Genomic DNA, 54,549 nt, shown 5'->3' on the forward strand with positions numbered 1-54,549 from the left:
CCCGCCCCCCCCCCCCCCCCCGCACCCTCCGCACCCCATGAAGGACTGGGCAGCATGCCAGGGCTCTCACATGAGGTGCTGGGAGCTTTGTTTTTTAAATGAGTACGCCCTTAAGGCGTTGTGGGAAATGTAATTTGCAAAAGTTTAAAAACTACACTGTTGCCCCCAGCAGCGCCTGGGCCTGCTGGTTCTCCCCCGATGCCAGGCCCAGCTTCCGCCAGCCCCACTGTGGGCATGCCTGCAGCACCGACTGGAGAGGAAGACCTGTTTACCTGTGATCCACGATTAAGCAGGGCCTCTGGCCCTGGCCGGGTTTGCTCAGTGGATAGAGCGTCAGCCCCCAGACTGAAGTGTCCTGGGTTCGATTCCGATCAAGGTCGTGTACCTCAGTTGCAGGTTCCCTGACCCTGGTCAGGGTGCATGCAGGAGGCAACCAACCAATGTGTCTCTCACATCGATGTTTCTCTCTGTCTCTCCCCCTCCCTTCCACTCTCTCAAAATCAATGGGAAGCCCTAGCCCAGTGGTTCTCAGCCTTTCTAATGCCGCGACCCTTTAACACAGTTCCTCATGTGGTGGGGACCCCCAGCCATAATATTATTGTTGTTGCTACTTCAAAACTGTAATTTTGCTACCGTTATGAATCGTAATGTAAATATCTGTGTTTTCCAATGGTCTTAGGCTCTATAGCAGCGGTTCTCAACCTGTGGGTCGCGATCATCGCTAGCAGGGTCACCTAAGACCATCGGAAAACACAGATATTTACATTACGATTCATAACAGTAGCAAAATTACAGTTATGAAGTAGCAACGACAATAATTTTATGGTTGGGGGTCACCACAACATGAGGAACTGTGTTAAAGGGTCGCGGCATTAGAAAGGTTGAGAACCACTGCTAGGCGGTTTGGCTCAGTAGATAGAGCATCAGCCTGCGGACTGAAGGGTCCCAGGTTTGATTCCGGTCAAGGGCACATGCCTGGGTTATGGGCTTGATCCCCAGTAGGGGCGTGCAGAAGGCAGCCGATCAATGATTCTCTCTCATCATGGATGTTTCTATCTCTCTCTCCCTCTCCCTTCCTCTTTGAAATCAATAAAAATAATATTGAAAAAAAAATCAATGGGAAAATAGCCTCGGGTGAGGATTACCAAATAAACAGACAGACAGACAGACAAGCGAACAGGGCCTCTGCTGACCTTGGGGAAGGGTGGGTGCCAACCCAGCCAGCTCAGAACTAGTGAAATTTCCCGCGTTACCTCCTTCCAGGTTCTCACAGCCTCGGGTTCTCCCTGCAGGAGCTCCCTGAGGGTGAACAGGAGGGTGGATCTCCCGACGCCGAGGGCCTTATGATGGGGTGCTGGGGGTGTGGGGTGAGGAGGTGGCTTCCTCTGGCTTGGATGCTCTCAGGAAGGGAGTGCCTCCCTGGCCAGGTGTCTGCGTGACCCCGGCCTGCAGGGAGGGAGCCTGGGCAGGCCCCGCTGGGCCTGGAGAGTGCAGGCCCTCTGTAGGTCTGGGGGTGGGGGCATTGTCGTGGCCTGGACGATGCTCATGCTTTGTCAGCGTCCACAGGAGGACACCCCGCTGAGGGCAGGCCGCTCCCGCCTGTCGGACCGCTTCCTCCTCGGGACAAAGCCGAGGACAGAGTCCACCGCTTGGTCTCTCCAGCTGGCGCAGCCCCTGGGCCTCTGCGGACCCCTTTGAAGATGCCTTTTCCTCATCCCTCACCCCCTGACGGCTGTCTGTGGACACCCCAGGTCAGCAGGGCCTAAGGCTCAGAAACTGAAGGTGAATGGGTGGCCAGTCCCCTCTCTGTGGGTGGGTGGGAGCACACCTGAGCTCCGGGCCAGTGCACTGTTCCAGCCAGAATGGGACTCAGAATCCTCAGCCACAGCAGGAGCGACCCCAGCAGGAGGCAGCCCGCCAGCCTCCTCCCCCAGGAAGTCCTCCCGCAGCAGCGCCTGGCCCTGACCTTGACCTGCCAGGTATGCTCTTCAGAAAGGCAGCTCTTAAGGCAGAGGAGGAGGGCTGGAGGCCATGGGGGTGGGGGTGGAGGATGGGGGAATGAGTGTCCGGGGGGGACAGAGGAGACCCAATTCAGGAGACAGAGATCAAGAAGCCTCAGTTGCCGACTGGAATGAAAGGACAAGGGAGAGAAGCGTTCTGAATCAGACCCCAGGGACACACACGCTCTAGGGGCACGTGGACTTGACCTGCTGCAGAGGTCACATCCCTGCCGTTACTGGTGAGACCTTAAAAATGAAAAGCCTAAGGCCCGTTTGGCTCAGTGGATAGAGCGTCGGCCTGCGGACTGAAGGGTCCCGGGTTCAATTCCAGTCAAGGGCATGTACCTTGGTTGCGGGCACATCCCCAGTGGGAGGTGTGCAGGAGGCAGCTGATCGATGTTTCTCTCTCATCGATGTTTCCAGCTCTCTATCCCTCTCCCTTCCTCTCTGTAAAAAATCAATAAAATATGTTTTTTTAAAAATGAAAAGCCTTTCAAAGAGAGAGGCAGCCCTAACTGGTTTGGATCAGTGGATAGAGCATCAGCCTGCAGACTCAAGGGTCCCAGGTTCGATTCCGGTCAAGGGCATGTACCTTGGTTGCGGGCACTTCCCCGGTAGGGAGTGTGCAGGAGGCAGCTGATCGATGTTTCTCTCTCATCGATGTTTCTAACTCTCTCTCCCTTCCTGTCTGTAAAAAATCAATAATATATATATAAATAATCAAAGAGAGAGGCAACCAGCATTTATCTGAGATCAGTCAGAACAGCTGCTCAGGAAGCTCTGATTCAGGCAGCAACCCAAATTGTTCTCCAACCTGCAGGCAAAGGGAAGGCAACAATGACCCCCACAGAAGGAAGGCCTTTCGGTGGGCGCAGATAAGCTGACAGAGTGATGCTAATTCTAAGCAACTTTTTAAGTTGTCAGTCCACCGGGTAGGTGCAGGGGCGGAATTTCCTGCCCCGTAGGCATCAGTCTGCTAGTCACAGCATCTGCTTTCCTGTGATCTTTGCACGCAGTTCTTTGGGATACAATGTTGCTTTAGGCAGAGTCCAAAGGTCCTTTTGCCCTGTTGTAACATCCCAGAGGGTGAGGACTAAGACGGCGCAGCTCCGACTCGATCCTAAAGTGGCCCGCTTATGCTATTGTGACTGTCCTTTGGGCAAGAGTCTTTCACAGCCTACATCAGCAATTATATGTGTGCACGGCCATCACATGACTGGAAAAACCCAAAACGCTGGCTTTCTCAAAGCATCTAATTTAGTCACTTCGGTGAGAGAGTAACGGAGGGCAGGGACACAGAGCTGGGCCCGGCAGTCCGGGTGGGCAGCAGGGGGACCCCAGCCCTCGCCGGGAGGCTCGGCCAAAGTTGGGGGTTTGATCCCTGGTCAGGGCACACACAAGAACCAGCCAATGATCCCCAGCCGGTGTTGCTCAGTGGTTGAGTGTCAACCTAGGAACCAGAAGGTTGATTCCAGGTCAGGGCACATGCCCGGGTTGCATGCTCGTTCCTCAGTGTGGGGAGTGCAGGAGGCAGCCGAACAATGATTCTCTCTCATCATTGATATTTCTATCTCTCTCTCCTTCTCTCTTCCTCTCTGAAATTAAAAAAAAAAATCAACCAATTAATGCATGAATGGGTGGAATATCAGGTCGATGTTTTTCTCTCTAAAAAAGCCAACTAATAACAAAAAATTTTTTTGAAGAGAAGTGGGAGCCTGGGATATGAGAAAGAAGACACAGCCCAGCTGGTGTGGCTCAGTGGTTGAGCCGGAACCTATGAACCAGGAGGTCACAGTTCAATTCCTGGGCAGGGCACATGCCCGGGTTGAGGGCTTGATCCTCAGTGTGGGGCATGCAGGAGGCAGCTGATCGATGAGTTTCTCTCATCATTGAAGTTTCTATCTCTCCCTCTCTCTAAAATCAATAATACACACACACACACACACACAATAATACACACACACACTAGTGGCCCGGTGCACGAAATTCGTGCACGGGGCAGGGATGTCCCTCTGCCTGGCCTGCACCCTCTCCAATCTGGGATCCCTCAAAGGATGTCCTACTGCCAGTTTATAGGGATCGGGCCTAAACCGGCAGTTGGACATCCCTCTTGCAATCCTGGACTGCTGGCTCCTAACTGCTCACCTGCCTGCCTGCCTGCCTGATTGCCCCTAACCATTCTGCCTGCTGGCCTGCTCACCTGCAACTGCCCCCCGCCTCTGGCCTGCTTGCCCCCAAATGCCCCCCCGACCAGCCTGATCATCAACTGCTCCCCGTGCCAGTGTGCTCGCCCCCAACTGCCTCCCCTGCTGGCCTGCTCACCCCCAACTGCCCCCTGCTGGCCTGCTCACCCCCAACTGCCCCCTGCTGGCCTGCTCACTCCAAACTGCCCCCCCCACCGCTGTCCTGATCACCTCCAACCGACCCCCACTGATGGCCTGCTCGCCCCCAACTGGCCCCCCTGCTGGTCTGTTACCCTCAACGGCCCCGCCCCCCACCAGCCTGGTCACCCACAACTGCTGTCCCATCCTGGCCTGATCACCCACAACTGCCCTCCCCTCTTGGCCTCTAACCACCTCTACCTCGGCCCCGCCACCATGGCTTTGTCCAGAAGAACGTCCCAAAGGTCTCCTGGATGGTCTCCCAGTCTAATTAGCATATTACCCTTTTATTAGTATAGATAGAGGCTTGGTGCATGGGTGGGGGCCGGCTGGCTTGCCCTGAAGGGTGTCCCAGATCAGGGTGGGGGTCCTGCTGGGGTGCCTGGCCAGCCTGGTGAGGGGCTGAGGGCCATTTTCAGGCTGGCCACACCCCCTTCAGGGTGGGGGTCCCCGCTGCGGTGCCTGGCCAGCCTGGGTGAGGGGCTGATGGTTGTTTGCAGGCTGGCCACAGCCCCCGGCAACCCAAGCTCCCAGCCCCTCCTTTTTTTCTTTTTCTTTTTTTTTCAGCGCCTCCTTGAGCAGAGGCCAGGGCCGGCTGGAAGCAGGTATCTGGGATTTATTTATCTTCTATAATTGAAACTTTGTAGTCTTGAGCGGAAGCCAGGGCTGGCCTGGGTGGGCGGGAAGCTTGGCTTCCTCCATCGCTGGGGGCAACCCAAGCCTCCTGCTCACTCCAGCTCCGTGGCCGCCGCCATCTTGGTTGGGTTAATTTGCATACTCGTTCCTGATTGGTTGGTGGGCATGGCTTGTGGGCATAGCAGAGGTACGGTCAATTTGCATGTTTCTCTTTTATTAGATAGGAGATATATATATGTATATTTTAAAGGCACAAAATGTAACTCTTCTCCAAGACCACCCACAGACCACGCTGCACATGAGGCTTTCTCTGAGGCTGGGCAGAGCCGGGCCTGGGGCTGTGGAGGCGAACGGGCAGGTGAGTCAGCTGCCACAGGGAGCGGCCACCTGCTGCAGGTGAGCCCCGGGCCTCTCGCTCTCCTTACCCACCGTTCCTCTCCTGGGGCTGCTGCCACAAACGCCCTCAACTGGGTGCTAAACACAGAAAAGCTTTCTTTCCGAGCGCTGGAGGCCAGACACACATCACGGTGGCCTCAGGGCTGGTCCTTCCAGGGAGACTCCTTCCTGCCTCCCTCCAGCGGGTGCCACCGGCCTGCGGCTTCCTCAGCCCGGGCAGCATCTCCCGCTCGGCCCGTCCGACCTGCCTTCCCCGATGATTGTCCTCCGCCGTCCTTTCCACTCTGATATGTCGTTCCATGTCGGGCTCTTGTGCAAAGCCTGACAGTGGGTGCTCCTCGTGTCTGCAACGCCAGTGCCTGGCCTGGGCGCCGATCAGGAGCCGCCACTTCCGAGATGGCCGTCGGGCCTGAGCGCCGCCAGTCCCGGGGCCAGATCAAGAGCCAGGCCCCGTCCCCGGAGGCGCCTGTCTTCGCGGCTGCGGGTGATTTCTGTGCGTGACCGCTGGGCGACTCGTGTGCTTCCCCACCCGGTGCTTTACACGCCCATCTCATGTTTCAAACTCACCAATAAAAAGGGAGCCTGTGAGAGCCCTGGCCCCACCCGCCACCCCAGGGACAGCAGAACCCCAGGTCAAGTGCTCCCCGTCCTTGGGACTTTGCTGAGTGGCCGCAGGGAATGTCCAGGCCTTGTAAGTAGTGAACTCTGCTCAGAGTCCCCTGACGTTGTTGCCGAAGGGCGTCCTGTGGTCCTGCAGTTACAGGAAGAACCGCAAGGGCTGGTCCGGCCACCGCGTCGGTTGTTGATGGCTGAGACCCCACAGAACGGGCCCCCCCCTAGATCCACAGGGGCTCATCTGGAGACCACTGACTAACAACACCTGCTAAGACTGGCTTCCAACATGGTCACGTTCTGAGCTTCTGGGTAGAACTGAATTGGGGGGCGGGGAGGGGGTGTTCAACCCACTTCACCCACCAAGAAGGCTGAGGTCCTTGATGGCCCCCAAGGCTGAGGTTCTGAGGGTGATGTCCCTGCAGAAACAGGCCCCGCGGCCAGGTTCCGGGCCCCGGCAGGCACTGGGGGCTCCGTGGTGGGCCAAGTGCTCCATGGATGTTGCTGCCCCCGCCGCAGGGCCGCCATCCCGGCCAAGCCCGCAACATGTCGGTGTGGAGGGCCGGCCAGCCCCCCGACCCGCCGCTGTGGCTCTGAGGGGCGCACCTGCTCCCCCTGCCGCCGAGGCTGCTGCTGCTGGCAGGCAGTGAGGCCTGCTGCACGCGGCCCGGGGCTGCCCGCCTCCTCCCATGCCCCATCCAAGCCACAGCGTCCACAGCCCTGCCCCCTGGGAAGACACTCTGCTCAGGAACCCGCTCTCCTGTCAGACCCACCTGCGGAACCAGGAGGAGAACCCAGGCTCCCGCTGGGGCTACGGTGCAGCATTAAAAAGATTTATTTTTATTTCAGAGAAAAAGGAAGAGAGAGAGAAAACTGTCAATGATGAGAGAGAATCATTGATCGGCTGCCTCCTGCGCACCCCCTACTGGGATCAAGCCCGCAACCCGGGCATGTGCCCTGACCAGGAATCGAACTGTGACCTCCTGGTTCATAGGTCAACACTCAACCACTGAGCCACGCCAGCTGGGCGCTGCAGCCTTTTTATGTAAGAAAAATCACGACAGCCAGAACCGGTTTGGCTCGGTGGATAGAGCGTCAGCCTGCGGACTGAAGGGTCCCAGGTTCGATTCCGGTCAAGGGCATGTACCTTGGTTGCGGGCACATCCCCGGTGGGAGGTGTGCAGGAGGCAGCTGATTGATGTTTCTCTCTCATCGATATTTCAGACTATGTATCCCTCTTCCTTCCTCTCTGTAAGGGATCAATAAAATATATTTAAAAAAAAAAAAAAAAGAAAAGAAAAATCACGGACGTTAAACTTGAAGAAGAAAAACACTGGACAAGTGGCGGGCAGGGGCCTTGCAGCCCCGGCCTGTCCCTGCTAACGTCAGTGTGTGAGATGGAGAGCTGCATCTCAGGCCCAGCAGGAGGAAATGCTATTTTTAATTTCAAAGCATATGAGATACAATATGGCTGGGGCCGGGGCAATCAGAAAAGACCTAAAAATACCTCACCTTCCTAAATGAGAATCCAGAAACAGAACCGGAGAACACTCCTCTTCCCCCAGGGAGGGTCCCGAAATGCCAGAGGGCATCCCACAGGGCACCGCTCACGTTAAAGGACACTGTGGATACCCTGTGGGCACCTGGTCACTGGGCGGCAGGCGCTGGGCCTGGAGCCGAGCTGGCCACGGCCCCGGCAGCAGAGCATGGCTTGCCCCTCGACCGTGGGAGGCGGGTGGCCTGATGTGGGGAGACTCAGGGCTGGCAGCTCGGGGGCAGCACCGCCCCGCTGGCTGGGAGAGAAGCAGAGCTGGTGGGACCTGGAGGGAGGCTGGGAGTTGCCGGTCTCCTGGGGAAAGAAGATGTGGGCACAGAGGTCCGGTGAGTCTGGGGCCGCTGGGCAAAGTGCGGGGAGGAAATGGCCACCGGTCAGAAAAGTCCTGCTGGCCTGAGGGGGAGCCCAGGTGGATGCCACAGATCTGCAGCCTGAGACAGGCGGGGCTCAGGCGGGGACCAGGCGAGAGCCTGGCATGTGCCGTGGGGACTGCTGGGCTGGGCCGGGAGGGAGGGCAGTTAGGAAGATCCCTTCTTTCCTGGCTGCAGCACCCCCCCAGGAATACAGGGGAGCAGCCCTTTTGGGAAGCAGGCAAATATTCAGGGAAAAGTCAAAGAAATCAAACCAGAGTCACTGAAGATGACCACGTGCTGCAAGCCTCATCGAAAGCCAGTGCCCGGCCGTGTGGGTCCGTGGTCGAGCGCTGTCCCGTGCACCAGGAGGCCGCTGGTTCGATTCCCGGTCAGGCCACATGCCTGGGTTGCGGGCTCGATCCCCAGTAGGGGACGTGCAGAAGGCGGCCGATCGGTGTTTCTCTATAATCAATATTTCTACCTTCTCTCCTTCTCCCTTCCTCTCTCTCTAAAACAATCAATAAAAACATATTCAAAAAAGAAAAGGAGGAGGAGAGCAAGTCAGGAGAGCTGATGGGGAGACAGAAACCCTCACCCTGGACGGGCCGAGCCGCGGCCACGTGGGAGGGTCGCGTGTCTGCTCACAGCCCACTTCCCCAGGCCTGCTCTGCCCCCGCACACTTCCTCCCGGTGTGCTGTGCAAGTGTGGGAGGAAGCATCTGCCCCGAACATGACATCACTAATGTGACAGTCAGTACGTGACACAAATCTATTTAGCAGACACTTGTTCGCACCTAGCAACCTGGTCCTCAGCAAACAGCGGCCTTCCCTGCTCTCCACGCTCAGACCAGGCCAGCGTTCCCAGGGCCCCACCCCTCCCCGGGGACAGCCAAGAGGCAAAAGTAACAGCCTCGCCAGGAGCTCGGGTTGGCAGCCTGGCGGGCAGATACGCTGCGTGTGGAAGCTGAGGGTGCAGGCCTCAGCCGCTGGGACGACGCCCCCTCCTGGTGAGAAGATGCAGAGCTGTGACGGGCCAGGCGGGGCGGGCAGGCAGTGGCCCCCGGGACTTCCCAGGCAACCACAAGGTGCTTTTTATTCACTGAGGAAGCCAAGGTCCACGGAGCCACTCACAGCCTGGGGACCAGCGAGTGAATGGCAGAGCCGGGCCCAAGCCCAGGCCTGACTCAGCGGCTCAGAGCCACACCCACGTCTTCATTCGCCCTGAACATCAAGGAACACCAAGAAGGCACATACGCCGAAACCGGTTTGGCTCAGTGGATAGAGCGTCGGCCTGCGGACTGAAGGGTCCCGGGTTCGATTCCGGTCAAGGGCATGTACCTTGGTTGCGGGCACATCCCCAGTGGGAGGTGTGCAGGAGGCAGCTGGTCGATGTTTCTCTCTCATCGATGTTTCTAGCTCTCTATCCCTCTCCCTTCCGCTCTGTAAAATATCAATAAAATATATTTAAAAAAAAAAAAAAAAAAAAGAAGGCACATACAAACCAGGTCAATACGCTGGAGCAACCTGAGGCTTAAAGTGAATAAAGCAGACAAATTCCTCCCAATCTCTGACTTATTTGGATCTGGTGTGGCTCAGTGGCTGGGTGTTGACCCGTGCGCCAAGAGGTCACTGGTTTCATTCCCAGTCAGGGCACGTGCCCAGGTTGTGGGTTCAATCTCCAGTAAGGGGCATGTGGGAGGCAGCGATCGATCTTTCTCTCTCTCTCTCCCTCCCCCCTCCCTAAAAATTTTTTTTTAAAAAGGACCTTTTCTGTCAGTGAAGCATCATTAAACATATGTGAGTACATATGCACACATGACATGTGAATGTGACATGTGCTCACACATGGGTAGGGGAAAGACCTCTATCTCAAGTATGGTCTCAGCGTAATGATGTGAGAATAAAAACCCATTACTAGCCCTGGCTGGTTTGGCTCAGTGGATGGAGCGTTGGCCTGCGGACTGAAGGGTCCCAGGTTCGGTTCCGGTCAAGGACATGTACCTTGGTTGCGGGCACATCCCCAATGGGGAGGGGGGTGTGCAGGAGGCAGCTGATCAGTGTTTCTCTCTCACTGATGTTTCTAACTCTCTATCCCTCCCCCTTCCTCTCTGTAAAAAATCAATAAAATATATTAAAAAAAACATTACTAACGTCATCACACAAAAACAGGTGGTCAGCCCGGCCGGTGTGGCTCAGTGGTTGAGCATCGACCTATGAACCAGGAGGTCACGGTTGGATTCCCGGTCAGGGCATACGCCCAGTTTGCGGGCTCGACCCCCAGTTGGGGGCATGCGGGAGGCAGCCAACTAATGATTCTTTCTCATCATTGATGTTTTTTTCTCTCTCCCTTCCTCTCTGGAAATTAATAAATATGTATTTTTAAAAAATCAGGCAGGAAGTTGAACTTCAAGACAGTGAATGAGCTCAGTAAACGGGGTCAGTGTGAAGTCAGTGAAGGCTCTCACTGAGGTTCACACCGTCTGGGGTTATTCGGGTGCATCAGTCACTCTGTCTGACCAACTGGGGTTTCTCCCATGTTCTTCTGCAAGTCACCATGTCAGGTGGCTTCGTGGAAACACACGTCAAGAGCTTGTCGCGCGGCTGGCTGTCCACGGCGCTCACCTCCTCCGCAGCAAACCCAGGCGCTGGCGTCACCTAAGCCACACGTGGGGCGGTCTGGCTCCGGTGACAGTGGCGTGCCTGCAGAGCTGAGGTGACAGGCCCGCTGTCTCCCGCGAGCACCTGGACAGAGGCCTTTGCAAAGACTAATTACTGCGGAAATCACAGCTGCCTGTTTCCCGCCAAGTCAAAGCCAAAAGGAACGAAACGAAAACAGCCTTCAGGTTAAACATCTCGCTTCCTCGCAGCCGCAGGACTGAGAGATACGCAGGTCCCAGTTTTGTTTTTAATTTAGCGCAAAATTTTTAAAACGTACTTTGTAATAAGCTAAGTCGCACCTCAAAGCCATTACTGTCTGTGGCAAGAGCTGGTTTTGTACATTTGAGTCACTTCTTTCAGCCCTAGTGAAATGCACTGATACCGCCGTGACTTAAAAGAAGAAACACACATATTTGCTCGTCACCCCGATCCGGGCACATGGCCCCTAAAACCTGTCATTTCCTCCCTCGGAGCTATGGAGCCATCGTGGTGTTGTTTTTGCTCCTGGTTCCTGAAATGGCTCCCGCACACGGAGGTGGGACAGGTGTCTGTCATCCAAGACAAGCTCCTTTCAACCTGCAAGGTTTGTGCTAATCAGTGAGCAGTGGGGGCTCAGAATAGCCTCACACTGGGGGGGGGGGGGGGGAGCTAGTTGCCAGGGAAACCATGTGATCACAGGGTTGGCACTTTGGGGTCCACCCCTGCACCCCCAGGAGGGGAGGGCTAGAGGCAGACTCAATCACCAATGCCCAGTGATGTATCAACGACAGTTACGTCGTTGAGGCCTCCATAAATATCCCGAACCATGGAACTGGGACAACGGGCCTCGGAGAGCTCCCTGGGCACTGGACACTGCGAGGGCCTGGGGCATGGTGCCCGGGGAGGCATGGACGCCTGTGCCTCTCCATCCTTTGCCCTTCGCATCTCTGTCACCTGCTGTTCCCGAGTTGCTTCCTTTCTAACAACCAGTAACCTAGTAAGTCACCTTCTCCTGAGCTCCGGAAGCTCTAACAGATTAACCCAGCCCTCGGAGGGGGTGGGAACCTACGATGTACAGTCTGTCGGTCAGCACAGGTGACAGCCTGTGCCTGTGATTGGCATCTGAAGTGCAGAGAGAGTGGGCGGTGCTGTGGGGCGGAGCCCTGCACTGTGACCTGGCGCCACCTGCAGGCAGACAGGGTCAGAACAGAATTAAACCGCAGGACCCAGGACCCCTGGAGAACAGACTTGCTCAGAAGTTCGTGAGTGGGAGAGCAAAGGAGAAATTGAGTTTTTTCTAGGATAGACTCCTTAACCTTCCAAAGAAATGTCTTTATTCAGTAGTATTTACAGGGCTCAGGAAAGGAAAAAAGCTCTAGAAAAAGGAAATTTCAAAATCGGTCTTTGGTGAGGGCCGGGAGCCGTGAGCGCTGGTCCAGGCTGGGGTCTCGCCCTTACCGTGGTCACTTCCAGGTCGTGAGGACGGATCTCCCCGAGTCTCTCGACCGGATCCCTCTGGGCCCCAGCGACTGGCCCGAGCGACTCCTCAGCTCGCGCTCGGCCCCGTCGCCCTGCGCCAGCTCCTCGTCGTACCTGCGCGCAGGGAGGGGGAAACAAAGGCAGTGGGCTGCAGCGTGGCACGCCCCACGTCGCCCAGGGAAGCAGCCCGCCCCTCCCCGGGGTCTGGGCAGCCCGGAGGCCACGGGGCACGGGAATGCAACCTTCCTGACGTGCTGCAGTGGCCGGCCTGCAGCTGACGTGTGACACAGGCCACCCGACGGAATCCCCCAAAGGAAACAGGAATGAGGTGGCAGGGGAGTGAAGAAGAGAGGGGTCTGGAGATACTTCACACACAGCATCCGTGGGGCGGGCATGGCTAACACGCTTCAGACAGGGACAGGGGGCCCAGGGCCAGGCGTGTGGCCAGAGCTTCGTTAGTATTTATTACACAAAGACCACACCAAGGCCGGGTCTTTTCTGCCACAAAATGACCTACCCCACCACATCACTGATAGACAGCAGACTCTGCCCGCACAAGGCAAGTCCACGCAGAGCCAGACAATCCAAGCTGGCCCTGACCGGTTTGGCTCAGTGGATAGAGCACCGGCCTGCGGACTGAAGGGTCCCAGGTTCGATTCCGGTCAAGGGCATGTGCCTTGGTTGCGGGCACATCCCCAGTGGGGGGTGTGCAGGAGGCAGCTGATCGATGTTTCTCTCTCATCGATGTTTCTAACTCTCTGACCCTCTCCCTTCCTGTCTGTAAAAAATCAATAAAGTATATTAAAAAAAAAAAAAAAAAGAAAAGAAAACGCAAGCTGGCCTCGGCGCCCCTCGGTCTGATCACCCAAGGACGAAGGCACAGTCACTCGCAAACTCACAGAACTTCGTAATGGCCAAGAACCTCCTTTGGGGGAGACTTGTTCCATTTACAGTCTGGAATTTCGCCATTGGGAACGGCGATGTTGAGGGTGTCGTTAATCAGGTTATACTTAAGGATCCGATCGTTGGCGGTGCTGGAGGTGAGAGACGGAGATGCGTTAACCTACGAGAGGAAAGAAACCGTGTCCTTCACTCGCGTCGCTTCCTCCTTTGGAATAAACACGCACAGGGCAGCAGAAAGCACTGCTTCCACACATTTAGGTCAAACGGTGCCTCATGCTGTGAACATGACATCTTCAGGGCACCTTCAGAGGAAGTACTTTGTGATCTACTTTTTGTTGTTGTTGTGTTAATACACAGCCAAGGACATTTTTTCCATTGCTTTTCAGAGACAGAGTGGAAAGGGGCGGGGGGAGAGAGAGAGAAACATCAATGTGAGAGACACACATCATTCTACTGCCTCCCGCATGCATGCCCTCGACCCGTGACCCTTTGGTGTGCAGGCTGACGCTCTAACCACTGAGCACACCAGCCAGGGCTCGCATCTGCTTGGATTAGCTGTTAGATGAAACATAAATAACGGTTAAAGGCAGGATTAGGACCTTGATCTGCAAATCAGCCATCACACAAATACAAGTTCTAAGTCCACAGCTCTCACCAACACCTCGGTGCTGACCTTGTGCTGCGCTCTGTCCTAAGTGCCAAGAGCCACCCGAGCTCTGCTGGGTAGTGACCCAAATGACCTTGAACGAGTCGCACTGTGGGGTCAAGTCCATGGTAACGGCCCCGTTCTGCTAAGAGGGGAATACCTCACAAAGCCACATTCTGACCCAAATGAGGAACCCATCCGACAAACGGGAAGTTCGTCCCACAGGCCTCTGCGGAGCTAAGCAAGGTGGCAAAACCCATGGAGTGTCCCACAGGCCCTCAGTCACCTCCTTACTCTTATGTTAGGCATAAGATGATGACCTTGGGGAGCACAGGTCATGATGACCTTGGGGAGCACAGGTCGTGATGACCTTGGGGAGCAGAGGCAGCACATACGCAAGTTGTTCAGGTGACTCCCAACTTGTGCTGCCGGCAGGGCATCGAATGTGCCGTGGGAAGGAGGGAAGGAGGGGAGGAGGGGAGGAGGGAAGGAGGAAAGGAGGGAAGGAGGGTGGGCCTCCGGTGCCCCGAAACCGCTGCCGTCGCACGGCATGACACGGTGACTCTATCAGGAAGGTGCTGGGATGAACAAGCTGCTGTGTTAGAAGCAATCTTCTCAGGTAGGGTCCCAGCTCACCAGGAGAGCGGGACCGCCATTCCAGTTACTGGTTCAGACGGAGAGCGAGCCCCGCGGTGTGGCTCAGTCGGTGGACCTTGCCCTGCACACCGAACGGCTGTGGGTTCAGTGCCCGGTCAGCGCACACACCCAGGCTGCAGGTTTGATCACCAGTCGGGATGCGTATGGGAGGCCACCGATCCATGTTTCCCTCTCTCTCTCCATTGATCTCTAAAATCAATAAAAAGCACATCCTCAGTGAGGTTCCTCATCTCTGAACGGTATGCCACCCCTTCCCAAGGGCTTCCGGCTCTGGGAGCGCCTTTCCAGCATGGGAGCGACGTCCCCCAGGAGGGCAGAGCGGGGCCTCCGAGCGAGGACCCGTCCGGAAGCATCCTGGAGCGTGAGGCCATGCCAGCACCGAGCTCCTGCCTGTGAGCTGGGCCCCCCGGAGGGGGCAGACCCAGACGGGGCTCCTTTCCCACCATCAGCAAATAGACACACCTGCACATCTGTCCCTGTTACACTTCAAACCTCCTCAGAGCCCTAGCCAGCCTGGCTCAGTGGATAGAGCTTTAGCCTGCGGACTGAAGGGTCCCGGGTTCAATTCCGGCTAAGGGCACATGCCTGGGTTGCGGACTTGATCCCCAATAGGGGGCGTGCAGGAGGCAGCCAATCAATGATTCTCTCTCATCATTGATGTTTCTATCTCCTTCTCCCTTCCTCTCTGAAGTTAATAAATATATTAAAACAAACAAAAAAAAACCTCCTCAGATGCCCTAGTCCTGCCGCCGGCCTGGGCCGTTAGGCTAGGTCAGTGGAGCCAGAGGCGGGCAGCGGCGGGCGGGTGGGGGTGGGCGGGTGGAGGTGGGGGGGGGGCGGGCAGATGGAGGTGGGGGGCAGGCTCCCGCCCGTCCACAGTTACCTCGATCAGCCAGGGCTTCAGCCTGTCGTCGATGATGATGTCGTAGCCATAGCACTCAAAGCAGTGCTTGTCGTTGTTCATCACCGGCTGCAGAGAGAGACCAGGGTTGAGCGCTGACCTATGAACCAGGAGGTCAGGGTTCAATGCCCGGTCAAGGGCACATGCCCGGGTTGCGGGCTCGATCCTGACTGTGGGGGGGGCGTGCAGGAGGCAGCCGATCAATGATTCTCTCCTCATTGATGTTTCTATCTCTACCTCCCTGTCCCTTCCTCTCTGGAAAAAGGAAAGGAAGGCGGTAGGCTCCCTTCGGCCCTAAGGATCTACGAAATAGCAAAGCGAACGCCTAAAAACAAGGAGGCTGCTGCAAGTCCCCTCCAGAACCTCAGCTTCTGCCACGACATCCCTTCTGGCCTCAACGGCCCAGGAGAGCTGGTGACAACACCAGGGCCACGGCCACGGCCACGGCAGAGGCCGCTCCAGGCGCACCTGGGCAGCCCCGGCGGGAAGTGGCCCCTTCCCGAACCTGCCTCAGCCTCGAGCAGGTACGGAGGAGGCGAGGCCCTAATAACAGGTATTTTCAGCAAAGCACAAGCATCACCAGCTCCCAAGCACCCGCAGGGCAGGGCCCTTCCCGCCCCGACTCTGCCCCTGCCCTGCCCCTCCCGGCCCTGCTCACCGCCACGGCCTTCAGCGACTGCACGATGACCCAGTGGATCTCGTCGAACAGCTTGCCGGTCACCTCCTTGCCTCGGGTGCTCTCCAGGTACAGCCGCAGGTTGCTCACGGTCCACTTGCCCCCGTGGATGTGGTTGTAGTCCTCCTGGCCATGGGAAAGGGGCAGAGCCTCGGGCACTGCTCCCAGAGGGGCCGAGTGCCCGCCCTCCCTCCTCCAGGCGGGTCTGCCCAGGGGCCTGGGCCTCCTCCGTGGGCACGCTTTTAAAATACTCACCTCGGGAACATCCTTACAATCAATCATTTATACCTTGTAGTGCATGCTGTGGAAGCCACCCGGGTCCCCCCCGCCCCCTTAAGACCAAGGCACCTCTCACCCCGCCACCCACGCTTTGGGGGCTCCAGCCCCGCCGACCTCCTTTCAACTCCTACAACGCTCCTTCCTGCCACAGGGCCTTGGCACATGCCGCACCCTCTGCTGGAAGGCTCTTTTCCCACCTCCCCCTCCCCCGCCCCGGGCCGCCCCTGCGCATGCTCAGGCCTCTGCACAATCCCCCGCATGGGAGCCTCTCCGACCACGGGGACAAGGGAACCCCGCCACCCCACGCTCTCCCCGCAGAGCACACATCTCAGGCTGTGGCCACACGCCCAGCGGTGACGCCATCTGATGACTGTCTCCCCGCCACAGGCCCTGGGACCCATGAGGAGGGACCCAGGTAGGGAAGGCCCAGCACTGAGCATGGGGCCAGCCCCGATGGCGCGCAGTGTGTATTTGTTGAACAAATGAACGGCTGAGCGTGAGAGCTCTCGCGTGATTCTCCCAACAACACTAAGGCAGGCATGTCAAACTCGCTGCTGGCGGGCCGCACGCCGCCCACAATGAATACTTTTGCAGCGCAGCCAATGTAACAGTATGTAAGAAAACATGAATTTCCTCATTGCTCTTGTTCTATTTTATACTATACTTTCTTTTTTTTTTAAAATATATTTTAGTGATATTTTACAGAGAGGAAAGGAGAGGGATAGAGAGCTAGGAACATCGATGAGAGAGAAACATCGATCAGCTGCCTCCTGCACACCCCCCACTGGGGATCTGCCCGCAACCAAGGTACATGCCCTTGACCGGAATCGAACCCGGGACCCTTCAGTCTGCAGGCCAACGCTCCATCCACTGAGCCAAACCGGTTTTGGCTTATACTATACTTTCTGAAATAAACCTATGTTTCTATGAAAATTGAAGCTTGTGTGTGTTTTTTTGCGGCCCACATAAACGTAAACCTTGTTTATTTGGCCCGTTAGCCTTTACAACTGGAGAAACTGAGGCTGAGAGTCCAACTCACCTGCCTGAGGTCACAGAACTCGAGAGGCAAGGCTGGCACTGGCTTCCTGCGTCCCCATGTCCCCTCCCCCACCGCAGGCTGACGGCAGGACAGCCACACCAGGAACTCAGGGCTCCCACGCGTGGTCGATGCCAGGGCATCTTGCTAGGGCCCCCATACCCACCCCTCCCTCTCCTGCAGAAACAGGGAAAGAAAGAAACCCACAGCCCTGGCTGGTTTGGCCCAGCGGATAGAGCATCGGCCTGCGGACTGAAGGGTCCTGGGTTTGAATCCGGTCAAGGGCACGTGCCCGGGTTGCGGGCCGGATCCCCAGTGGGGGCGTGCGGGAGGCAGCCGATCAATGATTCTCTCTCATCGTTGATGTGTCTCTCTCTCTCCCTCTCCCTTCCTCTCTGAAATTAATAAAAATATATTAAAAAAAGAAAAAAGAAACCCACAGAATCACTCCGCTGCCTTCGGGTCGAGGGAAAGCGACACTCACCCCGTGCTTCTGGATGGCGACGTTGGTGAGGTGAACAAACATGTTGTCCAGCTCGCTGGTGCTGGGCGTGTACTTGACCGTGCAGAAGCGGCAGAACCCGAGCTTGTACCTGAGTGGGGTTCGGATCAGGCAATGCTCGGAGGACAAGCACAAAAACGTGACACAAAGCTCTCGACACGGAGCTGTGGGTCTGGTTTTGAACGTTTAAAAGCACCGTGTTTCTTCAATGCTTCGTTTTTTAAAACCGCTTTATCGACATGTAAGTCATATGTACATATACCTCACCCCCCTCAAGAATTCGATTCCAGGTTCCGGCAAATCCAGAGTTGTGCGACCATCGCCGCCATCCACGTCACAACATTCGCATCACCCCAAACGGAAACCCCGTGACCACTGGCAGCCGCTCCCCACCCCCAGGGCTGGGCAACCCCCATCTACGTTCCGTCTAAAGATCTGCCTGCTCGGGGCATTTCATGTAAACAGAACGACACAACACGTGGCCGTCTGCGCCTGGCTTCTCTCCCCGCGCGTGCCTGCGAGGTTCAAGAGCTGCTTTTCATCGGCAAGCCCCGCGTGAGCATCGCGGTTCATCACCGCACTCGACGCTCACCCTTGGCGGGCGCTGGGCACCGGGGCGCCTCACCAACCCGCACCATGGCGCTAAGGAGCGCGCGCACTCACGGCACCACCGTGAGGATGGGAATGGGCCTGGCGCTTACATGTAGCAGCGCAGCGGGCGGTAGGTGGACACGAGGACGTACAGGCGCAGGTCGAACTTCCTCCCGCCGATCAGTAACGGGTTGCTGATGTAGAGGGAGATCACGTAGGCTTCCTTCGTGGACTGAGACACAAACCTAAACGTGGCAGAGAAGGCCGAAATCAGACGGCAGAGACCGAAGGCGCATTCAGTCGGCAGGTAACCAGCTCCCGCCTCTCCTTAAGTGAGAAAACGGGGGAGACGCTGTCCATGAGGAGCCCTGGGCCCGGGCCCAGCCCCAGGGACGGCGGCAGCTGCTGGGAGCCCTAGGGCAGTGCTCCTGGGCTGACCCTCCCGGGGCTGGCGACGTGTCATCAGACTTCAGCGCCAGTGCTGGGATCTCCCACGGGAAAGGCTCACAGCGACAGCAGGTGAGGGCCTCCCGGAGGCAGAGCGAGCCGGGACGAAATGCCCGGGAAGAAATCCCTGGACTCGGTTCCAAGGAGACCCCCTCCCAGGGAGGAGGCTGGGCCTGACCTGATGCGGCCCCTCCCACCAACGGAGCCCAGGTGCAGACTAGCCGGGTCCCCCACCTGCCCGCGAGGCGAGGCCATCGGTGCCACCGGTGCCCTCAGCTCAGCCAGGTGAGGAGCCTACGGGTCTACACCACAAAATGTGCTCGACAGTAGGTGTCAGGGAGTCAGTCCCAGGTCCTAAGCAGATGCTCTGCTGCCTCAGAAACACTGTGACTGGCCCGGCCAGCGTGGCGCAGTGGGTGAGCATCGACCTATGAACCTGGAGGTCAGGGTTCAATTCCCGGTCAGGGCGCATGCCTGGTTGTGGGCTCGATCTCCAGTGTGGGGCGTGAAGGAGGCAGCCCATCAACGATTCTCTCTCATCATTGATGTTTCTATCTCTCTCCCTCTCCCTTCCTCTCTGAAATCAATAAAAATATATATTTTAAAAAAACACACACCCTAGCCGGATTGGCGCAGTGCAGTGGTTGGCAAACTCAGTCAACAGAGCCAAATAGCAACTGTACAACAATTGAAATTTCTTTTGAGAGCCAAATTTTTTAAACTTAAACTTCTTCTAACGCCACTTCTTCAAAATAGACTTGCCCAGGCCGTGGTATTTTGTGGAAGAGCCACACTCAAGGGGCCAAAGAGCCGCATGTGGCTTGCGGGCCGCAGTTTGCCGACCACTGGCTCAGTGGATAGAGCTTGGCCTGCAAACTGAAGGGTCCTAGGTTCGATTCCCGTCAAGGGCACATGCCCAGGTTGCAGGCTCGATCCCCAGTGTGGGGCATGCAGGAGGCAGCCCATCAATGATTCTCTCTCATCATGGATGTTTCTCTCTCTCTCCCCCTCTCCCTTCCTCTCTGAAATCAATAAAAATATATTATAAAGCCCTAACCGGTTTGGCTCAGTGGATAGAGCATTGGCCTGCGGACTCAAGGGTCCCAGGTTCGATTCCGGTCAAGGGCATGTACCTTGGTTGCGGGCACATACCCAGTAGGGAGTGTGCAGGAGGCAGCTGATTGATGTTTCTCTCTCATCGATGTTTCTAACTCTCTCTCTCTCCCCCTTCCTCTCTGAAATCAATAAAATATATTTTAAAACACACACACTGTGACTGGACGGGTCTCCCACCAACTTCAGGAACACAGGCTCCTGTCCTGTGACTCCTGCTGCTCTCACACCGGTTCCCCCTGCACCGCCCCTCGGGGAGAGTCTAAATGAATGTCGCCCCAGGACAAAGGATGCACTCCTACAAAAGCCAGCCCGTGGCCGACAGACAGACGGACGGCGGGAAACTGCCCCCACTCACGAGGACGTCTTGCTGTCCCGGGACCACTTTTTGATCTGCGAGAGCTTGTTGATGAGGAAGATGCCCTTGCCCTGGGCTTTGCCGCACGGCTTCATGATCCACGTGCTGGACGGGCTCTTCCGGAACTCCTCCACGAACAGGTTGTAGTCGGCGGGCAGCATGTAGGTGACCGGGACAAAGTCTGGAAGGGGAAGCAGAGGGGACCCGGTGAGCCAGCCCCGCCGCGGCCGCGAACGGAAAATACTGCCACTGCCTTTCCAGGGGCCTGTGTCCCACCCCCCACCCTGCCCAACCCAGCACCTGGCAGACCGAGGACTTCCGCGGCTCAGGGCCTGCAGAGGAACAACTCACCGTTACACCTGTGTGCTAAGCACGTTACAAGCCTGTACCCGCTACGAGTGTTCACTACAGCACCGTGAGCTAGGGACTCGCAGCGTTCCCGTTTATCAGATGCGGAAACTGAGGCCCAGAGAGGACACTTACATGATTGTGCAGACGGCTGTGGACTATGCAACAGTCCAGCTTTATCACCAGACAGGACAGGGGTGTGCGCTCTCCCTGGGTGTCGCCAGACGCGGCATTTGCAGCTCAGGAAGTGGTCACGCGTGCTGAGCACCGCGGACATTCTCTCCCTCACACAAAGCACACTCCCCAGGCGTCACTCAGATTCCGAAATTGAGGGCACCCCCCCCCCCCACATCTCTAGGGATCCAAAGAGGCGCCCAGCACAACGTGCACCAACACATTCACCCGTCAAAGCCAGCAGGTGTCACCCCGATGCCTTGGGCAGCTGACGTGAAAAAACTCAACTATTTACAGTTAAAACCCGAGGCCGTGAGAAGGGCACACACCCAGGTAGAGGTATTTCCCATTCTCGTCCTTCTCTGCCAGGGGACTCCCCTCTTTCTCCAGCTCCTTCCGGTATCTCTTAATGTTCTTCACCATCAGGTCCTTCCGGGTCAGCTCGTAGTGGTTCGGAAAGTGGTTGACTATCTGATCGTCTGAGAGCCGGTAGCCAGTTTCCACACTGAAGACGTTTCGGATGGTTTGCACGCTCATCCTGAGAGGGAAGCACAGAGGGACGTGCAGGACAGCAGCTCCCGTTTGTCCACGCGGAGGCGGTCTCATCAAAGCCCGGGAACTCCCCCAGAGCCCTTCCCTACCCACCCGCAGCACTGGAGCCAGGCTGCCAGGCCCACGGTGGCACAGGAACGTGTCCAGTGACTGGCTATGGCGTGAACTGTTTGAGGCAGGAGCTGTTTTTTTTTTAAAAATATATTTTATTGGTTTTTTACAGAGAGGAAGGGAGAGGGATAGAGAGTCAGAAACATCGATGAGAGAGAAACATTGATCAGCTGCCTCCTGCACACCTCCCACTGGGGATGTGCCCGCAACCAAGGTACATGCCCTTGACCGGAATCGAACCTGGGACCCTTCAGTCCGCAGGCCGACGCTCTATCCACCAAGCCAAACCGGTCAGGGCTAGGCAGGAGCTGTTTTGACCATACCCTGAACGGTTTCATTCTCTGGCACACAGTAGGTGCTCCATAAATGTTTACCAATGAATGATAACATTGATTATTGGTAACAGTAATCAACTCTGTAGTCAGGAAGGTCATTTACACGATATTTGCACCCAAAGTCAGGAAGGACAGGGAGCCCTTAAACTCAAACCCCAGGGATTATTCAAGGCCAGGTCAGCACTCACCCGGGCTGCCGCCTAGTGAAGTGAGGAGGAGGAGGAGAAGGGGGGGGGAGAAGAAGGCCAGGGTCCTGCCACCCTCTGTGCCCTCACCAGCCCCAGGCAGGGAAAGAGCAGGAAGGACGGGAGGGCCGGCACCCACAAGGGAACCAGAGTCACAAAAAGGCAGCTGGTGGCCTCTCGCTGTGTGGTCCCTGCCCCCACCCCCACCCCAGGGCACTCCCTAAGAGGGGGTCTGGGGCACCCAAGATCATTAGAATAAGGATATTTTTTTTTTTACTTTTTACTATGGTATCAGTCAACCGTATATGAAAGTAGAGAGAGAAACGTGTAACAGAATCCCGTGACCCAGCCCACAGCTGTCACCACCCAGCCAGCCTTGTTTCGTCTGTGCCCCACCCACTCCCCACACACGCGCCTGCTGTTCCGTTTTCTTCATTTATTTCTTTTTTTTTTTTTTTTAATATATTTTATTGATTTTTTACAGAGAGGAAGGGAGAGGGATAGAGAGCCAGAAACATCGATGAGAGAGAAACATCGATCAGCTGCCTCCTGCACACTCCCTACTGGGGATGTGCCCGCAACCAAGGTACATGCCCTTGACCGGAATCGAACCTGGGACCTTTCAGTCCACAGGCCGACGCTCTATCCACCGAGCCAAACCGGTTGGAGCTAGGCAGGAGCTGTTTTGACCATACCCTGAACGGTTTCATTCTCTGGCACACAGTAGGTGCTCCATAAATGTTTACCAATGAATGATAACATTGATTATTGGTAACAGTAATCAACTCTGTAGTCAGGAAGGTCATTTACACAATATTTGCACCCAGAGTCAGGAAGGACAGGGAGCCCTTAAACCCAAACCCCAGGGATTATTCAAGGCCAAGTCAGCATTCACCCGGGCTGCCCCCTAGTGAAGTGAGGAGGAGGAGGAGGAGGACGAGGGGGGAGAGAAGAAGGCCAGGGTCCTGCCACCCTCCGTGCCCTCACCAGCCCCAGGTGGGCAAAGAGCAGGAAGGATGGGAGGGGCGGCACCCACAAGGGAACCAGAGTCACAAAAAGGCAGCTGGTGGCCTCTCGCTGTGTGGTCCCTGCCCCCGCCCCCACCCCAGGGCACTCCCTAAGAGGGGGTCTGGGGCACCCAAGATCATTAGAATAAGGAGATTTTTTTTTTTACTTTTTACTATGGTAACAGTCAACCGTATATGAAAGTAGAGAGAGAAACGTGTAACAGAATCCCGTGACCAGCCCACAGCTGCCACCACCCAGCCAGCCTTGTTTCGTCTGCGCCCACCCACTCCCACACACGCGCCTGCTGTTCCGTTTTCTTCATTTATTTCTTCATTATAGTTGACAGCACTGGCTTGTTCTGCAGCCATTCCCAGACATCCTATCATTTCATCCAAAATGCTCCTGCAGCCCTAGCTGGTGTTGCTCAGTGGATAGAGCGTCTGCCTATGGACTGAGGGGTCCCAGGTTCAATTCCAGCCAAGGGCACATGCCTGGGTTGCGGGCTCAAACCCCAGTAGGGGGTGTGCAGGAGGCAGCCGATCAATGATTCTCTCTCACCATTGGTGTTTCTATCTCTCTCTCCCTCTCCCTTCCTCGCTGAAATCAATAAAAATATATAAAAAACAAACGAACAACAACAACAAAAAACAAAAACAAAATGCTCCTGCAGGAACCTCTAGCAGCTAAGGACGCCTTTTTGTGTTATACGATGTCCTATGTTACACTGTTACCACAACTGGAAAAAGCAGCAGTAATTCCCGAATATCACCAAATATCAACCAGTGTCCAACTTCCCTAATCGTCTGATATGTTTTTACAGCTTGTGCAAATAAGGGCCGGGCCTTCTGATCAGTTGTTCTCCCTCTCACGCCTCTCTCTTTTTTTTTTTTTAGTTGATTTTAGAGAGAGAGGGAGGGGGGAGGGAGAGAGAGAGAAACATTGATCGGCTGAGAGAGAGAGAGCGAGAGAGAAACACTGATGTGAGGAACACTGATCGGCTGCCTCCTACAAGGCCCTCATGGGGATCGAGCCCGCAACCTGGATATGTGCCCTGACCGGGAACTGAACCGACAACCCTTCGGTGCGTGGGACGATGCTCAACCACCGGAGCCACACCTGAGACGGGGCAGGTAGCACAGTGCGTACACAGGTGTAGACGCAAGAATGACAGGGGACAACGTGCCGCCCACGGCATGGGGTGGAGGAACGAGGAGAAGGGAAGTGGCTCAACAGAGGCAGCGGCAGGGAGAGGGGGTCCTGAGGAGGGGGATGTGCAGCGTGAAAAAGCCCCAGAGACCCTGGTGAGCCTACCCACCTCAGGGACTCACGGGGCTCTGGACCCAGGTCTGCGGAGGGTCGGGTGACAGAGGCCAGGCCGTCTCACTGTAACCCTGCCAGAGCGGGGCTGTCCGAGCAGGGACCTCTGTCACCGCTGAGGGCGGGAGCAGACCTGGACTGAGGGGGATGGGACCTCAGCCCGAGGAAGGCGGAGGAGGAGGAGAGTCCAGGACAACTAACTCCCAGGCTCCTGGTTGGACGGAGCACCGTCCAGGAGGTGATGCCAAATCCTGAGACTAACTCACCTTGGGGGGGGCGGGGGGGGGGTAACCTAGGCCAAATAGCGCCCTCTCGCCATCCGGGAGGGAAGCAAATGGGAGTACGGGGACAGCTCCCACAGGGCCCTCCTGTGACCCCCACCCCCACCCCCACCCCTGGACACTGGGCGGTAAGGTGCTGACTGTGAGAAACTAACCTGAGGGGGGAGGGCTCTGGTTTTTCACCCAAATCCCCGCAGTGGGGACCCCACTCTGCTGCCTGGTGAACAGGACTGTGGGCCCTGACAGCTACGCCGGGACGGTCCTCGCCGCCTGCGACCTGGACCGGAATCCGTAACTGGTCAATGGGCTTCGGACAGCCAGTGGCCCTGCCTCGTACTCACCAGTAAAAGTTCCAGTCCTCGTTCTCCGTCACCTGGACCCATCCTCTCTTTTCAAAATTATTGATCAGCACTGACTTCTCGATGTCAGTGACCCACTTCACTTTTCCTGCCATAACCCTGCGAGAGAGCAACGCCTCAGGCTGCGACACGGCAAGTTCCCGTCGCCCGGGGGAGCCCGTACATCCCGGACCATAGACGCCCCAAGTTCACTCCCCCCAGCTGTGGTCCCAGCCAGGGGCCTTGCAGTCCCCGGGGACACCGGGCAATGTCTAGAGCAGGGGTGGGCAAACTTTTTGACTCGAGGGCCACAATGGGTTCTTAAACTGGACCGGAGGGCCGGAACAAAAGCATGGATGGAGTGTTTGTGTGAACTAATAGAAATTCAAAGTAAAGGAGCGGAGGGGAGAGCAAGAGAACCGGATAGAACAGCTGGATCCGGCCCACGGGCCGTAGTTTGCCCAAGGCTGGTCTAGAGGCATTTTGTTTGTCACAACTGGGGGTGGGAATGCTTCTGGCATCTAGTGAGAGAGGCCGGAGATGCTGCCCGACACCCCACAATGTACAGGACGGCCCCCTACAACCAACTATCCAGCTCAAATGTCAGTGTTGCCCAAACTGAGAAATCCCGGTCGAGTAGCAAAGAAAGGCAGCAATTAGCCAGCAATTAGCCATCAATCAATGTTCAACGGCAATTGCAGCAGGGTTTTAGGTGAGCATCGCTCCCCCCGCCCCCGCCCCCCAAAGGCAGCACCCACACCACAACCACCTGCCGGCCGGCCACCGCCGAAGTGAGGGCAGCAACGAAAATCCCCAAGGCCGCGTGCTGTGCTTCAGCGAGCAGGAAATGGGCCCTCCGAGACGGTGGGGATTTCGTCCCGGCCCCCTGCTCCGGCCCCGGGTCCCTCTATCGTGACCAACGGTCCCTCGGGGAGAACACCTAAGGCTGGACTTACCATCGGTTCTTATGGAGCCGACACGGACGTCCAGTGTCTCGTCACTTTCACTGGCTCTCCCGGGGGTTCTGCCTAAAATAAAATGAATAGGCAGGTGAGATGTACACAGCACAAGACCAAGGGGCACCCTGACTGTCCTGAACGTAGAGAACTGTGGCCATGCCGAGGGCCCAGCGGAGAGTGTCTTGTGTTAACAGGTGCACCAGAGGGCCACGCAGCACTCTTACTGCCGGGTATTTAATCCGGTGCCAACTCAAAGCACAGCTCAGGGACCTGCAGCCTGGGCATTGCCCGGAGCTTGTTAGAAATGCAAACTCTTGATGCCACGCCATCCATGATGCACTGGCTCAGACTTTTGCATGCTGGAGTCATCTGGATTCGTTTCCAGCTGGCCTTCTTCGACAAGGAAAAAGCGCCATCTTTACTTATTCTTTTAGAAATGTTTTTTTGATTTTAGAGAAAGAGGAAGGGGGAGAGAGACACACACATGGGTTGGTTGCCTCCTGTAGGAACCCTGACCCAGGATCAACACCCCCCTCCACCCCTATCCCCCACCAACCTGGACATGTGCCCCGACCAGGAATCTAATTAGTGACCTTTGGGTGCACGGGAGGACACTCTAACCCACTGAGACACACTGGCAAGGGCCAAAAGCGCCATCTTTAAAGAAGATAGCAAATAATAACGGAAATGACTCCGATGGCAGCTGTACTGCCACCGTCCACCTCCTGCCCGCACCAGGAGGCAGGGCCAGGCTCCACGAAACTGTTGACTGTGCCTGCGATTCTTTGAGCGCAGACCAGGGCCGCTGGTTTGCGCTCCACAGCCTCGCACTGAAATGTGCTCAGCAAATGATTCCCGAACCACGAACCGCTTTGCAAACCCTAAACGGAACGACACGATACTTTTACATCTAGGATGGATCCCCTGAAATGCCCCAGCTACTCTATGAGGTGGACGACTCCCTCAGCCCACACCCACTCTCACTGACAGGGAAACCGGGAGGGGAGGTGCCTAGGTCCAGACCCCAGAGAGAGGTGAGCAGAGCGGGGAACCCCAGGCTCCTGCCTGCTGCTCTGAGCCCTCGCCACAGGTGCACTGCGCTCAGCAAGATGCCAACTGAAACGATACAGACTGCAGCGGCAAAAGCCTAGGAACAATGAAATCTGCGGAAACGATCATAAGAATGCAATCACAAGGACCGAGCGGCACAGGGCAAGCCACAGGCGGAGGAAGGGCCACAGCAGTCGGAGCATTCTCCCTGGAGGGCGCGGCCCGACCGGCATCAGCTGACCATCACCCTAACGGCGGAGTGGACCCAGGCGCCCACACTCGCTCGCGCATGCGCACTCACCCACCCACGCACAGCCACACCCTCGGTCCTAGGAGGCGGCGGCAGCCCGCGCGGGGCCTCAGCTGTGGGCGCAGAGCGCGGGGCAGCGCCGAGGAGCGCGGAGCAGGGAGGCCCGCACCGTGCCCAGGACCCGCCTCCAGCCCCACTCCGGTGCTTGCAAGAGGACGCCGCCGCCCGCCACCCAGCGGGTCGAGCCACCGCCCACTACTTCCGGGGCGGCGCCCTGGCAACCGAAGACGCTACCGCCGGCGCTACAACGGCTTCCGGGGTCAGACTTTCCAGGCGGGTCTCTGAGCCCTGAGCTGAGAGCTTGGGAAGAGCCAGCCGTTTAGCCTTTCTCCCCCCTTTTCTCCCCCCCCGCCCCCCGCGACCCCCGCCAAGGCCTCTTAACCTTCAGGGCCCAGAAATGAGGTTGAGAAGGGTGTGTGCGTGAGGCGGAGAGGCGTGATGATTGTGGCACTGCGGCCAGTCCGCTCTTACCCCTCTGCTGCTCAGCTTCTGTATCGGCAAACTTGGGACAGCCCTAGCGCCTACCTGGCAGGCTTCGTTATAAGAATAATATGGCAAGTTGAATTCTGCATATAGCAATCCATAAATGGCATGCTCAGCCATGACCGGGCAGCTCAATGTTAGAGCGTCCTCCCCATTCGTCAAGGTTGCGGGTTCGATCCCGGTCAGGGCACATATGAGAAGCAACCAATGAATGCATAAATTAAGCATTCTCGCTTCTTCTCTAATATCAATACATTTTTAAAAATATATTTCTTTATTGATTTCAGAGAGGGAGGGAGAGGGAGGGAGAGGGAGAGAAAGATAGAAACATCAGTGATGGAAGAGAATCATTGATTAGCTGCCTCCTGCACACTCCCTATTGGGGATCGAGCTGGCAACAGGGCATGTGCCCTTGGCCGGAATTGAACCTGGGACCCTTCAGTCCGCAGGCCAACGCTCTATCCACTGAGCCAAACCAGCTAGGGCTAAAATCAATACATTTTTTAAAAATTAAAGAAATGGCCAAAACCGGTTTGGCTCAGTGGATAGAGCGTCAGCCTGCGGACTGAAGGGTCCCAGGTTCGATTCCAGTTAGGGGCATGTAGCTTGGTTGCGGGCACATCCCCAGTGGGAGGTGTGCAGAAGGCAGCTGATCGATGTTTCTCTCTCATCGATGTTTCTGACTCTCTATCCCTCTCCCTTCCTCTCTAAAAAATCAATAAAATATATTTTTAAAAAAATTTAAAGAAATGGCCTACTCAAAGTTCAGCTCATTTGTGAAGTGTTCCCTTGAGGGTGGGATAGGTCTAGTTCTTCAAACTATGTATGTTCAAACTCTCTCTGTAAGGAAGAAGCAGCCTGATTTCATGAGAAGCAAAACTGAAGCCAGACCTGGATCGAATCCTTATTGTGGCATTTAAGCTGAAGCCATGTGTCTTAGTCTATTCCGGCTGCTATAACAACAAACACTAGAGGTGGAGTACCTTCTAAACACCACTGATTAATTTTTCACAGTTCTGGCACCAGCAAATTGGTCTGTGGTGAGGGCCTGCTTCCTGGTCATAAATGGTTTGTTATCTTACGTTGTCCCCCCATGGCAGAAGGAGTGAGGACGCTCCTTTGGGGTCTCTTTTTTTAGGGCACTAATCCCATTTACGAGAGCTCCACACTCATGACCTATTCACCTTCCAAAGGCCCCACCTCCTGATACCACCCCATTGGGGCTTAGAATTCCAGCACATGACTTTGAGGGGACATAAACACACCATTCATTGTGCTATGAGAGCAGTTCATGAAAGAAAGAGTTGACACTCACCCAAAAAATATTGAAGACCCACAACATTCAAGAAAGGCACAAAAAATCAGCCAAGATGAACTGAACACCAAGGAAACTTCCAGAACCAGCTTCCCACCTGGTTTTTATCTTTTTTCTTATTGTTCCACTTGGTTTTTATAGCTCAAAGCTAAGAATGGTCTATACCCATGACCCCAATTAAGTGAAATTTAATTTATTCCACCTCCTCTTAAAAAAAAAGTCCATTTGCTCATTAGTAGACCTGTATTACTAAAAAGTTATACTCCATTATTATTTTATTTTGTATTTCATCAATGAAAAAGTTGTACAATTTTATGGAACTTGTAAGTGGCAGAGCCTGGATTTGAACCCAGAAAACCTGACCACTCACGCTACTGCTTCCTTGGAAAATAGAGAGCAGCCTCTGGGAAGATGGTGTTTTTCCAGGTGAAGTTCTGAGCTTTGCTTCCAGGGATTCCTGAAACCTCATCCATCACCACTTACCGTTAGCACCATCTAGTGGAACCAGCGCTCACCTGGAGCCTGACAGGCCAAGTTCACAGCCACCGCACAGCTGCCACTGTCCCTCCACGGCTCTCAGCCTCAGCGGTCACCCCGTCAACTGAGGAGGTGAAGGAGCGTGGGAAGATGACGCAGGTGATGCGATGACGGCGCCTGGCGCCACTAGCTCCTAAGAGATGTTCAGTGAACATCGTGTGCTGGCTCCTGGGGGCCAGGTTCAGCCACAGGAGGTTTAAAATAGCACCTTGGGTGTATGGTCAGGGCCCCATCTTGGGATGACCTGGCCCCAGCCCCTCCCCAGCCTCCGCTGTCTGCGGCTTCTCCTCCCTGGGCAGGTGGCCCTCTGCTCCTCAGCCCCGAGAGCAGCGCTGTCACCATGTGGCCTTGAGGCCTTCGCCACGCCCACTATGGTGCATCCCTTCGTCAGGCTCTTCCTGCCCCAAGGTGGTGACAAAGTCTGTCCAGGTGTCTTTTTTACTAAGAACCACCAGCTTCACATTGGCCATGTAGTGGCCACATAGTTTGAGGGGCCCCGTACAAAATGAAAATACATGTTCCCTTGTTCAAAAATTATTAAGGCTTTTAACTGAAGGCCCTGGCCGAGTAGTTCAGTTGGTTAGAGCGTCCTCCCGATACACTAAGGTTGCAGGTTTGATCCCCCAGGTCAGGGCACATGCAAGAATCAATCAATGAACGTGTAAGTAAGTGGAACAACAAATCAATGTTGCTCTCTCTCTCTCTCTCTCAAATACTATCAATCTGTCTGTCGTTCTCTCCCTTCCTCTCTTTCTAAAATCAATCAGTCAATGAATGTATTTTAAAAAGAATTTTAACTTAGCTGCAGCAGCATTAAACCATTGCGGGGCAGGTCTGAGCCAGGGGGACGTATGCAACCGGCCCTGCTGAGGGCAGGACTCACGGTGCCCTAAGCGCCTGGCCAGAACTCCGCCCACGCAGCCCTCACAAGAACCCTGCCCAGTGAGTGGTGTGATCCCACTTTTTTTTTTTTTTTTTTTAATATATTTTATTGATTTTTTACAGAGAGGAAGGAAGAGGGGTAGAGAGTTAGAAACATCGATGAGAGAGAAACATCGATCAGCTGCCTCTTGCACACCTCCTACTGGGGATGTGCCCGCAACCAAGTTACATGCCCTTGACCGGAATCGAACCTGGGACCTTTCAGTCCGCAGGCCGACGCTCTATCCACTGAGCCAAACCGGTTTTGGCTGATCCCACTTTTTAAAAATATTTTTTTTAATATGTTTTTATTGATTTTAGAGACATGACAGGAGAGGGATAGAAAGAGAAAAACATCAACGAAAGGGAATCATCGACTGGCTGCCTCCTGTACACCCCCTACTTGGGATCGAGCCCACAACGCGGGCATGTGCCCTGTCTGGGACTCGAACTGGGGATCTCTTTGGTTCATGGATCGACACTCAACCACTGAGCAGCACCGGCCCAGCTTTTATTGAATTTTAGAGAGAGAGAAACATAGATTTGTTGTTCCACTTATTTATGCATTTATTGGTTTATTCTTTTTTTTTTCTTTTTCTAAACAACCTCCCTTTCCTTCAGGTGTTTATTTCATTATTTTTTATATATATACATTTTTATTGATTTCAGAGAGGAAGGGAGATAGATAGAAACATCAAGGATGAGAAACATTGATTTGCTGTCTCCTGCATGCCCCATGGGGGGGGCGGGGCCGGGGGCCGGGAGGGGGAGGGATGGAGCCCGCAACCTGGGCCTGTACCCTTGGCCGGAATCGAACCTGGGACCCTTTAGTCCACAAGCTGACGTTCTATCCACTGAGCCAAACTGGCGAGGGCTATTGGTTGATTCTTGTATGTGCCCTGACTGAGACTTGAACCCACAAACTTAGCATATTGGGACGTTGCTCTAACCACCTGGGCTACCCGGCCAGGGCCGGTGTAATTTCTGAGGAACTGCCATGCTGTCTTCCACGGTGACTGCAGCATTTCACACTCCACCCACAGCACACAGGGCCCCAATTTCTCTACAACCTCGCCAACACTGGTTACTTTCCGTGTTTTCTTTTTGTCGTTGTTGTTTTTGGTTAACCCTCACCGAGGATACTTTCACATTGATTTTTTAGAGAGTGGAAGAGAGAGGGAAAGACAAAGAAACATCGATGTGTGTGAGCCCCAACCAGGGTCCGGGCCGGGGAGGATCCTGCAACCAAGGTACATGTCCTTGACCGGAATCGAACCCGGGACCCTTCAGTCCACAGGTGGACGCTCCATCCACTGAGCCCGGCCAGTAGGCCTGGTTTGTTTTGGTTTGGGTTCCACAGCAGCATCCTAATGGGGCTGCTATCTCCACTTTTTAAATAAGCAAACGAGTTGCCCGAGGCTATGCAGCCATGAACGTTATCAATTCAGCTGTGACCTTCAGAATGCCCTGCGCAACTCAGCCGCCACCCAGGACTCTGATGGAGCCCCAGCCCATTGCTCCCCGAGGCTGTCACTAACCCCAGGGGTGCCCCCTGCTGGACGGACCCCAGTGCCCAGCCCACCCAGGCCCACTCTGTGGCCACGCCAGCAGGCCTGCCCTGTGCAGGGACTCTGTGCTCCACCCAGGTGCTGCCCCACCTCAGGGCCTGCAGCAGCCTCAGGGCCACCCTCAGGCCCTGGTTTACCAGGTCTCTAGCACTCCCCACTCCCCCTTCCCCATCCCTCCATCACCCCATCTCCATCCCCCCATTCCCATCCCCCATCCCCATCCCCCATCCCCATCCCCCATCCCCATCCCCCCCATCCGTCTCATATACCACCTTTCACAGCACAGAGGGCAGGGAACCAGGACTCAGACAGCATCCACTGAGGGTCAGGAGGCTGGGGCCCAGCTCTGGCTTTGCCACGCCCATTTCTGGCCAAGGGGGTGGGAAGGGGGGTGGGAAGGTGGGGGTGAGCCCTGAGACCCAGGCTGCCTGGTCTGGGGCCACAGGAGTGGAGAGAGAGCCTGTGGGCTCGGAAATAGGTGAAAACAGAGGCTGGGGAGAACATCGAAAGCTGGGGCCTGGGGGGCGGGGGGAGGGGCGGCCTCCCAGAAAGCCTTTTCCTCAAGACCACGCTGCCCACGAGTACACCAGCCAAGGGTGGGCTGCGAGCCGTCTACAGGGCAGTGACCAGCATCATACGCAAACGTGGATTCAGCCAACAAATAATTACCGCGCCCAGCCCATGCCCGGCCCCAGTGGGCACACACATTCCTGAGCACGTGTGTACTGTGTCCTGTGGAACAGAACACGCAGGCCCCGCGGGGCCAGCCGTGCTGACCTCTCAGACCTGCTACTGGCCTCCTTCATTTCCCCCTTTTTTCCCTACAGTTTCTCCTGGCGCATGCTCTTCCCTTCCTTCCTTTCCTTCAAAATGGGTCCCGTCTTCCCCTGCGGACCTGTCCTTTGCCCACGGCCCTCCTCCGCCATGCTGCTCCCGGGATTTCTCTATCCCCTCTCCCACATGCCGAGCCCTCCTCACTGCAACAGGGGCCAGCAGGAAAGAGCGCTGGATTGGGAGTCCCACCCTCAGGCCTGGGTTCGAATCTCAGGCCTGCTGCTGGCTGTGTGACCCCGGGCAGAAAATGCAACCCGAGTGCCTTGGTTTCCCATGTCATGCCCCACGTCCCAGGCCTGGAGGGGCCTGGAATGCCATGTGTCCTGGCCAGGAGCCTGGGCTGCTGGGAGCTGGGCCCGGCCTCCCCCCAGGCCCCAAGTCGGGGCTGCCATGCGGTAGGTAGCTGAATGAGGCATACACACACAGCAGGGGTCTGACCCGGGGTCACCTTGCCATTCCAGCCGTGTCCCAGCAACGTGCCCCAGCAGAGCGTGGAGATAATTCACTAAGATAATTCACCTTCTGAGCCAGTGGGCGGCAATAATCTTCCAGGTCCAGAGCTGCTGAGAGGCAAGGGGGCTCCCCACTTGTGGTTCCTCAAAGACCAGTCAGCTCTGGGCGGGGGTGGGGGAGGGGTGGGGGGGCTGCTTCTCTGGGCGCCCAGCTTTCCATCCTGTCTCCTCTGCCTGCCTTCTCCCCATGTGTGCGCCCACAAGGACCCCTTTGCCCTCCTGCTGGGCCCCTCCCTCCCCCACCTGCCGTCCCCCAGCCCTGGGGGTCCCAGGTGTTCAGACCCTCCACCAGGTAAAGCTGAGTCAGCGGTGAAGGTGACCAGAATGATTCTATCCGAGAGCCGCCAGGTGCTGCGACTTTGAGTACTAACTTCTGTGTGTCCTGCTCCCCCTCTTGCAAATGGGGTTCAGAACAGAACCAGCTCCGAGGGGTGTCGAGGTTCAGCGAGGCTGCAGGGAACAGCTCAGCAGGGAGCCAGGCACCGAGGCAGGGCGTTTTCTATGAATAGGATATTGTTGTTATTATGATACATTATTAACAAACAGAAGCACTCGCATGAGAGCCACAGCCGTGTGTGCGCGCATGTATGTGTGCATGTAATTGTGCGTGTGTGTGTGCGTGTGTGTGTGTGTGCGTGCGTGTGTGTGTGTGTTGGGGCAAAGGCTGGGAAGGGAGGGACTAGAGTCCAGACTTTCTCTATCAGCTGGCTCTCAGGTTCCCGGGAAACCTGCCCTCCTCCCTCCTCCTGCTAAAGGCCCAGCCCAGACCCCGAAGCCCGCAGGGGGGAGGGGCTGATCTCCCCAGAGCAGGGGTTCGGGACACCCAGAGCCAGGGTGCTGCACGCGTCCCCCGTGCCCAGCGGGGCTCAGGAATGGCGCCCTTGAGCCCACTGCAGCCTCTGTCCCAGCCTCCTGGATGTTGCCCGGGCGACGGCTGCAGGGCAGAGGCGGCGGCAGGCGGGTGAGCTTCTCACTTGGACTCCCCGACTGCACACGGACCAGAGAGCACCCTCAAGGGGCGCGTTTCCAGACGTGCAGCAGGGGCCGTGTGCTAGCGAAGGCTCAACTGCTGGGCAGGGTCGTTGCTGCTTTTGTTTGCAGTTACGTTCATTCTCAGTGGGGACACAGGAACATCTCCAGGTCCCCAGGAAAGGCCAGGTCTGCAGGGCTGGAAATGGAGAGACGCTAGGCCCTGCGCGCTCAGGTGGCTCAGTGTGTCGAACCCATGCAGCCAGGTTGCAGGTTCGATCCCCGGTCAGGGCACATGCAAGAATCAACCCATGAATGCGTAAATACGTGAGACAACAGATCGATGTTTCTCTCTCTCTCTCCCCTCCCTCCCCCTTTATCTCTAAAATCAATTTAAAAATGTTGTTTTGTTTTATTTAAAATTATTTCCTTTGAGAGAAATAAATCCCAAAATTCCGTGGTCCCCGGGTCCTCCTCACTCTCCGAGGCAGGAGAGGGAGTTTGGAAGCTGTGCTCAGCATCTGGGAGACGGGGAACCCCCCGCACCACCTCACCTGCCTGGCCTCGGCTTCCCCCTCTGTGAAGTGGGAACCGCAGGACCTGCCCCACGAGGCTGCTGTGAGGCCGGAAGGGATGGTGACGGGGACAGTCACCCGTCTGGGAAGCAGTGTCTATTGAGGGGCCCACCGGCTGGGGGCAAGGGAGTGAGACTGCACCAGGGACCCTGCCCTCTGGGGCTCACGGACCAGGTCCTCCTGGGGCGCCCCCACCCCCAGAGCAGCGGTGCGGACAGCAGTGGCCGCCGACACCACGCTGGCTGCGTGAGCTGCTCGGACGGCTGTCATTGTTCAGAACAAACCTGTCATCGCCCCGATACACCCGGCTGTCCGAGGGAAGTTATTTCTGGATGGAAGGAGGTTCTGCAGGCCTGGGGCTCCTTCCTGCCGGCACCCACAGGGGCCGGCTCCCTCTCACGATAACCTGGGGCTTCGAGCCTGCTCCCGCAGGGGCGGCCCGCCACCCGCAGGATGTCCAGGCCCGTGCCGGCCGCCACAATGCTCGGGAGCAGAGGCCGCCTCCCCTCTGACCCGGATTCCCGGCCTTGTCTGAGGGAGCGGAGGCCTGTTCTCTGTCTGCCTGACGGGCTGCATGAGATTCGGTTATTTCGGTCACACGGGCCTCCTGGTTTCTGTCCCGGATGCGTATCTATGGCATTGTCATGGCCCCGAGCTGAGCCAGGCCGGTTGGGCCTCCGCCGTCTGCCCTGACATGCGCTGGTCCTGTTTCCAACTGTCATCCTACGTTGTCACCAGCAGCGCTGGCCTCTCCGGTCCCACCAGGGGCTCAGGATGCCAAGCACCCCTGGCAGCAGCCGTAAATCTGGGTCTTCATTAAAGCCTCCCGCCTGGGCTATTTCAAGTCTGATTCACGGTGCCTTGCTTAATTTTATTTTGTAGTATCGAGTTGAGTTTTAATTTGCCAAAAGTGCACAAATCTTAAGCATTCAGCTCCATGCATGTTTACGTATGTACAGACGCCATCCATGTCACCCCAGGAGGTTCCTTCCTGCCCCCTCCCAGCCGATGCCCACCCCACCTCGAGAGGTAGCCACTGGTCTCACCTCCATCGCCAGAGATTAGCGTTGCTGGTCTTGAACTTCATACAAATGGAACCACGCAGTATGTTCTCTCTGGCTCTGGCTTCTTTCACGGAATATAACATCCATAAAAACAGTTATTGTTTATGACCGGGAACATAATACACATTCATTGCAAAAATTGCAAATAATTTACAAGAGAAAGAAAAGACCATTTAAACCCGGCGGCAGTGATCGGTGGTTGAGCGTCGACCTATGAACCAGGAGGTCACAGTTCGATTCCCGGTCAGGGCACACGCCCTGGTTGCAGGCTCGATCCCCAGTGTGGGGCGTGCAGGAGGCAGCCGATCCAGGATTCCCTCTCATCATGGATGTTTCTATCTCTTGGCCCTCTCCCTTCCTCTCTGAAATAAGTAAAAATATATTTTTTTAAAAATGAAAAGAAGTAGCCGAAACCGGTTTGGCTCAGTGGATAGAGCGTCGGCCTGCGGACTGAAGGGTCCCGGGTTCGATTCCGGTCAAGGGCATGTACCTAGGTTGCGGGCACATCCCCAGTGGGGGGTGTGCAGGAGGCAGCTGATCGATGTTTCTCTCTCATCGATGTTTCTGGCTCTCTGTCCCTCTCCCTTCCTCTCTGTAAAATATCAATAAAATATATAAAAAAAAATAAAAAAAATAAAAATAAAAGAAGTAAACTGTTGCGTGTCTGAGAGGTAGTAAATGCAGGGAAGGTTGGTACAGAACTCCAGGGGCCAAGGACTGCAGGGTTAAAAGTGGTTGTCAGGGAAGGCCTCCCTGGAAGTGACATCCGAGCCAAGACTTAAGGAAATAAGACCAACAGCAGATGGCTAATGGAAGAGCCATCGGGGAGACAACAGCAGGTGCCAAGGCCCTGAGGCTGCCATGAGCCTGTATGTGAGGACCAGCGAGGAGGCCAGCGTGCCGGGATGGGATGAGCACTAGCAGAGTTGTAGAAAATGGGTCCGAACGGTAACATTAGGCTGGATTAGGTAGGGCCTCTGTGGAAGATAGAGAACCTGGCAGGATGTGAGCAAGGGAGGAACCAATCAGAATTTTATTTTATTTTTGTTAATCCTTGCCTGAGGATATTTTTATCCATTACTTTTCAGAGAGTGGGAGGGAGGGAGGAAGGGGGGGGAGAGAAAAAAAGAGAGAGAGAGAGAAGGAGAGGGAGAGAGGGAGAAAGAGAGAGACATCAGTGTGAGAGAGATACAGGAGGGACTAGTCGCCTCCCGAATGAACATGCCTGGACTAGAAGCGGGGCGCAAACCCGAAACCCAGGCATGTGGCCTTGGCCGGGAATTGAACCCGCAGGCGGACATTCTAAGCACGGAGCCACACCGGCCACAGTTTTAGTTCAACCGTCACTCAGGCTGCTGTGCTGAGTCCATACAGAGGTGCCGGCGTAGAAGCAGGTAGACCAGTGAGGAGACTTCCAGGCGTCCTCAAACTACGGCCCGCGGGCCACATGCAGCCCGCCAAGGACATGGATCCGGCCCGCCGGGTGCCGCTGCCTGTCCTGCTGAGCAGCCGACGCGTCCCGGGCCCGCAGTGCGCATAGGAATTTGTTCATAGTTTTTTTTGTTTTTTTTTGTTTTTTTTAAAACTATAGTCCGGCCCTCCAACGGTCTGAGGGACAGTGAACTGGCCCCCTGTTTAAAAAGTTTGAGGACCCCTGGCCAAGAGGATTTGCGGAAGAGTCAGGAATGGGGTGTCTTCGTTCCTATCGCTGCCTAACAAACCACAGCAGCCTTAGTGCAGTGGTCGGCAAACGGCGGCTCGCGAGCCACATGAGCCGCGGTTTGCCGCTCTGTTGACTCATGAGTTTGCCGACCACTGGCCTAGTGCCTGAGCAACCATGAACATTTGTTATTCTCACGTTGAAGGGAGTCAGGGGCAGCGTCGCTGTGGTTGGCTCCGGGTCTCCATGAGGCTGCCGTTGGGGCATTGGTGGGGCTGGGGTCAGCTGAGGCTTCACTGGGGCCGGAGGACGCACTGCCAGGACGGAGCCCTCACGTGGTGCCGGCTGTTCCTCCCCCGAGGGTCTCTCCACGGTCCGCCCGCTGTCCCCAGGGTGAGAGAGTCAAACCAGAGGCGGGAGCCAGGCCAGAGCCATCCTTCAGCATCCGCCTTGGGAAACGCCAGAGCATCCCTCTGCCTCGTTACATTCATGAGACGTGAGTGCCGGCCCCCGGGCCCCTGGCACCCAGCTCGGACCAACCTGTGTAGGGTAGTGGCACAACTCGCAGCAGAGCTCGCCGCAGCCGGGCCTCAGAAGCCAGTGCCGACGGCACAGAGGCCCAGCCCTCACTCTGGACTCACCCTCACCGGGGAGTCCGACGCTAGACCAACAGAGAGGTCAGTGGGTGCCTCAGGGTGAAGGAGAAGGGACACGGAGGCCCCCCACTCCTGGGGGACCTCGGACAGAAGTGACGATCGTCAGGCGCTGCCTGCCTTCCTCACAACCAGTGGAGCTGGGCGTGGCTCTCCGCGTTTCCCAGGAAGTGAGAGAAACTGAGGCCCCCGATGCATCAGGCCATGCCGGGAAAGGAAGCCGCAGCCCTCACCCCCCAGCATCCAGGCCTCTCCGCCCTGCAGATCAGCTGGCCTCTCCCAGCCTCGGTCTCCTGGCCTGTAAAATGGGGATGTAGCCCTAACCGTTTGGCTCAGTGGATAGAGCGTCGGGCTGGGGACTGAAAGGTCCCGGGTTCGATTCTGGTCAGGGGCTTGTAACTTGGTTGCGGGCACATCCCCAGTGGGGGGGTGTGCAGGAGGCGGCTGGTCGACGTTTCTCTCTCATCGGTGTTTCTAACTCTCTATCCCTCACTCTTCCTCTCTGTAAAAAATCAATAAAATATATATTTTTTAAAAAAATAAACAAATAAAAATAAAATAAAAGGGGATGTAGTAAGGCTCCCAGAGGCTTCCCTCGTCCATGGAGGCCCCGCGCAGGTCAGGACGGGCCGGATGTGCCGAATGCCGAGTGAAGAAGGTGCTGCTGGCCCTGGCCAGGGGACGGGCAGCCTGGGCGCTTCTGCCCGTTGCGTGAGGCTGGGATGCCCGTTCAGGGGCCCTGGGCACTCAGCTCCGGGCATCATCTCTCCAATACCCTTCCACATGGTTCCCACTTCCAGTTCCTGAGATCTAGCTCCTGTCCTGCTGCCAGCCCTGCCACGGCTCCCTGCCACCCACAGGACGAGGGCCGAGGGCCGGCCTGCACGCCAGGCGCCCTGGGTACCCTCCTGCCGGAAGCCTTGCCTGATGGGGCGTGGCCGCTCCAGGGTCTGGCTCTGTTGTCACTCTCCTGGAGGCCCCACACCTCTGTCTCAGACCCAGGGTGTCACGTCCCAGTTTGGTCTCACTTGGAGGAGGCATTTGCCACCGTCGCTGGCTCTGCTCTGCCGGGACAAGACCAGACATGCTTTTCTTCCTCTTCTTCTTCTTCTTCTTCTTTTTTAAATCCTCACCCGAGGATATTTTTTCTATTGATTTTTAAAAAGAGTGGAAAGGAGGGAGGAGGGGGAGAGAGAGACAGGGGGAGAGAGGAGACAGAGAGAGAGAGAGATCTATGTGAGAGAGATCTTTTATATATATATATATATATATATATGTTAATATTTTTTTAAATTTATTTTTTACAGAGAGGAAGGGGGAGGGATAGAGAGTTAGAAACATCGATGAGAGAGAAGCATCAATCAGCTGCCTCCTGCACACCCCCCACTGGGGATGTGCCTGCAACCAAGGTACATGCCCTTGACCGGAATCGAACCCGGGACCCTTCAGTCCCCCAGCCCGATGTTGTATCCAGTGAGCCAAACCGGCTAGGGCGTGAGAGAGACATCTTAGTTGGTTGCCTCCCGCACACGCCTGGACCAGGGCCTGGGATCAAGCCTGCAACCCAGATATGCACCCTTATCAGGAATCGAACCCGAAACCCTTCCAGGCACAGGCCAACACTCTAACCACTGAGCAACACTGGCCAGGGCTCTTCCTGTTTAAAAAGAAATCGGTGTTTTTCTGATTACCAAGTTAATGTGCTTCTATACAGAAAATTAGGAAAACCAAGGGAGGAATACTAACCCACGCACCCCCTTACGGCTCAGAGAGGACCACATTCCTAGCTCGCGTTCCCTTCCGAAGCGCTGGACCGTCACACCTCGGTTCTCGAACGCCTCCCATCTCCAATAGTTCAGTTCTCGACCAAATTGTTCACAGAAACAATGTCTCCGCTGTCAGCCAACACTGCAGTTTCCAAGCCGACAACTCTGCCACGCCGGTACGCAGCATGACAAAAAGGGTCTCTCAGGCAGCGGGCAAAGGAGAGGATCGTGATTAGCACACGTTTAAAACAGGAAGAGGCCAGGAGAGTGCTAATGCTGCTGCGGGTGTGGAAGTGCGTGCAGAACAACCACCCCAGCCGCTCAGCGGGCAGGGAAGCTGCTGTTGATGGGATCAACGCAAAGCAGTGAGCCAGGGATCGCATTTTGGAGGCAGAGGTGTGTGAGCGTCTAGTTTAAGGCTAGTAGGGCATGGCTGGATACATTTAAGAGAAGAAGTGTTTATGCATTCAACAGTCCATTAGACGTATTTGTACGTAAGAAAGGTTATGGCAGGGAGTCGTGCGTGGCTCGGTGGTTGAGCTTCCACTCAGGAACCACGAGGTCACCCATTCGATTCCAGGTCAGGATACGTGCAGGACGCAGCCGATCAATGACGTTTCTCTCTCACCCATGTTTCTGTCTCTCCATACCTCTCCCTTCCTCTCTGGAATAGCCTTCCGGAACAAATGAAGTTCGAGAAACGAGGTTCCACTTTATTTTCTTCCAAGCTTTTTAGATATGGATTTAGAAAAAAACATCTGGGATGGTACTGGGGCATACTAACTGTAAAATGTCTTATTTCATTTACTAGGCGATGCATCTCTAAGATACAGTTTCTTTTGTGAAAATGTCAAACTCCTCCGCAGTTCCTACGGGGACCCCTTGCTAACAGCCTCTGGCTGACTCACCACCTACGGTGTGCCAGGCCCCGCGTGGGGACGCCTAGGCCTCATCCTTACCGCACCCTGGGACAGACGCAAACTCAGGGCTGCGTGACCCTGCTCCCGGCCAGGCTGTAGCTTTCCTCCCCAGAAAAGGCTTCACTTTAGGGGTTCACAGACCTCCAAGTCAGACGGGCCAGAGAGGCCTGGGTTCAAGCCCCCGCCCTCCAGTTTCCGGGCTGTGCAGCCTCGGACAGAAAACATCATCCCCCATCTACCCCAGGCCTGCTTTGGGGTGATAGGAAGCCGGCGTCTTCTGCAGGCCCAATTCTATGTCACAGGGAGGGGAGCATCAGGATTTTAGAGATGCAACGGGGAGACCTACCCTGCAGGGGGCCAGCAGGGGCACGTGGAGTCACCCAGGCGACACTAGGCACTCGAGGGCCTATCCAGGGAAGGACTCCTCCCCCCCCCCCCCCCCCCCCCCCCGTGTCCACCAGTTGCAGGGGAAATGCCTCAGAGGGGAGCCGGCCCCAGGGCTGCTCTGGCTCCAGGCAAGGAGCACAGGCGGACTGCAGAGAGAACAGCAAAGCCCTGGGAAGGGCCCCTCCTGCTCTGGCAAGGCCTCTCCGAGCTGGAGGGTTTTCCAGACACAGCAGCGGTCCCCAGCCTCATTTAGGCCGAGCCCCCCTAAGCATCTCTAAGGTCCTGATGCCCCCCTCCCCGTGACATGGAATTCTTATTATTCAAAGAGTGACTCCTATGCACGTGGAGGAAGCCTGAAAGGCCATTACCTTGGTCTAAACAGGCTCCCAAAGAACATTGCTTCATGAGAGAAAAAGAAAAGAACGGACAGTAGACATACTGAGGAAGTAGACATCACTAAGAAATTGTTAAAATAATAATAATAATAATAACAACATGAAGTGATATGAAAAAATAGCAAATGAAGTTTCAAAACACATAATAGAGAACTGAAACGCATAAGTACATCACAATATATATTTATAGACTGTATATGAGGCCCCTAGAACCATAAGAAATGCACAAAATTCACTGTGAATAACTCAGTCTCGAACTGCCCCCCTTAAAAATCAAATCAGCCCCCTATGGCGTGTGCCCCACACTGGGAACCACTGAGATAAGGTGTCCCAAGGCTGAGGACACAAGTCTGGGGTGACAAGTGGAAAAACAGGGCCATTGAAAAGCTGCGTGGCGCCTGGCCCCCAGGTGGGCCCTGGACGCTGGGCCAGCCCTGGGCACACACACGCGGGCCGGCCCTGGGCACACACACGCGGGCCGGCCCTCACACTGGGCACACACACGCGGGCCGGCCCTGGGCACACACACGCGGGCCGGCCCTCACACTGGGCACACACACGCGGGCCGGCCCTGGGCACACAAACGCGGGCCGGCCCTCACACTGGGCCGCTCCCCTCGCCTCCTGCACTCCGGAAAGCCGTGTCCTCACTTCTCTCCAAGCTTTGCACTGCGGTCAGACCCTACAAGACTCCCCTGACCTCCGGCTAAGGCCCCCCCAACTCTCACGCCCTCCCCAGCTTCACTCTCCCTCTGAGGGTGGCCTGTGCCACGCCCCCCAGCTTCTGACTCCACTATCTCCCCCACTTGGGTATGGGCCCCCCACTAGACTGTGTCATCTCTAGATCCCCATCATCTACCGCCCTGCCTGGCATAGTGCAGGTGCCAATCAGTATTTGTTACAGGAGCCGAAACCGGTGTGGCTCAGTGGATAGAGCGTCAGCCTGCGGACTGAAGGGTCCCAGGTTCGATTCCGGTCAAGGGCATGTACCTTGGTTGCGGGCACATCCCCAGTAGGAGGTGTGCAGGAGGCAGCTGATCGATGTTTCTCTCTCATCGATGTTTCTGACTCTCTATCCCTCTCCCTTCCTCTCTGTAAAAAATCAATAAAATATATTAAAAAAAAAAAACCCGTCTGTTAAAAAAAAAAAATTTGTTACGGAATGATAAAAAAAAAGTCCTACCTTATGTGGGTGCCGCAAGGCCTCCTGGGCAGCGGTCACGGGCTCAGCAGAAGGGGCTCTGGGGAAGGGGCCCCGGGGAAGAAAGGGCTGCCCCTCTTGAGTCATGGCTTCCTCTTAGAGAGCAGGATCCACACTCAGTCCCATGGCGCTGGGAAGGCCAGCAGCTCCCCATGGAGAAAGGGAAGCTAAGGCCCGGGGGCTGGGGGCCAGCCGTGGAGGGGTGGGGAGGCAGGAGGTGTGGGGAGACCTGGGCTGGACGACTCTGCTGCCCACAGGCCGGATGGGCTCTGGCAAGTGGCCTCCTTTTTCAGAGCCTCAGTCTTCTCATCTGTAAAATGGGTTACAAGTTCTCTCTTGCCTGTGCACGGACCTCTGGGGGTGCCCTGGTGTCTGTAGTGGGGGGAAGGGGGATGGCCAGCTCCACGCAGCAGTTGTAAGGATTCCAGATCAGAAAAGGTGCTTGGTCCTGAGATTGGGGGACCTGAACAGGTGGTGGGAGCAGCATGGTGGCCATTATTGCTGTTATTGCTATTGTCATTCACCTTCTACCCCAAGGCCTACTGTGGACTGGGGCGAAGCCAGGGTCTCCCGCAGGCCCAATTCTTATTCAAAAGTTGTTTTCCTCCTCCTGTCCAGCGATCAGCATATTATCTCCAGGATATGCTCACCTACCCCTCCCTAGGCCTTCCTATCTCCGGTCTGTCCCCAAACTGTCCTCCTCCCTCCGAACACTTCGCTGATGTTTACTGAGCACCAATTATGTTCCTGGTACTGTGCCTTCCGCCTCCAGCCCCTCTGGGGGGTTCTCACACACGTGGGCCCCTGAGACCCGGCATTGCCTCCCCAGAGTCTGTTTTTTCATCTGCAGAGTGAATGTGGAGAGAGGCCCTATTTTTAGGCTTCTGGCTCCTGCCAGGGAGACACTGTGGTTGTTAGGGAGGGTCTGTGCCATCCAGACTTTGTGGGGCTGGGAGGCCATGGGATTTGGGGGGGCGGGAGGAGTGGCGGAGATCAAAGAAAGGATCAACAAGTCATAGGAGGCCAGAAGAGCTCCCAGGGAGGGAGAGGCCTTGGAACTGGCACTCTGCAGAGTTTAGGAAACATTTTAGGATTATCTCCTTACTGCCCCCCAGCCTGGGGACCTAGGGGGTGGGGGTAGGAGGTGTGCTAGGGGGTTGGGGGTGGGAGGGGATGTCAGATGCTGTCATCCCATTTCTCAGGTGAGGACACAGAGGGAAAAGTAAGTAACACTGGTCACTACAGAGGCTAAAAGGGGCGAGGGGGTAGCAAGTGAAAGAACTAGGGGCAGGGAGCCCCCCGACCCCGCTGCGCCGGGTCCTGGAGGCTGCAGGACTGAGGTAAACAGCCTTGTTGTTGTGTTCCTGGGACAATGGTTACTTTGTAATTCCAGCCCTCCTCCACCTCCAACAAAGACCTACGCCCCACCCCCCCCCAGGTCCCACCCCTCCCCACCTGCCCCGCGGGGCCCACCCCCCAGGAACCTTTCTGATTTCTCTTCCCTCTCAGGGCCTTTGGGGGCGGTCTCTGTCCCCCATTTCCCCCTGGGTCCAGGAACCCCAGAGTAGGGCTGGCAGACCCCACTGTGGGAGGCAGGAAAATGGGGGTGCTGGGAGTGGTGCAGCAGGGGGGCGGGGAGGGGGCGTGGGGCGGAGGAAGCCCCAAAGCGGGTTGTTGCTTGCGGACAGGGTTCTTTCACTAGATGGGAAGTTCGGGAGATGGAAGGCGGTGAGGGCTGCACCTTTTGAATGTATTTCATGCCACCGAGCAGTACACTTCCAAATAGTGAAGATGGTACATTTTGTGTGTATTTTACCACAATACAGAGATTGAAAACCAAAAGAGAACCTAGGGTAACTCCCAGCACCAAGCGTGAACACTGGAGCGCTCAATTCTCGCTGTTTCTAGTGAGCAAGCCGTTGCGTCCTCTCGGAGCCTGTGTCCTGGGGAAATAAGTGGGAAATAAATGAAAAGTTCACCGAGCCCTTGGGACAGCTTTGAGGACGAAGGGGGGCATCCCTGTAAGGATGCGGGGTTCATCCACAGGTGTCCCCGGGGCCGGCGGCACGCACGCCGCGTGCACAGGAGCTGGGAAAACCGAGAGCAGGAGCCGAGCGTCAACAAGCAAACGCCACACTGTAGCGGTCCTGTTGCTCTTCGCACACAGGGATCCTGGATTCGGCGAGTTGCGGCGACAGAGGCGGCCCCGGGGCGGGCCGGGGCGGGGCCGGCGGTTTATACAGGAGCGCGGGCCGCCAGCTGCACACAATACGCCTCCTGGCTGAGCGCCGTGGGCACCGCCACCCTTGGCACCGCCACCGCCGACGCGAGGTGAGTCCGAGCCCGGCCTTCCCTGCCCGGACCCTAACCCCGCGGTCGCCCGCCCCTTTGCCCAGCCCGAGCCCGAGCCCCGGGAGCGGCCCTGGGTGGCGAGCGGCTGGAAGGTTGGAGAGCCGTGTCTGGAGCTTCTGCCCCAGCAGCTGTCGGGTGTGTCACTTGCGGGACCCTGGCTCCGAAACACCCCCTCTCTGGTGGGGCCCTGGGTTCCCCGCGGGCCTCAGTCTCCGCATCCGAGCGATGGGGCGGCCCTAAGCGCCCCGCCGGGAGGACCGAATAACCCGCCGTCCCGCTCCGCCCTCCTGCGTGGCCCCGGGGGCCGGGCGCCCGTATCCTCCGTGCGCACCGGGCCAGGACGCGGGAGCGCCAGGCGGGCGTCCACTAAAAAAGGGAAGATGGCGTCGGGCACCGTCCCCGCGGGACCGGAGGTGCCGCCAGTCGCCGCGCACCTGCCAGGAGTTAGCGACGGGCCTGATGACGGGACGCGGGGAAGTCCGCAGCAGGAACTTGTGCGGCCGGGGCGCGGCCGCCACTCACCTGCCGGCGCAGGTGTGCCCGCGGGGGGCGGCGTGCGAACCCGCTGGGGCCGCGGCCTGTTCCTGGGAAGCGGGAGTCGGCGGCCGGTCGGTCCGCATTGCATCCGGTGACCGGCAGGGGTCCTGCTGCGGCCCCGCGCTCAGGCCTCCTGGGTGCGAATCGCTTTGTAAACCGATTGCTAATGGTCGCTGTAATTTTGCAGCACGAGCCCCAGGGGGCTGGACGGTGCTGTTTCTGTTGTAACATTTTGCGCGAGCACCTGCTGTCTGGGCTCTGGAAAGAGTTTTCTTCGTCGTGGGGGGTCGTCGTGGGGGGAGAGGGGGGGCTCCAGCTCCCCCAAGGAGGTTGAGGCTCAGCCTTGTCCTTCCCTCATTAGGAAGAGACAGCCCGTTGCGCTCCCCCGGCGGCCTCAGGATGGGTCCCACTTTACAGATGGAGGAACTGTGAGGTTCCAGGAGGGAACTTAAATGCTGCCTAGCTAAAAGCTCACGGCCACGTTCTGGAAGCCAAGCAAAAACCCTCCGCTCAGTCACTCTGTTATCTTCGATGGGCTGTTCTGCGGCGGGGCCTCAGTTTGCTCACTCTGTGAAATGGGTCCATGAGGTTTCCAACCGGGTGTGGAGAACACCTACCCAAGTGTTCACTGTTAGTGGCGTCCTGGAGGTAACCCTTTGACCTTGTTCTCCTTCTTTGGGGCATGCCTTCGGAGTAAGTTTTAGGAGCAAGTTTTAGGAGTGGCGCATTTTTGTATCATTGGTACCGTTCTGCACGTGTCCCCTACCTGGTCTGTCTGAGGCGGAGGCTGGGCCTAGACCCCGGTGCTGGCTGCTGAGTGCTGCTCTTCCTGCTGTTTCACCTCTCCCCCACTCTTCCCCTCCCTCCTCACTCCAGGATTGGGGGATTTCCCACCATCTTCTGAACCTCAAGGTCACAGGGATTTAGCTGTGGCTTCTCCAGTCTTACCAACCAACCTTAGGCTGTACAAGTTTAGTGTTGCTAGTTTTTTTGTGTGTGTGTGTGTGTGGGTTTTTTTGTGTTTTGTTTTGTTTTGTTTTTAGTTTTTGTTTTAATATGTCTTAAGTATCTAGGACAGTGGTCGGCAAACTGCGGCTCGCGAGCCACATGTAGCTCGCGAGCCGCGGTTTGCCGCTCTGTTGACTAATGAGTTTGCCGACCACTGTGTAAGGCATTACCCTTACCCAGAAGTTTTGACTTCAGGTTAAAGACATTAGTACATTATTAAAATGTTTTTTAAGTGTTTTTCCCTAAGGCAGTGGTCGGCAAACTCAGTCAACAGAGCGGCAAACCGCGGCTCTGGCTCGCGAGCCGCAGTTTGCCGACCACTGATCTAGGAAGACTGGTTCCAAGCTGCGGGCTTTCAGCCAGCGCCTCAGAATGTCTTCCTGGGCAGGGGGATATACATTATATTTTCAATGACTTCAGAGAGGAGAAGGGAGAGGGAGGGAGAGAGAAACATAATGATGAGAGAATAATTGATTGGCTGCCTCCTGCACACCTCCTGCTGGGGATCGAACCTGCAAACCGCCTCCCCCCCCCCCCCCCCCCGCAGGTGCCCTGACTGGGAATGGAAGCATGACCTCCTGGTTTGTAGGTCATCATTCAAGCACTGAGCCACGCCAGCTGGGTGGAAACATACTCAATACACCTTCTGAGTTGGCCGCCAGTTGATCTTGGTTTTGGTGAGACCTGTCTCGGCAGGGATATTTCTCCAACCACCAGGGATCGAGAGAGGCCTTCCATGGGATGGTGTGAGGCTTAAGACAAGTGGAGCGATACGCTCAGCACGCCCCCTATGGGTGTCACTCATCATCCCTTGCCATCTAGGCTCAATTGCCGCCTCCTCTGAGAAGTCTTCTCTGACTGCCTTGGGTAAAGGTGCTGTCCTCCCTCTCCTCCCACCACCTCCTCTGTCCTGGGACCTTATTTTACTGCCTTCAGGACACGGAAGACAGTGTGAAATGGCCCGTGTGGGCTCACTTGGTGTGACTTAGCCCGCCTGGGTTCCATGAGAGCAGGAGCACCAGACACAGCCTGGGCCCTGGGGCGGAGTGGGCGGGGGGCCGGATGCATGCCAGCTGCGGTCAGTGTCAGGTGGGTAGTAGGTGAAAGGCTGGGCTCCCTGAGCTGCAGAGAAAGCAGAGAGCAGTGTCAGCCGCGTTTGCGCTTGTGAGCGCCTCTCTAGTAAACGGAAGGGGTGTCGGGAAGGGGTCCATTCAGCTGTGTCCTGAGCTGACCCCGGAGGCACTCCCGCTCCTGGAAAGTATCCTGTGTGTAGGACCCTACTAAGTTTGTAGAAGAGGAATGGCTTCTTGCTCCCCCTGCCTCGGACAGAGTGGAGCCCACGAGACACCCGCTGTTTTTCCCTCCGCTCAGAACAATTTCGAGGAAGTCCCGGCACGCTCGGGTTTGTTGTTGGCGGCCGCCAGGAAGCCTGCAGCGCCGGGGTGGACGCGTGCAGCCGCCCCCTCGTCCCTTTGTCCTGCCCGGGGTTGGTTGGGGCCACGCTCCCTGCGAGAAATACGGGGAATGTAGGGCCGGGGAATGTACGGGCCACCGCTGCCCGTCGTCTTTGTTGGCCCCGAGGCAAGAGCGAGGCCAGGTCTGGCGGCCAGGGCCCCAGGCGGCTCCGGGAGAGCAGCTGATTTTCCTAGAGTCAACATTAGGATGTGACAACACAAAACACCGGGCCTGGCGGCACCACTCGGGAAACCTGTTTTTCTGGCGGCAGAAGACACCAGGTCACCAGACTGAGAGGAAGTGCATGTTCTAGGGCGAAGAAAAGCCGCCCTGGCCGGTCTGGCTCAGTGGATAGAGCGCCGGCCTGCGGACCAAATTGTCCCGGGTTCGATTCCGGTCAAGGGCATTACCTTGGCTGCAGGCTCCTCCCTGGCCTGGGCCCTGGTCAGGGCTCGTGCAGGAGGCAACCCATCGATGTGTTTCTCTCACATCAGTGTTTCTCTCTGTCTCTCCCTCTGTCTCCCACTCTCCCTAAAACCAATGGGAAAACACCCTCAGGTGAGGATTAGCCGCAACAACAAAAAGCAAAGGAAAGTCCACCTGGCTGTAGGGGAGGCTGGCTGTGACCTGGAGTGAGGTGACCTGTGTGTCTGGTTTGGAGCTCCGGAGGGGCCCCCCCGAGGCGGGGCAGAGCGAGCTGTGGACTCCGTGGACCGACCCGGGTGTGACCCTGGGTGCCCAGCGCGGGCGGAGCTCCAGGCTCCCAGACGCTAGCTTCCCATTGGGGAGCACTGCTGTGTGCCCTGCATGCCGGTGCCTCCTCACAGCTGCCTCCCCACCAGGTTCTCACGCCTGCAGAAGGTGAGCGTATGTGCAGTCTAGGGTCCCCCAGCCAGGCCTGCCCGGCACCTCGAGCCCCGCTCCCACACCATGTGGCCGTGCTGCCTGGCTCCCCAAGCTGTCCGTGTTCACGGGGCCCCTGCGCTGAGCTGGGGCAGACAGACAAGGAAACATTTAATGAGACTTTAATGGGCTAAGTGCCCATCCAGGTCTGTTTACACAAGTGCTGGGGCGAGGAAGATGAGGAGCAATTGATTGGTGGGGAGCAGCTGGGTTCTGAGGCCTGCCTGGAGGAGGGAGCAGCCCCCCTCCCCCCCATGCCAGCCTTTGGAGGCAGAGGAATGGTGTAAAGATGGGGTTGAGGCTGCAAAAGGGCTGGGGTGAGTCTGGGGGTGGAGGGGTGGGCCCTAGGGGTATCAGAATCTGGTGAGTGAGCGAGGCCCTCAGAAGGCACTGCAGGGAGACCCCAGCCTGGAGGGAAGAGACCCCCAGGGCTGCCTGCCTCGGGCTCCGCAGGGATAGCCCCTCGGCCACCGTAAATACATGCTCTTTAAATTTACCCAGCAGACCAGGTGGCATTGGCACCCAACACCTGCCCTTCCAATGGCGATGGGAAGGCACAGGGTCCGCTTGCTGGTGTCCCGAGGTCCTGGTTGACTGGGATTCCCTGTGACTCGGAGAACGTGACCCCTGGGTTTTTCTTGCCCTGCCTCCCCCATCCCCCACCTGTTTTCTCTTCATCTCATTGAACTGTTTATCATAACAGAATGGGTGGCTCATGAGCAACGTGATTTATTTCCCGCACTTCTGGGCGCTGGGAGGCCAAGGTCAGGGCCCACTGACTTCCTTCTCCGCCCTGGAGGACGGGGAGGGCCCCTTCAGAAAAGCACGAATCCTATTGGCGGAACCTCCCAAGGGCCTGCCTCCTAAAGCCCCAGTGGCCTATTAGGTTCAACATAGGAAGGTGGAGGGGGAGGGACACAAACATTCAGACCAACCACAGCAAACTGACTTAAAATTACCTTCAAGCCCTAGGCTGTTTGGCTCAGTGGATAGAGCGTCGGCTTGCGAACTGAAGGGTTCTGGGTTCGATTCCAGTCAAGGGCACAGGCCCAGGTTGTGGGCTCCATCCCCAGTAGGGGCCATGCAGAAGGGAGGGGATTGATGATTCTCTCTCATCATTGATGTTTCTATCTCTCTCTCCCTCTTCTTTCCTCTCTGAAGTCAATAAAAATATATTTTTAAAAATTTATTCTCAAGACCTGTTGTCAAGAGGATTATTAATGTTACACTTCTGCTCCAGTTTGGAGTATTTTTATAGATAATCAAGAAGGAAAAGACAGAAAAGAATCTCCCCAATGCTTGTTTTATTTTTTTATTTATTTTTTATTTTTTTAAAAATATATTTTATTGATATTTTACAGAGAGGAAGGGAGAGGGATAGAGAGCTAGAAACATCAATGAGAGAGAAACATCGATCAGCTGCCTCCTGCACACCTCCCACTGGGGATGTGCCCGCAACCAAGGTACATGCCCTTGACCGGAATCGAACCCGGGACCCTTCAGTCCGCAGGCTGATGCTCTATCCACTGAGCCAAACCGGTTTCGGCCCCAATGCTTGTTTTATAGCCGAGGAATTCGTCCAGAGTCCAGAGGGGCCGAGGAATTTACCCCGTGTCCCGTGGCCGAGCTGGACCAGCACCCAGGCCCCCAGCCCAGTGTCTTCCAGGCACGCCCCTGGCAGCCGCTCCGCCCTGCCTGCTTGGGCCCCCGCCAGCCTGGGGCCGAGATGGCCTTCTCCGGTGGGGAGACCCCCCCAGGTGACCATGGGGCCGTTTTTCTCCCATAAACCCCACAAACGGCGGAAACAGCTTTGTCCCTGGGCAGGTGTGAAGGCGGCACGCACACACCTGTGTCTTCACGTTCCTAAGGGGTTACCACACAACCTGAAACCACACTCAGGTAGAACTGGAAACAGGAACCGATTCGCTTCTGTCGTGCTGAGGGTTTCAGGGTCACCTGAGGGCATTTTCCCATGGGTGTTTAGAGAGGGTGGAAGGGTGAGGGAGACACGGAAACATCAATGTGAGAGAGACGCAGCAATTGGCTGCCTCCTGCATGCACCCCTTCCAGGGCCAGGGAATGTGCAACCAAGGTCCCCTTGCCCTTGACCAGAATCCAGCCCGGGGCCCTTCGGTCCGCAGGCGGGAGCTCTAGCCACGGAGCCAGACCGGCGATGGCGGAGGTTGGAATCTTCAGTCCTGTCCCCAGGCTGAGGGCGGGTCCTCCTCCGTGTGCCTTGGAGGAAATAATGATCAGCGAGGTGGTCGCATGTCCAGGCTCACACAGGACAAAGGCCACATGTGAACTGCTGGGTTTGGGGTGAGGGTGATAGGTTAATTGCAGAAGTAATTATATACTCACTAGAGGCCCAGTGCACAAAATTTGTGCACGGTGGGGGGGAGGCGGTGTGTCCCTCCACCCAGCCTGCACCCTCTCCAATCTGGGACATCCCTCTCCCAATCCAGGACTGCTGGCTCCCAACTGCTCGCCTGCCTGCCTTCCTGATTGCTCTTAACCGTTTCTGCCTGCCTGCCTGATCACCCCCTAGCCACTCCCCTGCCAGCCTGATTGATGCCTAACTGCTCCCCTGCCAGCTCGACTGCCCCTAACTGCCGTCCCCTGCCAGCCTCATTGCCCCTAACTGCTTTTTCCTGCTGGTCTGGTCTCCTCCCCCCCGCCCCCAGCTGCCCTCACCTGCAGGCCTGGGTCTCCCCCAAACTGCCCTCCCCTGCAGGCTGGGTCCCCCTCAACTGCCCTCCCCTGCAGGCCTGGGTCCCTCCCAACTGCCCTCCCCTGCTGGCCATCTTGTGGTGGCTATCTTGTGTCCACATTGGGGCAGCCATCTTGTGTGTTGGAGTAACAGTCAATTTGCAAATTACTCTTTTATTCGATAGGATTAGAGAGAACACTAAAGCCTTCCTCCATCCCTTGCCAGCTACCCCAGGCATTCCATGCGCCTCTCCAGAGGTGGCTACTACGAGACACATTTCCTTCCAGGTCCTCTGTGTTTCCGTTTGTACATAATGTATGTAACCAGCCTGGCCCGTGTGGCTCAGTGGTCGACCCATGAACCAGGAGGTCAGGGTTCAATGCCAGGCCAGAACACATGTCCACGTTGCGGGCTCGGTCCCCAGTAGGGGGTGTGTAGGAGGCAGCCGATCCATGATTCTCTCTCGTTGATGTTTCTACCTCCCTCCCTCTCCCTTTCTATATATAAATTTAAAGATACTTTTAAAAACATCTAACCAGTAATACGTACACATTTGCATAAATGGAGTCACAGCTGGCTCCTCACTTGTGTCACTCGCCACGCCTTCTTTCCATCTCCCATGGAGACCCACCCAGACCCGCCTCCTTCTGTTTTCCCAGGGGCCACCTGCCCACCATGTGTGGACTCGGGGAGGAAGGGGGTGCGGGCGCTGCACCAAGCTAAGGTTCCTGAGCTTATGTCGCCAGGTCCCCAGGGCAACCCCAGGGCCTGGCCGTGAATCCGGCTTGAACAGCTCCTGCCAAATTTTGACCTCAACTGTGGCTCTAAAGGAAGTGCCTGGAGTTGGAGGCCTCCGATGGGTGACCAGCCCTTCACTGCTGAGCCTCAGTTTCCTCACCTGTAAATAGGGGACCCTCCCACAGGGTTAAAACTGTGTGTGTATGTTCTGCCTCGTCTCCACCTCTCGCGGGCTCCAGGGCGGGATGCGAACAGGTGGAATGACGTGTTTTTCCGAGCATATCGACCCGGATTGCTGCGTCAGAGTATTTCTGGAGCCCGGATGTGAGTTCCCTGCTTTTGTGGCGAAGAGGCTCTGGATTTCCGTTCTCAGCCCTCTCAGGTCCCCATCTGTGAAATGGGGCGAACAGTCCCCTCCTTCTGAGGGAGGTTGAACTCAGTAGATGCAAATAAAAAGGATGTGGGGGTCCCCCAGAGCATGCAGTCCCAGGCCCAGAGAGAGCGGCCCTTGAGGGAGCCACAGCAGCCAGAAGCTAGGCTGGGACTGGCCTTGCCCTGGTCCACCCAGCCCAGGGGGTGGCACAGCAGGCACCTGGGGCCGGGGCTGGTCGGCCAGCACCTGCACTGCTTGCTGTTCGAGGTGGCAGGCTGTGCTGCAGGCGGAGGGCGGCACCCAGGGGCCGCCGGGGCCTCAAGAGTCCCTTCCAAGCCACAATGTTCCAAATTTGTGAACAACACCCACCCACCCCCAAGGCCAATTTCCAAAACTTTCTTTTTGCTTGCAATACCTTTCTCCTTACTTAGCTCTCCCTCCCTTTTCCCCATGATTTCTCTCCATCACTCAGGGAAGTGAACCCCATGCACCGAAACAGGCTGTTTGAGCACCTGCAGGTTCAGAATGGCCCAGGCTGGAGTCTGGAGTCTGGACTTGCGCTCCAGGTGGGGAGGGAGTGGGAGGAGGAGGAAGGAGGGTGGGGGTGGTAGGGGGTGGGTACTTGATAACTGAAATAGACCTTTAAGACAAACAGCTGTACCTCCTCCAGAGGCCCAGCCAGGGCACATACAAGTAGCATCAACAATAAATGCGTTAGGGAAGTGGAACAACACATCGAAGTTTCTCTCTCTCTGAAACCAATAAAATTATTATTATTATTATTATTTTTAAATATATTTTATTGATTTTTTACAGAGAGGAAGGGAAAGGGATAGAGAGCTAGAAACATCGATGAGAGAAACATCTGTCAGCTGCCTCCTGCACACTCCCTACTGGGGATGTGCCCACAACCATGGTACATGCCCTTGACCAGAATCGAACCCGGGACCCTTGGGTCCCCAGGCCAACGCTCTATCCACTGAGCCAAACTGATCAGAGCTGAAGCCAATAAAATTAAATAAAAATGATAAAAGACAAGCAGCTCCATTTCAGACCAAGTCAAGCTATTGACTTGAAACAGTTCTTTTAAAATTATTATTATTTTTTTATTGATTTCAGAGAGGAAGGAGAAATAGAAACATCAATGATGAGAGAGAATCATTGATCAGTGGCCTTGCATGCCCCCCACTATGGATTGAGCCTGCAACCCAGGCATATACCCCTACTGGAATTGAACCTGGGACCCTTCAGTCCGCAGGCCAATGCTCTATCCACTGAGCCAAACTGGCTAGGGCTTGAAACAGTTGTTTTTGCTTTTTTTTTTTTTTTTTTAAATAATTTCAGAGAGGAAGGGAGAGGGAGAGAGAGAAACATCAATGATGAGAATTATCTATTGGCTGCATCCTTCATGCCGCCTACTGGGGATTGAGCCCGCAGCCCTGGCATGTGCCCTGACCTGGAATCGAACCGTGACCTCCTGGTTCATATATCGATTTTCAACCCCTGAGCCACGCCTGCTGGGTTTTGCTTTCGTTTTGAGTCCGTGATGGCCGCATGTGGAAGTAAAGATCCCAGGCACAGAAGCATC

General features: G+C 56.3%; 1 protein-coding gene across 2 annotated transcripts; it reads right to left on the minus strand.

Moving 5' to 3' along the window:
* Window positions 1–11,883: 11,883 nt before the first annotated feature.
* TTLL1 (TTL family tubulin polyglutamylase complex subunit L1) lies at window positions 11,884–27,329 on the minus strand. 2 transcript variants are annotated; one of them, XM_080659357.1, is made up of 11 exons: window positions 27,118–27,329; window positions 25,764–25,835; window positions 24,811–24,927; window positions 21,010–21,218; window positions 20,159–20,339; window positions 18,351–18,485; window positions 17,632–17,740; window positions 15,815–15,958; window positions 15,139–15,225; window positions 12,949–13,112; window positions 11,884–12,163 (listed from the first exon to the last, which is right to left on the minus strand). In XM_080659357.1, exons 3-11 carry the CDS (start codon window positions 24,921–24,923, stop codon window positions 12,034–12,036), a joined length of 1,272 nt encoding a protein of 423 aa, XP_080515483.1. In that variant the 5' UTR covers window positions 24,924–24,927; window positions 25,764–25,835; window positions 27,118–27,329; the 3' UTR covers window positions 11,884–12,033. The 2 variants fall into 2 exon arrangements, with proteins under 2 accessions (XP_080515483.1, XP_080515484.1); XM_080659358.1 differs by lacking the exons at window positions 11,884–12,163; window positions 12,949–13,112 and adding an exon at window positions 14,239–14,444.
* Between the last annotated feature and the right edge of the window lie 27,220 nt (window positions 27,330–54,549).

The sequence above is a fragment of the Plecotus auritus genome (assembly GCF_963455305.1).
Source record: "Plecotus auritus genome assembly, chromosome: 3".
Classification (NCBI taxonomy): domain Eukaryota; kingdom Metazoa; phylum Chordata; class Mammalia; order Chiroptera; family Vespertilionidae; genus Plecotus; species Plecotus auritus.

Coding starts and splice junctions, on each gene's coding strand:
- TTLL1 (XM_080659357.1), bottom strand. CDS start 24,923: ATGGCAGGAAAAGTGAAGTGGGTCACTGACATCGAGAAGTCAGTGCTG. Junction 20,340..21,009: donor TGGGAAATACCTCTACCTGG/GTGTGTGCCCTT, acceptor TTCCCCTTCCAG/ACTTTGTCCCGGTCACCTAC. Junction 15,959..17,631: donor TCGCCATCCAGAAGCACGGG/GTGAGTGTCGCT, acceptor TCCCATGGCCAG/GAGGACTACAACCACATCCA.